Source organism: Triticum urartu, chromosome 5 (assembly GCF_003073215.2).
Source record: "Triticum urartu cultivar G1812 chromosome 5, Tu2.1, whole genome shotgun sequence".
Taxonomy (NCBI): Eukaryota; Viridiplantae; Streptophyta; class Magnoliopsida; order Poales; family Poaceae; genus Triticum; species Triticum urartu.
The window spans coordinates 503,357,804-503,428,538 of record NC_053026.1 but is presented as its reverse complement, the minus strand read 5'-3'; the positions used below and the strand labels follow the sequence as shown (position 1 = coordinate 503,428,538).

General features: G+C 45.9%; 5 protein-coding genes across 9 annotated transcripts in view; 2 read left to right on the top strand and 3 right to left on the bottom strand.

Moving 5' to 3' along the window:
• Positions 1–635, top strand: part of LOC125556465 (defensin-like protein 2) — a 665-nt gene extending 30 nt beyond the window's left edge. The window contains exons 1-2 of the mRNA XM_048719195.1: positions 1–127; positions 247–635. The exon at positions 1–127 is cut by the window's left edge and continues 30 nt beyond it. Coding sequence (XP_048575152.1) covers positions 67–127; positions 247–419 — 234 coding nt within the window. The 5' untranslated portion in view covers positions 1–66 and the 3' untranslated portion in view covers positions 420–635. The remainder of the gene's footprint in view (positions 128–246) is intronic.
• A 37,873-nt stretch (positions 636–38,508) lies between these two features.
• Positions 38,509–40,482, bottom strand: LOC125556464. Its single transcript, XM_048719194.1, has 2 exons — positions 39,085–40,482; positions 38,509–38,846 (listed from the first exon to the last, which is right to left on the bottom strand). Exons 1-2 carry the CDS (start codon positions 40,116–40,118, stop codon positions 38,819–38,821), a joined length of 1,062 nt encoding a protein of 353 aa, XP_048575151.1. The 5' UTR covers positions 40,119–40,482; the 3' UTR covers positions 38,509–38,818.
• A 2,090-nt stretch (positions 40,483–42,572) lies between these two features.
• LOC125510166 (vicilin-like seed storage protein At2g18540) lies at positions 42,573–46,584 on the top strand. Of its 3 annotated transcripts, XM_048675262.1 has the most exons (12): positions 42,573–42,724; positions 42,807–43,076; positions 43,857–44,121; positions 44,209–44,294; positions 44,377–44,502; positions 44,580–44,822; positions 44,935–45,291; positions 45,381–45,455; positions 45,541–45,614; positions 45,687–45,849; positions 45,936–46,072; positions 46,161–46,584. In XM_048675262.1, exons 4-10 carry the CDS (start codon positions 44,288–44,290, stop codon positions 45,801–45,803), a joined length of 999 nt encoding a protein of 332 aa, XP_048531219.1. In that variant the 5' UTR covers positions 42,573–42,724; positions 42,807–43,076; positions 43,857–44,121; positions 44,209–44,287; the 3' UTR covers positions 45,804–45,849; positions 45,936–46,072; positions 46,161–46,584. The 3 variants fall into 3 exon arrangements, with proteins under 3 accessions (XP_048531219.1, XP_048531220.1, XP_048531222.1); XM_048675263.1 differs by having other exon boundaries at positions 42,633–43,076; XM_048675265.1 differs by lacking the exons at positions 42,573–42,724; positions 42,807–43,076; positions 43,857–44,121; positions 44,209–44,294 and having other exon boundaries at positions 44,377–44,507.
• LOC125510168 lies at positions 46,092–47,960 on the bottom strand. Of its 3 annotated transcripts, XM_048675269.1 has the most exons (3): positions 47,674–47,953; positions 47,367–47,567; positions 46,092–46,552 (listed from the first exon to the last, which is right to left on the bottom strand). In XM_048675269.1, the coding sequence occupies exons 1-3, from the start codon at positions 47,737–47,739 to the stop codon at positions 46,535–46,537; spliced, it is 285 nt and encodes a 94-aa protein (XP_048531226.1). In that variant the 5' UTR covers positions 47,740–47,953; the 3' UTR covers positions 46,092–46,534. The 3 variants fall into 3 exon arrangements, with proteins under 3 accessions (XP_048531226.1, XP_048531224.1, XP_048531225.1); XM_048675267.1 differs by lacking the exon at positions 47,367–47,567 and having other exon boundaries at positions 47,674–47,960; XM_048675268.1 differs by lacking the exon at positions 46,092–46,552 and having other exon boundaries at positions 47,013–47,567; positions 47,674–47,951.
• Positions 47,961–48,553: 593 nt separating this feature from the next.
• LOC125510167 (peptidyl-prolyl cis-trans isomerase CYP21-1) lies at positions 48,554–54,758 on the bottom strand. Its single transcript, XM_048675266.1, has 7 exons — positions 54,504–54,758; positions 54,075–54,150; positions 53,903–53,950; positions 53,394–53,417; positions 53,123–53,305; positions 49,145–49,220; positions 48,554–49,065 (listed from the first exon to the last, which is right to left on the bottom strand). The coding sequence occupies exons 1-7, from the start codon at positions 54,579–54,581 to the stop codon at positions 48,900–48,902; spliced, it is 651 nt and encodes a 216-aa protein (XP_048531223.1). The 5' UTR covers positions 54,582–54,758; the 3' UTR covers positions 48,554–48,899.
• Between the last annotated feature and the right edge of the window lie 15,977 nt (positions 54,759–70,735).

The following is a 70,735-nucleotide window of genomic DNA, read 5'->3' as shown; positions in this document are numbered from 1 at the left end:
GTAGTAACAAAGCCAGTACGTAGCGCAAGCAGAGAGTTTAGGTCGCTCCCAGCCCGGCCGCTCACCATGTGGACCAAGAAGGTGGCGACGCAGGTGGCTTTGGTCCTGCTTCTCCTCCTCATCGCACGTAAGTGTGTATTATTTTGCTCCGTGGACATTTTCATCAGATATTCAGTTGGATAGTACGCACATATGTTATGTCATTATACATGCATGTTGACGTGTGGCGAACATGAATGGATGCAGAGGAGGCGGCGGTGCCGGGGGCGGAGGCGAAGGTCTGCCGGCAGCGCAGCGCGGGGTTCAAAGGGCCGTGCGTGTCCGATAAGAACTGCGCGCAGGTCTGCCTGCAGGAAGGCTGGGGCGGCGGCAACTGCGACGGACCCTTCCGCCGGTGCAAGTGCATCAGGCAGTGCTGATCATAATATGTGCTACGGCTAGCTGGCCCTCGCCGTACGTCAGCTAGCTAGCCCATGGAATCATACGTCTGTGTACCTACTTGAATGTGTGTGTGTGTGCCGCCTTCTACGTACGTATGTCGTATGTATATCCGTATCACCACTAGCCAGCTGCTGCATCTCGATCGATGCATGCGAGAGAATAATAATAAGAATAAAAACGTACGGTTCATGTTCCGTTCCTTGTTACCGTAACTTTGCAAAAAATGTGATCGTCCGGTCGTCTCGGTATTTTGCCTATGTTTGTTGGCCACGTTGATCGAGGGCTCCCCATGGCAGGCTACCATGTTGGATAACACCTCGTGGGATGTTCTTCTAGAAACGCAGAAGAAAACGCTCACAGGTCACAATCTACAGTCGGAGTTACAAACCCGGCCGGCACCCTATACGTCCCCGGCGCATGCAACGTTCAACTAAACTATATATATAGAAGAATGGTGTGACCCTGTGTGCACTGTGTTACTCACAGAAGGAAGATACATATACAGAGAAGGCAACCTCCGATCCCTACATGATCGTGGAGAGGACTAGGTCTACTCATACACATATACATGATAATGATACACTCAAACACCCCCCCCCCCCTAGTAAAAAAAGGAACCGGTACTAATGTGATCAATAGTGTCGGTTCGAAAAAAACCGGCTAATGTGATCAATAGTGTCGGTTCGAATGGCTATGCATTAGTGACGGTTCGTAATGAACCTTTAATACCGGTTCGTGTCACGGACCGGTACTAAAGGGGTGGTGGCAGGCTGGCGTCAGGCCAGGCCCCACGAACCCCTTTAGTAACAGTTTGTGACACAAACCGGTACTAAAGGTCTAACCTATAGTACCGGTTTTGCGTCATCAACCGGCATTATAGAGTCTTAACTTATAGTCCCGGTTGAAGACACAAACCGACACTATAGGACAATTTTCAAACTCTACCCCCCTATATCATTTCAGTTTTGAAAAATCAAAAAAAAATATAAAAACTTCAAAAAATAAAATCCTTGGAGAGGTAGTTATATTACTACATCTACTAGTTAGGAAAATTTGAAAACTTAAATTTGGACATGTTTTGTAAAAGGTGTAGGGAAAATGTAAAACGACTATAACTTTTGCATACGATGTCGGAAAAAACATATAATATATCAAAAAATTCAGCACGAAAATCTGCATCCAATGAAGACCGCCTACGGCCTGTTTGGAATTTTTTAGAATCCTCAAATTTCAAAAGGAAAAAAAATATGGTCAAATTTTAGTTTTTTAAAAAAAATTTGGTTAAATCTGGTCAAACTACTTATTCAAGAAGTATTATTGTTACTACATAATTATTCAAGAATATTAATGTTACTAAATAATTATTTTAATTTTTTGAATTTTGGTCAAATCTCGTCAAACTATGGTCAAACTGTGGTCAAACTATGGTCAAACTTATTCAAGAAATATTAGCGTTACTAAATAATTACTGTTTTTTTAAATAATAGTTTCAAACTCAAACGGTGAAATGTTTGACTTCATGCTCAAGCTAAACTCCTGAGGGTTAATAGGATTAACATCTTACTATTGTCAGGAAAACAACAAGTGCAGACTTGGAAACGAAGGAGAATAGAACCCGAAAGTTAAGCGTGCTCGGGCTGGAGTAGTGATGGGTGACTGGTCGGAAAGTTAGATGATTTGGAATGAGTGATCCACACTTGAGTAGTTAAGAGAGGTGATTAGAGACTAAATCATCAAATAATTCAGAAAAATAAAAAATAAAAAAATCAAAACTTTTTTCCAAAATTTTCAAAAAAAATTTTAGAAAAAACCTTTAGTACCGGTTGGTAACACCAACCGGTACTAAAGGTCCCCATACCAGGGCGTGAGCTCACGCCACGTGGTGGCACTTTAGCGCCGGTTCGTGCCGAACCGGTACTAAAGGGGGGGGGGGCTTTAGTGCCCACACTTTAGTGCCGGTTCCATAACCGGCACTAAAGGCCCTTACAAACCGGTTTTAAATCTCCGTTTTCTATTAGTGCCCCCCCAAGTCCGAACGTCATTAGGAAGGACATTCAGACTTATTCGCAAAAAAAGGAAGGACATTCAGACTGGTTTTAAACTCACAAAACACCGACGACGGGAGCCTCTTGGTAAAGATGTCCGCAAACTGTGAGGTTGTAGGGACGTGAAGAACTTTGGCTTCACCGAGGGCCACGCGGTCACGAACAAGGTCGCGAACAAAATGAAGATCAATCTCCACATGCTTCGTCCATTGGTGTTGCACCGGGTTGGACGACAATGATCGCTCGACGTGGGGGGCGATGAAGCTCGGCAAGGAGCTGACGTAGGCAACCGGACTTGGCAACAACGTTGGGCACAGCACAATACTCCACCTCGGCATTGGAACGAGAGACTGTCTGATGTCTCTTGGATGACCAGGAGACCAGGTTGGAGCCGAGAAAGACGCAGAAGCCGGAGGTAGACTTGCGAGTGTCGGGGCAGCCGACCCAATCAGCATCGCTATAATAAACAAGATCATGTGGAGAGCCGAGAAAGACGCAGAAGCCGGGGGTAGACTTGCGAGTGTCGGGCAGTCGGCCCAATCAGCATCGCTATAAGAAATAAGATCATATGGCAAGGAGCGATATAGCTAAAGGCCATAGTGAGTGGTGCCGCATAGGTAGTGCAAGACCCTCTTGACCAACTGAAAGTGGGAGTCAAGAGGTGCATGCATGAACAAGCAAATGCTGCACGGCGTAAGTGAGGTCCGGTCGTGTAAGAGTAAGATACTAAAGTGCTTCGACGATGCTGCGATACTTAGAGGGATCGGAGAAGGGCGTGCCACCGGAACTGGACAACTTGCAGCGAGTATCGATGGCTATGGAAATGGGGTGGCAGTTAAGCATGTTGGCTCGGTCCAACACCTCCAAAGTGTACTGCTCCTGAGACAAGAAGATCCCGGAAGCATTGCGATGAACGTTGATGCCGAAGAAATGATGAATGTCGCCGAGGTCACTCATGAAAAACTCACGGGTGAGGGATGACACAAGTGAGTTAAGAAGAGAGGCGGTGCTAGCGGTGAGAATGATGTCATCGACATAGAGCAACAGATACGCCATGAAGGCCCGCGACATAGGATGAAAAGGGAGGTGTCGCACCGAAACGAGACAAAACCAAGTGTGTGGAGGAAGCGGGTGAAACGAAGGAACCACATCTGAGGCGCCTGCTTGAGGCCATATAAGGATTTGTTGAGGCGACAAACATGTGTGGGGTGAGCGGAATCCACAAAACCGGAGGGTTGTTGACAATAGACTATCTCGGCAAGATCACCAAGGAGGAAAGCATTTTTAACGTCCATTTGCCAGATCGGCCACCCGTTGGCCGTAGCGAGGCTGAGGATGACACGAATCATAGCGGGTTTAACAACGGGGCTAAAGGTCTCCCCGTAGTCAACCCCGGCCTGCTGGGTGAAGCCACGAACCACCCATCATGCCTTGTAGCGCGCCAAGGAGCCATCGGGATGAAGCTTATGCCGGAAGAGCAACTTGCCCGTCACCACATTAACACCTGCAGGACAAGGCACCAAAGACCAAGTGTCATTCTGTATTAGTGCATTATACTCGTCAATTCTCACATTATGCCAATTGGGGTCTTTGAGGATGGCACGGTATGAGGAGGGGGTGGGGAGCGTGAATTGGTGATGGACAAGTCGAAGTCGCGCTTGGGCATGGCAAAACCCTATTTCCCATGGGTAATCATGCGACGTGGATTTTGGCGAGGGGAGATAGGGACTGCACGAGGCGGGAACGGGGGATCCTCGGTCGGGGGGAACAAGTGGCGATGTGGCAGCACGGGAGACGTGGACGGGGAAGTGGAGACCGCGGAGGATCCCGAGGGAGATGCGATCCGGAGGGATCCCGAAGCAGGCAACAAGGCCTGGTCTGGGCCCATGGGAGTGCGGGCGGGCGAAGAGGGCGGGGCAGCGAGCGGGCCAACGGGCGAGCGTGCTGATACGTCTCCAACGTATCTATAATTTGTTATTGTTCCATGCTGTTATATTATCAATCTTGTATGTTTTATAATCATTTTATATCATTTTTTGATACTAACTAATTGACATAGTGCCAAGTGCCAGTTGCTGTTTTCTGCATGTTTTTACATCACAGGAAATCAATACCAAACGGAGTCCAAATGCAACAAAACTTCACGAAGAATTTTTATGGATCAGAAGACACACAATGGGTCAAGGCTGCGTCTGGGGGTGCTCCGAGGGGAGCACAACCCACCAGGGCGTGCCAGGAGGCCCAGGCACGCCCTGGTGGGTTGTTCCCACCTCGGGTGCCCCCTGAACTGCCTCTTTGCTCTATAAATACCCCAATATTTTAGAAACCCTAGGGGGGTCAATGAAAATCAATTCCAGCCGCCGTAGAGTCCAGAACCAAATGAAAAAAATTGCCTGCATCTAAAATAGCTAGGCCCTTCTTAAAATGCTATACAAGTTATAGCGTGCTATATTCAAAATAGCGTTTTGGAAAAAAATGCCAAATATATCCCAAAAATAAGAGTTTCAACATCTAAAATTTGTAGTAATACTATATAGCAGTTTTAAAATGAACTAGATGGAGAAACATAGCAATACAACAATCCATAGAGCCACACAACATAACAGTTTGAAAATGAACTAGATGGAGAAACATAGAAATACAACAGTTCGTAGGGCCACACATAAGTACTTGTCCAAAAGTCTAGAAGGGCAACAACAATAGCCAACAGGACAACAATAATACAACATAGAAGTTTGAAGATGAACTAGCCAACAGGGCAACAATGCAACATAGCAGCAACATAGAAATTATTCAAAATCACTATCATTGGATAAACCAGACAGTGAATCCATGTCATCATCTTCTGACTCAGAAGAAGATTCAGCTAATTCCAACTCATCTTCATGAAAAACAGGGAGGAGATTTTTCTTCTTCCTAGGGCGAGAGTGGGAGGCTCTCTTTATTTTCAATGCACCAACTACTCCCTGTACAGCTTCATCAGGTTCATGTACAATTTGAACTCCTTCACCATGCACAACTGTAAGTGCATCTAGTGCCACCCCTAGTTGGTTTTGGAGTATTGACGACAAACCTAGTTGAGGGACTAACGTGTTTGTGAGAATTGCAGGAAAACACAGGTAGAAGTCCCTCATTGATTCGGTTTTATTACCAGAGATGACCCCTAAAAATGTACGAAGACATTGAAGACAATGGTGGTTTATGAAGATATTCATATTGAAGACAATGACATGAGAAGACTCCCTATGAAGCTTATGGAACTCGAAGACTTAGATCCTTCGTAGTTTTATTTCATTTATGTTGTGTCATAGGAATCACCGTACTGTTAAGTGGGGTCCAAGAGAACCAGTCAGAATGACTGAAGTGATGCCTAATTCAAATCCTATGTCTTCGAGCGAAGACTTTGAGAGAAAATCTTGTCCAGAGTCAGACAAGTCAGCTTTACTTGTAGCCCAAGTAAAGTTGCCGTGTGAGTTCAAAATTCGACCGTTGGTACACGTGTCAGTTCCTTAGTGACCCAGGGTCATTTCGGACAGATCAGGTCGGGTTGCCAAGTGGCTATAAATAGTCCACCCCCCACAACCATAAACGGTTGGCTGCTTAGATTTCAGTGCACGGCTTTTGTCGTTTGAGAGCAACCCACCTCGAAGCCTTTGAGAGAAAAATTCCTAGTGAGGAGAAAAGCCCTAGCCACCCAGAGCCAGAGTAAATTAGGCATCACTTAAGTCTTCGTGTCTGTGTGATCTGAAGACTTATTACACTTGAGGACTGTGCATCCTCCAGACGGTTAGGCGTCGCGTTCTGAGCATCCAAGAGAAATTGTGGATTGCCGGTGAACGAAGTCTGTGAAGGTTTGGGAGTCTACCTTGAAGACTTACTAGAGTGATTGGGCGAGGTCTGTGTGACCTTAGCTCAAGGAGAAAACGGTGAGGACTGGGTGTCTTGGACTAAGTGTCCTTGACTGGGTGTCCGGGACTGTGTGTCCTTCGGTTTAAATACCTAGCCGCTCCAACCAGACGTACAGTTGTCACAGCAACTAGAACTGGTCCAACAAATCATTGTCTTCGACGTGTCACTGGTTTCATCTACACTTCCTTTTTACTTACAGTTATTCATTGTGAAGCCATTGCGTGCTTGCTTTATCTTTTGTCTTCACAACATGAATGTATGATCTGTTTGGCTTCATAACTTCTTCCTACCTGATCCTTATTACACTGAAGCTGTTTGTCATTGCGCTTTCACTCTATTGAATACATGACCATGGCTGGCCTAGTGTAATCTAACTTCCGCTGCATAGTAATAGGCATAATCTTCACTGTTTGTCTTCATAACTCTCACGTTTTGAAGACTTTCATAAAAATCGCCTATTCACCCCCCCTCTAGTCGATATAACGCACTTTCAACAACACATGTGATCCACTTATTATATTCATCTTCTACAACATCTACAAATGTGTGGTCCACAATCGGGTCCCTGTTTCTCATCCTTCTTTTCTTTTTGAGTTTGGAGTTGAACTTGATAAACACAAGGTCACTCATTTTTTTATGAAGTAACCTATTCCGTCTCTTTGTGTGAATCTGTAGGTGATGGCAAACAAATAAGTAACATCAAACCAATCATACATGCATGTACTACTAACCAGTACAAAACTTAATAACAGTCAAGTAAATGGAAGGACCAAGCAAATATATAGTTGTTTGGGTGACCTGACTTGTTATATGCATATACTAAAAAGCGGAGTAATATATAGTACTTCTGGGTATAAAGGGATGCCGCAAACTAGGCAAACCCAACAGAAATCAAACTACACAGGGGCACAAGCTAAAAGGATAAGCCAACATTTGCCTTCCTATAAGAAGTTAAAAACCAATTCAGAACCAGAACATGATCAAAGAAATAATTGAGGAGAACATGTGCAGGCTATCTTGATGTCAATACAAATCATTAAAGATAAGTTGAGAGCAGCACAAATTATATGAGTTGGGAACAGGACAAATTTTATGAGAAGTTGACATTTGGTGCACTTCTTCCTTACCTGCTGGAAAACACTAAAATTTCTCTCACAAGCGGAGGCGCTGCATGTCAAACTCAAAATCCGCATCACCAATATCCTAAGATTTGGTGCACTTGACCCATGATTGGACCACCATTTAGCTTCATCCAAAAGTATAAAACCAGAGTTAAGAAACCATTGTAAATCAGATTTCGTAATTGAGAAAAATGTAAATATGCACCTGGATCGAAGCTTTTGTTTTTCCGCTGCCTTTTAGCAATGTCTCTTGCGAATGACCCCCCTATGTAATGGCATATTCAATTTGTTGTCCCATCTTTTATCGACAATATCCAACACTTGCAGAAAACAAGATTCTTGTTGTTCATTTTCAAACTTGCTTGAGATCTCTTGCTTTGCATCCAAAAAGGCGTCGTAGATGAATCCCATAGCTGGTACATCACTATCCATCCTCCTCGGAAAATTAGCCAATGGCTCAAAGAACTTGACAGCAATATCTACTCCTCTCCAAAAAGTTTCAGAGCGCACAATTTTGCTGGCTTCAGTTCCTTTAACCTTTTAAAAATAGCCCATTTCATCAAGCTCATCTGATCTAAATAGCTTTTGGAGTTGTTTCTTGTTGTCCATCATGCTCTTCAAGTTCAAGTATGCTGTAGCGAACCTTGTAATACCAGAGCTAACCAAATCTTTCCCAAGGAAGTCCCTCATTAGGTAGCATCAAATCAATAGAGTGGGCAGCACAACCATTCCAAAATATCTTGGGACTCTTTGCTTTCAACAAAGTAGATGCTACTTGATTCACACTTGCATTATCAGTCACAACTTGAATCACATTTTGCTCCCCAATCTCTTCTATGCACCTATCAACAAGCTCAAAGATGTACTTGCCATTTTTCTTCACAGCTGAACAATCCACAGAATCAAGAAAAACCACACCATATGCACTATGAACTACCAGATTCATTACCCCTCTTCCTCTTATGTCATTCCATGCATCTATCATGATTATACATCCAGTGAACTCCCAAGCTTGCCTATGTGGCTTGAAGGATTACTTCACTCTCTTCTTCCTCTTCTGCAAGAATGGGCCACCCATTTCATAAGGACTAGGACCTGGCAAGTCTTCGCCGTATTGTCCAATTGACTAAAGCATAAGGTCAAAGCTTGGAAGTGTCACTGCATTGAAGGGAATGCATGCTTCATAGAAGAACTGACATATGTACTCACAAGCACGGTTCCTTATCTGTTCTTCCATCCCAGCTGTGATCTTTGATTGGGTCTTCTCAAAGATTTTTCCTTCCTTGCAGCTATAGCCTCCTCAGGAGTTAATTTGCAGAATTTGTCCATAGGGCCACCTGATGATTTAGATGTTGTGCCTCTCGTTGAGTTAAGCAACATAACAGAATTGCTTGCACCATCTTCATCACTTACACTTTCCCCCTCTGAGTGGCTCAAGTCCACTTCACATCTAATTCTCTTCTGCTCTGTAATCCTTGATGCCTTTTTATTATCCTTGCTTGTCAAATACTCAATGATTTCATCCTTTACATCAGCTGGCACTTTTAAGCAGGGAGTAACACCAGAGGTGGGAATGTTTGCAAGGTGGAACTTTATTCGAGTAATACCATTGGTGTACACATTATGACAGTAGATGCACTTTAGAGAATTCTTCTTGTTTTCGTCCGGACAAATGCAATATTTCCATCCTGGGTCTTTTGATTTCACATTCACAACAACAGCTTGTCCTTGTACTGTTGATGCTATGCTAGACACGCCAAGGCTTACAAATTAGATGAAGTACAGAACTATAGATTAGATGACAGAAGGTAAGATGCATGAAACAGATTGTACACTAGATTCGGTTAAATCTGAACCCATGCCACCAAAGATTACATGAGATATGATATCACCATGATAGTGTGAGAAACAGAAAGACAACTACCACTAGCAAGTGTCACACTCGCTCTACTACTCTAACTTTCAGCATGAAAATCTCGACTCGTAGTCTTAGCCTACAACAGCCTCCGCCGTGTCACTTGGCGCCACTGCTCGCCACTATCCGGCCGCCGGAGAGGCCGTTCCGCATCGCCGCCATCTCTGACGGCTTCAATACAGGTGCGGTGGACAGTGGACTTCATCTACGGAGAGGTAGAAAAGAGAGGCTGCTCGTCACACACCTGGTGGCCGATGCCGGCGGCGTGGCTGGCATCGGCAATAGCTGCGGGAGTTGGGGACGACGCAACAGCTGAGGGAGTTGAAGACGCCGCCGCCGCCCTAGCCACGACCTAGGTGGGAAAAGGAAAGTGGAAAACTAGGGTTTGGCTCTGCTGTGTCCACGACCTGGCAAGCTGGGGCATTAGATGGATGGATGATGGGCCTACTGTTGCGTTGCATTAGGCCGATGCTCGGTGGGTTGCTATCTGCTGAACGTCTGCTGTGTTTCGATCCCTCCATGCTAAAAACGCTGAAACATTTTTGCATTTAGCGCCATTATAGCATGTGATACGTCTCCAACGTTGATGACCCACAAGTATAGGGGATCTATCGTACAGCAAGGTATTCTCTGTAGGTACTCAAATAAGTGGTAACAGATAGTTTTGTAATGAGATAATTTGTAACGAGCAACAAGTCACAAAAGTAAATAAAGTGCAGCAAGGTGGCACAATCCTTTTTGTAGCAAAGGACAAGCCTGGACAAACTCTTATATAAGGAAAAGCGCTCCCGAGGACACATGGGAATATTGTCAAGCTAGTTTTCATCACGTTCATATGATTCGTGTTCGGTACTTTGGTAATTTGATATATGGGTGGACCGGTGCTTCGGTGTTGTTCTTACTTGAACAAGCATCCCACTTATGATTAACCTCTATTGCAAGCATCCGCAACTACAACAAAAGTATTAAGGTAAACCTAACCATAGCATGAAACATATGGATCCAAATCAGCCCCTTACGAAGCAACGCATAAACTAGGGTTTAAGCTTCTGTCACTCTAGCAACCCATCATCTACTTATTACTTCCCAATGCCTTGCTCTAGGCCCAAATAATGGTGAAGTGTTATGTAGTCTACGTTCAGATAACACCACTAGAGGCTAGACAACATACATCTCATCAAAATATCGAACGAATACCAAATTCACATGACTACTAATAGCAAGACTTCTCCCTTGTCCTCAGGAACAAACGTAACTACTCACAAAGCATAAACATGTTCATAATCAGAGGGGTATTAATATGCATAAAGGATCTGAACATATGATCTTCCACCAATTAAACCAACTAGCATCAACTACAAGGAGTAATTAACAATACTAGCAACCTACTAGCACCAATCCCGGACTTGAAGACAAGAATCAGATACAAGAGATGAAGTAGGGTTTTGAGATGAGATGGTGCTGAGGAAGATGTTGATGGAGATTGCCCTCTCCCGATGAGAGGAGCGTTGGTGATGACGATGGCGATGATTTCCCCCTCCGGGAGGGAAGTTTCCCTGGCAGAACAGCTCTGTCGGAGCTCTAGATTGGATCCGCCAAGGTTCCGCCTCGTGACGGTGGAGTTTCGTCCCGAAAGGTTGCTTCTTTTTTTTCTCGAAGAAAGACTTCATATAGGAGAAGATGGTCATCGGAGAGCTACCAGGGGGCCCATGAGGCAGGGGCGCGCCCTAGGGGGGGCGCCCCCCACCCTCGTGAGAAGGGTGTGGGCCCCCTGGTCTTCATCTTTGGCGAGAATTTTCATTATTTATTTATAAGGTGTTCCGTGGAGTTTCAGGACTTTTGGAGTTGTGCAGAATAGGTCTCTAATATTTGCTCCTTTTCCAGCCCAGAATTCCAGTTGCCGGCATTCTCACTCCTTATGTAAACCTTGTAAAATAAGAGAGAATAGCCATAAGTATTGTGACATAATGTGAAATAATAGCCCATAATGCAATAAATATCGATATAAAAGCATGATGCAAAATGGACGTATCAACTCCCCCAAGCTTAGACCTCGCTTGTGCTCAAGCGAAAAGCCGAAATCGAAAAATATGTCCACATGTTTAGAGATGAAGGTGTCGATAAAAATAAAATACGAACATGAGGGCATCATGATCATTCTTATAACAGCAACTTATATAATTTTTTCCATATGATCTCTAATGCTAGAGTAATAATTCAATCACAATATCAAGTATGAATCGTAAACTTTATTGAAAACTAACAAACTACAATCTCGGTCATTGAAGCAATTGCAATTTATCATAACATAGGAAAGAGTCAATGTATAAGAGCTTTTCAGCAAGTCCACATACTCAACTATCATATAATCTTTCACAATTGCTGACACTCGCGCAATACTTGTGGGTATGGAGTTTTAATCGGACACGGAGAAAGATAGGGGCTTATAGTCTTGTCTCCCAACGTTTTACCTCAAGGGTAATGTCAACAGTAATAGTTCATGAAAACTCACATCCAATTAGCCATATATACCAGGATCTTTCCAACATACTGTGCTTGCCAAAGGATAAAGTGTAAAAAGGAAGGGTGAAAATCACCATGACTCTTGCATAAGGTAGAAGATAATGATAAAAGATAGGCCCTTCGCAGAGGGAAGCAGAGGTTGCCATGCACTTTTATGGTTGGATGCACAAAATCTTAATGCGAAAGAACGTCACTTTATATTGCCCCTTGTGATATGAACCTTTATTATGCAATCCGTCGCTTTTATTACTTCCACATCACAAGATCGTATAAAGCTTATTTCTCCCACACCAATCAATCATACATACTTAGAGAGCAATTTTTATTGCTTTGCACTGATGACAACTTACTTGAAGGATCTTATTCAATCCATAGGTAGATATGGTGGACTCTCATGGAAAAACTGGTTTAAGGGTATTTGGAAGCACAAGTAGTATCTCTACTTGGTGCAATGAATTTGGCTAGCATGAGGGGGAAAGGCAAGCTCGACATGTTGGAAGATCCAAGACAATATAATTTATCTCAGATATAAGAAAACATGACCCATTACGTTGTCTTTCTTGTCCAATGTCAACTCTTTAGCATGTCATATTTTAATGAGTGCTCACAATCATAAAAGATGTCCAAGATAGTATATCTATATGTGAAGACCTCTCTTTCTTTATTACTTCCTATTAATTGCAACGATGACCAAGACTATCATACTTTTTCTATGTGAGCTCATTACTCTCCATGAGATCCATATGATCTCTTTGTTTCTTTTTATTTCTTTATCTTTTCTTTTATTCACTTAGGATCATGGCAAAACAATCAAGCCCTTGACTCAACACTAATCTTTATTATATAGCTCACGGACTCGATTACATAGAAGGATAATAAAGCAAAACTCACAACTAGATCATGCCACAAACTTTATTCTACTAGATCAAAATACTACTAATAAGATCGAACTAAGGAAAACGGTAAAGATAGGAGTTGTGATACGATACCGGGGCACCTCCCCCAAGCTTGGCGGTTGCCAAGGGGAGTGCCCATACCCATGTTATTATATCTCCTTGGTTGGTGAAGAAGGTGGAGGTGTTGTTGATGATGGATAATCGCACATCGAGCATAGGAGGTCTTCTAACTTGCGGATAATGCCCTTGAGTGCGAGGATATGCTCCTTCAACAAAAAAAAATTCACGTGTGAGATACTTATTTTGTATACGGGCCAACTCAATCATCTTGAAAGCTTCGATTTCTATGGGGGTAAGAAGATTATGATCTAGTTGAAGGGTGTCTTCTGTTGTTGGAACTTGGTCCTCCACGGCCTTCTTGATCCCTTCATCCTTATAGATCTCCATAGGTTCTTCTCTCTTCAGCTCTATCTTCATTAGCCAAGCATCATTGCCCTCATGGTTGGAGGTGGAGGGAGACAACATAGTGCCTGGTCTTGAAAACCCTGACAGAAAACAGCTCGAAACAAAGACAGGAGATTTTTGTGTGATACGGGAGTCAAAACCCCCGGGAGATTATATAATGAATTTTTACCGACCAAAATATGTATCGTACAAGAAAACGGAGTCCGGAAGGCACACGAGGTGCTCACGAGGTAGGGGGCGCGCCCAGGGGGGGTAGAGCCCGCCCTCCACCCTCGTGAGGCCCTCATGTCCTTCCCGGACTGCTACTTAATTTTCTATTTTTCTACATATTCCAAAACGAAGAAATATTGCCTTAAAAATTGTTTTGGAGTCGGTTTTCTTACCGTTCCACATACATATTCCTTTTCGGAGTCTGAAACGTTCTGGAAAGTGTCCCTTATGTATTCCTCCAGGGTTACGGTTTCAATAATATTGGTTTCAACATTTATGGGATTACCTGAGATATAATGTTTGATTCTTTGACCGTTTACCACCTTCGGATTTGTGCCTTCGAAGTTGTTGATTTTTATGGCACCGGAACGATAGACCTCCTCGATAACATAGGGGCCTTTCCATTTAGAGAGAAGTTTCCCTGGAAAAAAATCTTAAACGAGAGTTGTATAGCAATACATAATCACCTACATTAAACTCACGCTTTTGTATCCTTTTGTCATGCCATCTTTTAACCTTTTTTTAAACAACTTGGCATTTTCATAAGCTTGGGTTCTCCATTCATCAAGTGAGCTAATATCAAATAACCTCTTTTCACCGGCAAGTTTGAAATCATAGTTGAGCTCTTTAATAGCCCAATATGCCTTATGTTCTAGTTCGAGAGGTAAATGACATGCTTTTCCATATACCATTTTATACGGAGACATACCCATAGGATTTTTGTATGCAGTTCTATAGGCCCATAATGCATCATCAAGTTTCTTGGACCAATTCTTTCTAGACCTATTGACAGTCTTCTGCAAAATTAATTTAAGTTCTCTATTACTCAATTCTACTTGACCACTAGACTATGGGTGATACTGAGATGCAATTCTATGTTTGACGTCATATTTAGCAAGCATTTTACGGAAAGCACCATGAATAAAATGTGAACCACCATCAGTCATTAAATATCTAGGGACTCCAAACCTCAGAAAATTAACTTCTTTAAGCATTTTAATAGAAGTGTTATGATTAGCACTACTAGTTGGAATAGCTTCTACCCACTTAGTAATGTAATCAACAGCAACTTAAATATGTGTATATCCATTAGAGGCAGGGTCCCATATAATCAAAGCCCCAAACATCAAACGGTTCAATAACAAGTGAATAATTCATAGGCATTTCTTGACGTCTACTAATATTACCAATTCTTTGACATTCATCACAAGATAGGACAAACTTACGGGCATCCTTGAAGAGAGTAGGCCAATAAAAACCGGATTGCAATACCTTATGTGCAGTTCTATCTCCCGCGTGGTGTCCTCCATAAGTTTCAGAGTGGCACTTGCGTAGGATCTGCTCCTGTTCATGCTCAGGTACACAACGTCTAATAACACCATCTACTCCTTTATAAAGATGTGGGTCATCCCAAAAGTAATGTCTCAAATCATAGAAGAACTTTTTCTTTTGTTGGTATGTGAAGCTAGGTGGTATAAATTTAGCAACTATGTAATTAGCATAATCAGCATACCAAGGGGTACTACAAGAAGTACTTATGACATTTAATTGTTCATCAGGAAAACTATCATCAATAGGTAGTGGGTCATCAAGAACATTCTCTAACCTAGATAAGTTGTCTGCAACGGGGTTTTCAGCTCCTTTTCTATCAACAATATGCAAATCAAATTCTTGTAGCAAGAGAACCCATCTAATAATTCTAGGTTTAGCATCTTTCTTTTTCATAAGATATTTAATAGCAGCATGATTAGTGTGGATAGTTACTTTAGAATCAACAATATAAGGTCTGAACTTATCACAAGCAAATACAACTGCTAAAAGTTCTTTTTCAGTAGTAGCATAATTTCTTTGAGCATTGTCTAGAGTCTTACTAGCATAATGGATAACATTTAATTTCTTATCAACTCTTTGCCCTAGAACAGCACCTACAGCATAATCACTAGCATCACACATAATTTCAAAGGGTAAATTCCAATCAGGTGGCTGAACAATAGGTGCAGAGACTAATGATTTCTTAAGTATTTCAAATGCTTCTACACAATCATCATCAAAGACAAATGGTATATCTTTTTGTAATAAATTAGTCAGAGGCCGAGAAATTTTTGAGAAGTCCTTGATGAACCTCCTATAAAATCCGGTGTGACCAAGGAAACTTCTTATACCTTTGATGTCCTTGGGACATGGCATCTTTTCAATAGCATCAACCTTGGCTTTATCAACTTCAATACATCTTTCAGAAACTTTATGCCCCAAGACAATACCTTCATTAACCATAAAGTGGCATTTTTCCCAATTCAAGACAAGATTAATTTCTTCGCATCTCTGCAAAACTCGATCAAGATTGCTCAAGCAATCATCAAAAGAAGATCCATAGACGGAAAAGTCGTCCATGAAAACCTCACAAATCTTTTCACAGAAGTCAGAGAATATAGCCATCATGCATCTTTGAAAGGTAGCAGGTGCATTACATAAACCAAAAGGCATACGTCTATAAGAAAAAGTACCAAAAGGGCATGTAAAAGTAGTCTTTGATTGATCTTTAGCCGACACAGGTATTTGAGAGAAACCAGAATAACCATCTAGAAAGCAATAATGTGTATGTTTGCATAGTCTTTCTAGCATTTGATCGATAAAAGGTAAGAGGTAATGATCTTTCTTAGCAGCCTTATTTAATTTGCGGAAATCAATTACCATCCTATAACCGGTGATAATTCTTTGTGGAATCAATTCATCTTTATCATTAGGAACAACAGTAATACCTCCCTTCTTAGGGACACAATGAAAAGGACTTACCCACTGACTATCAGCAATGGGATAAATTATACCTGCCTCCAGAAGCTTTAGTATTTCTTTTCTTACCACTTCTTTCACTTTAGAATTCAAACGTCATTGAGGATCACGAACTGGTTTGGCATCTGCTTCCAAATTTATTTTATGTTGTCATAGAGTGGGACTAATGCCCTTAAGATCATCAAGAGTATATCCAATAGCAACACGGTGCTTCTTCAGAGTTTTCAATAATCTTTCTTCTTCATGCTATGAAAGGTTAGCACTAATAATAATAGGATATATCTTCTTTTCATCAAGATAAGCGTATTTAAGATTATCAGGCAATAGTTTAAGCTCAAACATGGGATCACCCTTAGGTGGAGGAGGACCCCCTAGGATTTCAACAGGCAAATTGTGTTTTAGCATAGGATCTTGTTTAAAGAATACTTCATCTATTTCCCTTCTTTCATTCATAAACATATCATTCTCATGGTCTAGCAAATATTGTTCTAAAGGATCATTAGGAGGTACGGCAATAGAAGCAAGACCAATAATTTCATACTTACTAGGCAATTCTTCTTCACTGTGTTGTTTACTAAATTTAGAGAAATTAAACTCATGAGTCATATCATCCAAGCCAATAGTATCAACATTCTTTTCGCAGTCTATCCTAGCATTAACTGTATTCAAGAAGGGTCTACCAAATATAATGGGACAAAAGCTATCTTGTGGGGAACCAAGAACAAGAAAATCAGCAGGATATTTAGTTTACCCACACAAAACTTCAACATCTCTAACAATTCCCACTGCGGATATAGTATCTCTATTGGCAAGTTTAATTGTAACATTAATTCCTTCTAACTCAGTAGGTGCAATTTCATGCTTAATTTCTTCGTATAAAGTATGCGGTATAACACTAGCACTAGCACCCATATCACATAATCCATGATAACAATGATCTCCTATTTTAACAGAAATAACAGGCACGCCTACCACAGGTCTATGTTTATCTTTAGTACAAGGTTTAGCAATTCTAGCAGTTTCACCGCAAAACTGAATAACATGCCCATCAATATTATCAGACAAGAGATCCTTAACAATAGCAATATTGGGTTCTACTTTAACTTGCTCAGGAGGTGTATATGTTTTGATATTGCTTTTACGAACTACAGTTAAAGCTTTAGCATGATCCTTTATCCTAACAGGGAAAGGTGGTTTCTCAACATAAGAAGTAGGAACAATAGGATCATTATAAGTGATAGTCTTTTCTTCAACTTTAATAGGTGTAGCTACTTTACTTCTATGGGAGGATGATATTTAAACCACTTCTCCTTAGTGAGATCAACATAAGTAGCAAAAGATTCACAGAAAGAAGCTACTATCTCAGAATCAAGTCCATATTTAGTGCTAAACTTACGGAAAATATCGGTATCCATAAAAGATTTAACACAATCAAACTTAGGTGTCATACCTGACTCCTTACCATTGTCGAGGTCCCAATCTTCAGAGTTGCGTTTAATTCTATCCAATAAATCCCATTTGAATTCAATAGTCTTCATCATAAAAGAGCCAGCACAAGAAGTATCAAGCATGGTGCGATTGTTATCAGAAAGCCGAGCATAAAATTTTTGAATAAGTGTTTCTCTTGGAAGCTCATGATTGGGGCATGAATATAACATTGATTTAAGCCTCCCCCAAGCTTGAGCGATGCTTTCTCCTTCGCGAGGCCAAAAATTATATATATAATTGTGATCACGATGAACAAGATGCATAGGGTAATACTTTTGATGAAATTCCAATTTCAATCTTCTATAGTTCCATGATCCCATATCATCACATAGGCTATACCATGTCAATGCGTCTCCCTTCAATGATAAAGGGAAGACCTTCTTCTTAGCAACATCACCGGAAATACCTGCAAGCTTAAATAATCCACAAACTTCATCCACATATATTAGGTGTTCATCAGGATGCTTTGTGCCATCTCCTGTAAAAGGATTAGCTAGCAGTTTTTCTATTATACTCGAAGGATACTCATAAGGAATTTCAGTTTCAATAGGTTCAGTAAGTTGAGGAGCAACTCTTTGCTCTACTGGTCGGGGTGAAGATACCCCGAACAAGCCCCTCAGAGGATTACTTTCCATAGTAACAAGTGACAGTAAATTTCAGCACACTATATAAATTTTTTCTTACCAAATTCCACCTACCAAAGGCGCTTCACTCCCCGGCAACGGCGCCAGAAAAGAGTCTTGATGACCCACAAGTATAGGGGATCTATCATAGTCCTTTTGATAAGTAAGAGTGTCGAACCCAACGAGGAGCGGAAGGAAATGATAAACGGTTTTCAGCAAGATATTCTCTGCAAGTACTGAAATAAGTGGTAACAGATAGTTTTGTAATGAGATAATTTGTAACGAGCAACAAGTAACAAAAGTAAATAAAGTGCAGCAAGGTGGCCCAATCCTTTTTGCAGCAAAGGACGAGCCTGGACAAACTCTTATATAAGGAAAAGCGCTCCTGAGGACACATGGGAATATCGTCAAGCTAGTTTTCATCACGTTCATATGATTCGCGTTCGGTACTTCGATAATTTGATATGTGGGTGGACCGGTGCTTGGGTGTTGTTCTTACTTGAACAAGTATCCCACTTATGATTAACCTCTATTGCAAGCATCTGCAACTACAACAAAAGTATTAAGGTAAACCTAACCATAACATGAAACATATGGATCCAAATCAGCCCCTTACGAAGCAACGCATAAACTAGGGTTTAAGCTTCTGTCACTCTAGCAACCCATCATCTACTTATTACTTCCCAATGCCTTCCTCTAGGCCCAAATAATGGTGAAGTGTTATGTAGTCGACGTTCACATAACACCACTAGAGGCTAGACAACATACATCTCATCAAAATATTGAACGAATACCAAATTCACATGACTACTAATAGCAAGACCTCTCCCTTGTCCTCAGGAACAAACATAATTACTCACAAAGCATAAACATGTTCATAATTAGAGGGGTATTAATATGCATAAAGGATCTGAACATATGATCTTCCACCAATTAAACCAACTAACATCAACTACAAGGAGTAATTAACAATACTAGCAACCTACTAGCACCAATCCCAGACTTGAAGACAAGAATCGGATACAAGAGATGAAGTAGGGTTTTGAGATGAGATGGTGCTAATGAAGATGTTGATGGAGATTGCCCTCTCCCGATGAGAGGAGCGTTGGTGATGATGATGGCGATGATTTCCCCCTCCGGGAGGGAAGTTTCCCCGGCAGAACAGCTCTGCCGGAGCTCTAGATTGGATCCACCAAGGTTCCGCCTCGTGGCGGCAGAGTTTCGTCCCGAAAGGTTGCTTCTTATTTTTTTCTCGATGAAAGACTTCATATAGGAGAAGATGGTCATCGGAGAGCCACCAGGCGGCCCACGAGGCAGGGGGCGCGCCCTAGGGGGGCGCCCCCCACCCTCGTGAGAAGGGTGTGGGCCCCCTGGTCTTCATCTTTGGCGAGGATTTTTCATTATTTATTATAAGGTGTTCCGTTGAGTTTCAGGACTTTTGGAGTTGTGCAGAATAGGTCTCTAATATTTGCTCCTTTTCCAGCCCAGAATTCCAGGTGCCGGCATTCTCCCTCCTTATGTAAACCTTCTAAAATAAGAGAGAATAGCCATAAGTATTGTGACATAATGTGAAATAATAGCCCATAATGCAATAAATATCGATATAAAAGCATGATGCAAAATGGACGTATCAAACGTATCTATAATTTTTGATTGTTACATGCTATTATATTATCAACCTTGGATGTTTTATATGCATTTATATGCTATTTTATATGATTTTTGGGACAAACCTATTAACCTAGAGCCCAGTGCTAGTTTCTGTTTTTTTCCTTGTTTTAGAGTATCGCGGAAAAGGAAAATCAAATGGAGTCCAATTGACCTAAAACTTCATGGAACTTATTTTTGGACCAAAAGAAGCCCACGGAGTATCGGAGTTGGACACGGAGAGTCCCGGGCTGCCCACGAGGGTGGGGGGTGCGCCCACCCCCCTGGGCGCGCCCCCTGCCTCGTGGACAGCCCGGAGGTCCACCGACGTACTTCTTCCTCCCATATATACCCATATACCCTAAAAACTTCAGGGAGCAGAATAGATCGGGAGTTCCGCCGCCAAAAGCCTCCGTAGCCACCAAAAACCAATCTAGACCCGTTCCGGTACCCTGCCGGAGGGGGAATCCCTCTCCGGTGGCCATCTTCATCATCCCGGCGCTCTCCATGACGAGGAGGGAGTAGTTCTCCCTCGGGGCTGAGGGTATGTACTAGTAATGTGTTTGATCTCTCTCTCTCTCGTGTTCTTGAGGTGGTACGATCTTGATGTATCGCGAGCTTTGCTATTATAGTTGGATCTTATAATGTTTCTCCCTCTCTACTCTCTTGTAATGGATTGAGTTTTCCCTTTGAAGTTATCTTATCGGATTGAGTCTTTAAGGATTTGAGAACACTTCATGTATGTCTTGCGTGGGATACCCGTGGTGACAATGGGGTATTCTATTGATCCACTTGATGTATGTTTTGGTGATCAACTTGCGGGTTCCGCCCATGAACCTATGCATAGGGGTTGGCACACGTTTTCGTCTTGACTCTCCGGTAGAAACTTTGGGGCACTCTTTGAAGTACTTTGTGTTGGTTTGAATAGATGAATCTGAGATTGTGTGATGCATATAGTGTTGGGGAACGTAGCAGAATTTTAAAATTTTCTACGCATCACCAAGATTAATCTATGGAGTCATCTAGCAATGAGGGAGAGAGGAGTGCATCTACATACCCTTGTAGATCACGAGCGGAAGCGTTCAAGAGAACAGGTTGATGGAGTCGTACTCGTCGTGATCCAAATCACCGAAGATCCTAGCGCCGAACGAACGGCACCTCCACGTTCAACACACGTACGGAGCAAGGACGTCTCCCGTGCCTTGATCCAGCAAGGAGGAGGGAGAGATTGAGGAAGAGGGCTCCAACAGCAGCACGACGGCGTGGTGGTGGTGAAGCTGCAGTACTCCGGCAGGGCTTCGCCAAGCTCTTATGGAGGAGGAGAGGTGTTGGGGAGGGGAGGGGCTGCGCCTTGGATGTTGTATGCAGCCCTCCCCTCACCCCTCTATTTATAGGGGAAGGGGGAAGGGGGCCGGCCCCCTCTAGATGAGATCTAGAGGGGGGGCGGCGGCCAAGGGGAGGGGGACTTGCCCCCCAAGCAAGGGGGCGCCCCCTTAGGGTTTCCCCCCAACCCTAGGCGCATGGGCCCTAGGGGGGTGTGGCGCCCCAGCCCACTTGGGCTGGTTCCCTTCTCCATACAGCCCATAAGGCCCTCCGGAAGAGGTGGCCCCTCCCGGTGGACCCCCGGAACCCCTCCGGTGGCCCCGGTACAATACCGATATGCCCCCGAACCTTTCCGGCGACCGTATGACAACTTCCCATATATAAATCTTTACCTCCGGACCATTCCGGAACTCCTCGTGACGTCCGGGATCTCATCCGGGACTCCGAACAACATTCGTTAATCACATACAAGTCTTCCTAACAACCCTAGCGTCACCGAACCTTAAGTGTGTAGACCCTATGGGTTCAGGAGACATGCAGACATGACCGAGACGACTCTCCGGTCAATAACCAACAACGGGATCTGGATACCCATGTTGGCTCCCACATGCTCCACGATGATCTCATCGGATGAACCATGATGTCGAGGATTCAATCAATCCGTATACAATTCCCTTTGTCAATCGGTACGTTACTTGCCCGAGACTCGATCATCGGTATCCCAATACCTTGTTCAGTCTCATTACCGGCAAGTCACTTTACTCGTACCGTAATGCATGATCCCGTGATCAACCACTTGATCACATTGAGCTCATTATGATGATGCATTACCGAGTGGGCCCAGAGATACCTCTCCGTCATACGGAGTGACAAATCCCAGTCTCGATTCGTGCCAACCCAACAGACACTTTCGGAGATACCTGTAATGTACCTTTATAGTCACCCAGTTACGTTGTGACGTTTGGCACGCCCAAGGCACTCCTATGGTATCCAGGAGTTACACAATCTCGTGGTCTAAGGAAATGATACTTGACATTTAGAAAAGCTACAGCAAACGAACTACACGATCTTTGAGCTATGCTTAGGATTGGGTCTTGTCCATCACATCATTCTCCTAATGATGTGATCCCGTTATCAATGACATCTAATGTCCATAGTCAGGAAACCATGACTATCCTTTGATTAACGAGCTAGTCAACTAGAGGCTCACTAGGGACGTGTTGTGGTCTATGTATTCACACATGTATTACGATTTCCGGATAACACAATTATAGCATGAACAATAGACAATTATCATGAACAAATAAATATAATAATAACCATTTTATTATTGCCTCTAGGGCATATTTCCAACATATAGTATAATCATACCCGCGGATACTTGAGGTGACATTGGAGTATCTTGGTGACATTAGGGTTTTGATTGATTTGTGTCTTAAGGTGTTATTCTAGTACGAACTCTATGATAGATTGAACGGAAAGAATAGCTTCATGTTATTTACTACGGACTCTTGAATAGATCGATCAGAAAGGATAACTTTGAGGTGGTTTCGTACCCTACCATAATCTCTTAGTTTGTTCTCCGCTATTAGTGACTTTGGAGTGACTCTTTGTTGCATGTTGGGGGATAGTTATATGATCCAATTATGTTATTATTGTTGAGAGGACTTGCACTAGTGAAAGTATGAACCCTAGACCTTGTTTCAAAGCATTGCAATACCGTTTGTGCTCACTTTTATCATTAGTTACCTTGTTGTTTTTATATTTTTAGATTACAAAAACCTTTATCTACCATCCATATACCACTTGTATCACCATCTCTTCGCCGAACTAGTGCACCTATACAATTTACCATTGTATTGGGTGTGTTGGGGACACAAGAGACTCTTTGTTATTTGGTTGCAGGGTTGCTTGAGAGAGACCATCTTCATCCTACGCCTCCTACGGATTGATAAACCTTAGGTCATCCACTTGAGGGAAATTTGCTACTGTCCTACAAACCTCTGCACTTGGAGGCCCAACAACGTCTACAAGGAGAAGGTTGTGTAGTAGATATCAGCATGCTATACCGTGATTAGCACCATAGCATGTAAAATGGGTAAAATTTAATGTGGCACCCTCAAATTTGCTTAGCGACGTTTAAACGCCGAAATAGCGCGTTTTTTCGTTGCGAGAACCACCAGATCCAATCTAGACACCATCACGAAGGGGTTCATCACTTTCATTCGTGCCTCTCCGATGATGCGTGATGAAGGTATGTACCTAGGGTAGGGTCATGGATCTGTCCATCATACCCTCCCCAAGGACATCTCTACAAAGAATCAGAAGCAGTCGAAGAGAAACCATCATCCACTCGACCATGAAGATGTGTTCACTCGACCACCTAGAAGACACTCGACCACCAGAAGATGAGAAGCCCTTCACTCCGCAACGGTCGGGGTTTAAACCATAGCTTTATGGACATTTATAGCACTTTACTTCGGACGTTACCAGTAACGCTCCTCCTTTATGGACATTGAACCATGTGTAACGGAGGGGAGCTGGGGTCCTGGAGCACTCTATATAAGCCACCCCCCTCCTCTGGGACAAGGGTTCACACTTTCTGTAATTCACACACATATATCCAGTCGACCGCCTCCGGGCTCCGAGACGTAGGGCTGTTACTTCCTCTGAGAAGGGCCTGAACTCGTAAAAATCACGTGTATAACTTCTCCATAGCTAGGATCTTGCCTCTACATTCCTACCCCCCTATTCTACTGTCAGTCTTAGAACCACGACAGTTGGCGCCCACCGTGGGGCAGGTGTCTTAGCGACTTGTTGGAGAAGTTGCAATTTTTCCGATCCCCTTCATCATGGTTTCAGGCGGAGGTTTGGCTGAGGGCCGCGAGATCCGTCTCGGTGCGCTTGTGTTTGTTGCCGACGACTCCGCTTGGCTTCAGGAGGCTCCACTCGACGTCGACGCGCTCCCCGCCCACGGGGCGACACACTTTCGCGCGTGCGTCCGCGGCGTCCTCCTGCGGCAGCCGTCAGCCTAGTATCAGTCGACTCCAGTAGCTTTCCCCCTCCCTGTAGCCCGCCGGAGCAAACGCTCCGGTCGGTCGAGGCTTCAGTGGTGGGTGAGGCATGCGGTGGCCCGCCAGTCAGCCACCCCTCAAGTTGCGGTGATCGAGCCCGACGAAACTCTCTATGGCCTGTTCGATTTGTCGACTCGCTCCGTAGAGACCGCATCTGAGTGCGACAGCAGTGGCCCAGCGGCTGAAGTTCTGATGGTCAATGGACCACGCAGCCCTCCTGGCTTCACCCGTGAAGACGGAGGCGACGGGAACGGCGATCCGTCGCGCGTTCATGAAGAGTACCGCCCCGAACCCCTCTCTTCGCAGCAGAGGGAGGAACTTCACCGCTGGAACATGGATGCACTGCATACTCCTATAGTTGGAGAAACCCCTGAGGCCCGGGCCTTGGAGCAGGCGCGTTTGGCCAACTTGGCTGAGCGCACTCGACTGGAGAACCTCCAGCGCGCACTCGACGATCGCGCTCGGTGGCGCACTCCCGAATCCAGTCGACGCCAACTTTTTCCTCCTCCGACTCAGGTATACTGAACCCTGATCCAGAATCTAGCAGCTGCTGCCTGGATAGCGGAGTCGATCCAACCCTCCCAGTCAGAAGCTGGCCGAGGTCTGGTGCAGATCCAGGCCTTGCTCCGGGCGGCGGGAGAACAGAATACGGTTGTATCTCAGTCGCGGAATAGGATCCATAGCAGATCCGTGGTTGCAGACACAGTTCAGTCAGCCCATAGCCCAAGATCGCCCCTGAGGCATGAGGGACGTGGAGATCGACGAGATCAGTACAGAAACCGAGAGCAGTATGATCACCGAGTCGATCGCGATGATCGTCGTCGAGTGCCCACGCCTCCCCCAAGGAGTGGGTCGTACGTGCCTCGGCAACATGAAGACAGACGCCCTCACAGTGTTGGGCGAGGTATTCCAGTCGACCCCAGGGAGCCAGGCTTTGATGCGAGATCTATTCTCGTTCAGGGCTTGGTTGACAGAAACAGAGCTCACCGAGAGGGCCATGACAGGGATCCGCAAACCAGCAACAGAGCGCATGTCTCAGGACCAGAGTGCTTCAGCAGAGCTATCAGATCTGTAGTGATTCCCCCCAACTTCAGGTTGGCGACTGGAGTCAGTAAGTTCACTGGTGAGTCCAAGCCAGACACTTGGCTTGAAGACTACCGAGTGGCTGTCCAGATTGGTGGCGGCAATGATGAAGTGGCCATGAAACACCTTCCTCTGATGTTGGAGGGCTCGACTAGAGCATGGCTGAATTAGTTGACGCCTAGCAGTATTTATACTTGGGAAGATCTCGCCCGAGTGTTTGTCATAACATTCGAGGGCACTTGCAAACGGCCAGCAGGTTTGACAAAATTACAGTGTTGTGTTCAGAAACCGAATGAAACTTTGAGGGATTATATCCAGAGATGGATCACCCTACACCACACGGTAGAGGATGTGTCAGATCATCAGGCAATTTGTGCCTTTAAGGAAGGTGTCAGGTATCAGGAGTTGAATATGAAATTCGGCCGGACAGGAAATATGACTCTGGCTCGGATGATGGAGATTGCCACCAAGTATGCCAATGGTGAAGAAGAAGAACGACTCCAGAGTGGCAAGCACAAAGCAGTCGCCCACGAAGCCAGAGGAGGAAACTCCAGTCGGAAACAGAAATGCAAGGCCGAGCCAGCTGCTCTTGGTGAAGCCTTGGCTGTGGTTCAAGGAAAGTTCAAGGGGAAGCCCAAAGGGCCATGGAACCCCAAGAAAGTAAAAGACCAAGATGGAAATGACGTGTTGGATCTGCCGTGCCACATCCACACCAAAAAAGATGAAGAGGGTAATTTCATTTACTCGAAGCACACCACTCGGCAGTGTCGGCTCCTAATCCAACAATTCCGAGAGAAACAACCCAAGGAAAAGGAGAAGGAAGCAGACAAGGCTGAGGATGAAGAAGAGGATGATGATGGTTATCCCCACATGAATTCCACTCTGATGATTTTTGCTGACGTTGAGAGCAAAAGTCGATTGAAAGTCATCAATAGAGAAGTGAACATGGTCGCTCCGGTGACACCCAGTTATTTGAAGTGGTCACAGACTGGCATTACATTCGACCAGTCTGATCATCCAGCGCACATAGCCACCCCTGGGAGGCAAGCACTGGTGGTCGACCCGGTGGTTGAAAGCACTCGACTGACAAAAGTCCTGATGGACGGTGGCAGTGGCCTGAACATACTGTATGCAAAAACATTGAAGGGAATGGGCATTCCGATGTCCCGACTCAGCGAGAGCAATATGAGTTTCCATGGGTCATTCCAGGCAAGAAGGCTGCATCACTCGGCCAGATTGCTCTCGACGTGGTTTTCGGTGATTCCAAGAATTACCGCAAAGAGAAGTTGACATTTGAAGTTGTGGATTTCTAGAGTGCTTATCATGCCATTCTGGGCAGGCCAGCTTATGCACGTTTTATGGCTCGACCATGTTACGTGTATCTCAAATTGAAGATGCCTGGTCCCAAAGGGGTGATCACTATCTCTGGTAATCGGAAGAAGGCAGAAGAGTGCTTCCAGAAGGGCTCAAAGATCGCCGATGCTCAGATGGCTGTGGTAGAATTGCAAGAATACTAGAAAAATGCAGATCCAAGTGATTTGTTGCGAGCCAAGAAGCCAGCCACATATTCAGCATTCCAGTCGTCTGGTGAAACGAAGTCGATTCACATTCACCCGACAGACCCCAATGCTGCTCCGACTCACATTTCAACCACACTCGACTCCAAATAGGAAGAAGCGCTCATCCAGTTCCTTCGTGAGAACTGGGACATCTTTGCATGGAAGCCTTCTGACATGAGGGTGTTCCCAGGGGACTGGCTGAGCATCGTTTGCGAGTCGACCCAAAAGTGAAACCAGTCAAAGAACATCTTCGACGGTCCGCCGTACAGAAGAGAAAGGCAATCGGTGAATAGGTGGCTCGGCTTTTGGCAGCTGAGTTTATCCAAGAGATTTACCACTCCGAGTGGTTAGCCAATGTTGTCATGGTCCCAAAGAAGGACGGCTCACTTCGCATGTGCATTGATTTCAAGCATATCAATCGGGCCTGTCCGAAAGATCACTTTCCTCTCCCTCGCATCGACCAGATAGTCGACTCGACTGCAGGGTGCGAGTGTTTGTCCTTTTTGGACGCCTATTCCGGGTACCACCAGATCCGTCTGTACGGACCCGACGAGATAAAGACAACTTTTATCACCCCGTTTGGGTGCTTCTGTTATGTCACAATGCCATTCGGTTTGAAGAACGCTGGAGCCACATTCATGCGGATGATTCAGAAGTGCCTGCTCACTCAGATCATTCGGAATGTGGAAGCATACATGGATGACATTGTGGTCAAGTCATGTAAAGGTTCCGACCTACTGACTGACCTTGCTGAAACCTTTGCCAGCCTCAGAAGGTATGATATCAAGCTCAATCCGTCAAAGTGCACGTTTGGAGTTCCGGGCGGAAAATTACTCGGTTTCCTCATTTCCGAACGAGGGATCGATGCTAACCCAGAGAAAGTGGGTGCTATACTCCGAATGAAACGCCCTGTGCGTGTGCATGATGTCCAGAAGCTTACTGGTTGCTTGGCCACCCTAAGTCGATTCATTTCTCGCCTCGATGAAAAGGTGTTGCCTCTTTACCGACTGATGAAGAAATCAGATAAGTTCGAGTGGACCCCAGAAGCTGATGCAGCATTTGCAGAGCTAAAAGCCCTGCTTTCCACCCAGTCGGTGCTTGCTGCTCCAATCAGCAAAGAACCTTTACTGCTTTATATAGCAGCCACTAGACAAGTCATCAGTACAGTACTTACGGTCGAGCAGGAAGAAGAAGGAAAAGCTTATAAAGTTCAGCGCCCAGTTTATTATATTTTTGAAGTCCTGACTCCGTCAAAGCAGAGATACCCGAACTATCAGAAGCTCGTCTATGGGATTTACATGACCACGAAGAAGGTTGCACACTATTTCTCTAATCACTCTGTTACAGTCGTCAACGACGCTCCATTGTCAGAGATTCTGCACAACAGAGATGCAACTGGTCGAGTGGCAAAATGGGCGATTGAACTCCTTCCCTTGGATATTAAGTTTGAGGCAAAGAAAGCTATCAAGTCCCAAGCAATAGCAGATTTCCTCGCTGAGTGGATCGAACAGCAACTGCCGACTCAAGTTCACTCGGAGCACTGGACCATGTTCTTTGACGGATCCAAAATGTTGAATGGTTATGGTGCTGGGGTAATACTGGTATCCCCCCGAGGAGACAGGCTCAGATATATCCTCCAGATTCACTTTGATTCCTCCAACAATGAAGCAGAATATGAAGCACTCCTGTATGGGTTGCGCATGGCCATCTCACTCGGCGTCCGTCGCCTCATGGTCTACGGCGACTCAGATTTGGTAGTCAACCAAGTGATGAAGGAGTGGGACGTCAGAAGCCCAGCCATGACTGGTTACTGCAACGCGGTGAGGAAGCTGGAAAAGAAGTTTGAGGGGTTAGAGCTCCATTACATACCCCGACTGAAAAATCAAGCAGCTGATGACTTCGCAAAGATAGGTTGCAAGAGAGAAGCCATTCCCAGCAATGTGTTTTTGGAGCATATTCACACACCGACAGTTCAAGAAGATCCTTTTACTGAAGAACCCCCGCAGCCTAAGAGCGCCACAGACCCGACTGAAGTTGAGGTCCCAGCCATGGTCGATCTGATCATGGAGGTTCTGGCCATTACCCCCGACTGGGCAGTGCCCTACATTGCATACATCCTCAGGAAATAACTCCCAGAGGGTGAGGAAGAGGCTCGACAGATCGTCTGTCGATCCAAGGCCTTTACTGTAATAAGAGGGCAACTGTTTAGGGAAAGCGTGACTGGAGTCGGTCAAAAATGCATAACACCAGAAGAAGGTCGAATGATCCTCGATGACATTCACTCGGGGACCTGTGGTCACCATGCATCCTCTCGGGCAATCGTGGTTAAAGCATACCGAGCTGGATTCTATTGGCCACGAGCAAATGATATGGCGAAAGATATAGTCGACAGATGTGAAGGCTGCCAGTTTTACTCTGACATGTCTCACAAGCCAGCGTCAGCCCTGAAGACCATCCCCCTCGTCTGGCCCTTTGCTGTTTGGGGACTGGATATGGTTGGACCACTGAGAACTGGCAGGAGCGGCTTCACTCATGTGCTCATTGCAGTCGACAAGTTTACCAATGGATCGAATCTAAACCTATCAAGAACCTTAAGGCCAGCACCACTGTCAGTTTTATCAGAGAATTGACATTCAGATATGGAGTTCCACACAGCATCATCACGGACAACGGGTCAGACTTCGATTCTGATGAGTTTACAGCTTTCTGCGCTTCTCAAGGCACACGAGTCAACTATGCTTCAGTCGCTCACCCGCAGTCGAACGGACAAGCAGAAAGAGCCAATGGCCTAATTCTCAAAGGACTGAAACCCCGACTAATGCGTGATCTCAAACACGCAGCAGGCGCTTGGGTTGATGAACTTCCGTCAGTTCTGTGGGGTTTAAGGACAACTCCTAATCGGTCGACCGGGCAAACTCCTTTCTTCTTAGTCTATGGAGCCGAAGCTATTCTGCCAAGTGACCTGCTCCACAACGCACCCCGAGTCGAGCTCTTCTCCGAAGAGGAAGCAGAGCAGGCCCGGCAAGATTCAGTCGATCTCTTAGAGGAGGAAAGAGAGATGGCCTTGATCCGGTCGACCATTTATCAGCAAGACTTGCGTCGATTCCACGCCAGAAATGTGAGGGGTCGAGCCTTTCAAGGAGACCTGGTTCTTCGAGTGGATCAACAGAAACCACACAAGCTCGCCCCGGCTTGGGAAGGCCCCTTCATGATCACCAACTTTCTCCACAACGGAGCATACCATCTTTACAGAGTTGAGCATCAGAAAGATGATTAGCTGCAGTCCAGTACTCGCCTAAGTTCTCTCACTCGGAGACTTAGCTGCAGTCGGTACTCGCCTAAGTTTGAAAAAATCCTACCGAGTGGAGAGCAATCCTCCCACTCGGGGGCTTAGCTGCAGTCCAGTACTCGCCTAAGTTCTCTCACTCGGAGACTTAGCTGCAGTCCAGTACTCGCCTAAGTTTGAAAAAATCCTACCGAGTGTAGAGAAATCCTCCCACTCGGGGGCTTAGCTGCAGTCCAGTACTCGCCTAAGTTCTCTCACTCAGGAGACTTAGCGGCAGTCTAGTACTCGCCTAAGTTTGAAAAAATCCCTACCGAGTTGGAGAGCAATCTCCCACTCGGGGGGCTTAGCTGCAGTCCAGTACTCGCCTAAGTTCTCTCACTAGGATGCTTAGCTGCAGTCCAGTACTCGCCTAAGTTTGAAAAAATCCTACCGAGTGGAGAGCAATCCTCCCACTCAGGGGCTTTAGCTGCAGTCCAGTACTTCGCCTAAGTTTCTCTCACTCGGAAGACTTAGCTGCAGTCCAGTACTTCGCCTAAGTTTGAAAAATCCTACGAGTGGAGAGCAATCCTCCACTAGGGGCTTAGCTGCAGTCCAGCACTCGCCTAAGTTCTCTCACTAGGAGGCTTAGCGGCAGTCCAGTACTCGAAGTTTGAAAAAATCCCTACGCGGAGAGTCCTCCCACTCGGTACTCGCCTAAGTTTGAAAAATCCTACCGAGTGGAGAGCAATCCTCCCACTCGGGCTTAGCTGCAGTCCAGCACTCGCCTAAGTTCTCTCACTCGGAGGCTTAGCTGCAGTCCAATACTTGCCTAAGTTTGAAAAAATCCTACCGAGTGGAGAGCAATCCTCCCACTCGGGGGCTTAGCTGCAGTCCAGCACTCGCCTAAGTTCTCTCACTAGGAGACTTAGCTGTGAGGTGCAGGTCGACTGCAACCTTCTCTTCGGAGCTACGACACAAGTACAACGTACGCTCCATCCCTATCCGCAAGGATGATGAGGTGCGGGTCGACTGCAACCTTCTCCTTCGGAGCTACGGCACAAGTACAACATGCGCTCCATCCCTATCCGCAAGGATGACGAAGCGCAGGTCGACTGGAGCCACCACTTCAAAGCTGCATCTCCAGCGCAAAGACTATTCCGAGTAGTGAACAAAGTTCATTCGAAGGCAAAACGCAAGCACATTCGGAGATAAACCAAATTTGGATAAATCCTAAAGTTCCAAGCAGAAAATCAAAAGTATTCGGGCATCAAGCCCAAAGGAGTTTAACGGTTACAGCAATCACTCGGCATTCCGAGGCAAATTTAAAGCAGATTCAAGTCTCATAAGTTTGTTCACTCGGCAAGAGGAGGGCTGGTAGGCTCCACGAATGAGTCCAGGTCGATCCCATCAGTGATCCGAGTAGCGGCAGCAATGAAAGTCTCCATGAAGGACTGAAATTCATGCTTTTTGGTGTTAGCGACTTTGATCGCAGCCAGCTTGTCTTCACGAGCCTCCTTGCAATGGACTCGCACCAAGGACAGTGCCATGTCAGCACCACACCAGGCGGAGGACTTCTTTCATTCTTGCACTCGGTCGGGGATCTCGTTCAGTCGAGCCATCAGGGATTCCAGGTCATTTTGAAGCATCGCCCTCGGCTAAAGCGATGAGTCGATTCGGGAGACTACCTCCTTCAGGCGCACGAGGTAGCTTGTGGCGCTGGCGATACGGGACTCTAGTCGGAGCACGTTCATTGCAGTTTCATCGCAAACTGGAGAAGCAATAGGGTCCAGACCTCTCTCGACCTTTCCAGTTTCCTCGTCGAAGTCTTGGCAGAATTCTGCAGCCAAAAATTAGTGAGTCGACCGAGCAGGATCCGATCGCAAGCATCAACACAGTCGGTTTAAAAGAAATACCTTCCAGCGTGAGATAGAGCTTCTTGGCAAGAGTCCTCAGATAAGCTTCCGTGTCATTCCTCTTGCGGATCGCGGACTCTAGCTTTTCATTCAGGGCAACCTTGTCCTTCTTCAGACTAGTCACTTCACAGTTAGCTTCATCGAGGCAAGATTTCAGTTTGTTCACCTCCCCTTCCAGCGTCCCGACTGAAGCAAGCTTCTGGTGTGCGAGAGCAGTTTTATCTTGGGTTGCTTTTTGCGCGGCGGCGAGGTCCGAGTCCTTCTTCTCCAGAGCCAACTTCATTTTCTCTACAAAAGAAGCAATCGAATCAAACAAGGGATCAAAGAAATATATTGAAAGTCAGTCGACAGCCAGTTACCTTCCATACCAGCAGCTTCGTCTTGAGCTTTCTTCAGATTCTGCTAGGCCAATTCCAAGTCGTGAGTTGCCTCTGCTTCTCCTCAAGTTCAGCAAACTTGGAAATAAGAGCACAAGACTTCTGTAGAGGGCAAAAGACGGGTCAGTCGATAAGACCAAAGGTTGTTTACTTCTGAGTGAATAAAACCTAAAGAAGTTCGCTTAGACCCCAGCCGACTGCACACAGTCGACTGAGGTCTCGGGGGCTACACCAAGCGGGTGCACTTGGCGTGCCCCCGCTGATTAAGATCCAACTCGACCGGTCCGCCCGGACCAAGTAAAAAAAAGTTGTTCGGACCACAGTCGACTGCGGTCTCGGGGACTACACCCAGTAGGTGCACTTAGCATGCCCCCACCGGTTCAGATCCTACTCGACTGGTCCGCCTGAGTCGAGTGGAAGAAAAGAAAAGGAAAGGAAGGTAGAACACAGACCCCAGTCGACTGCCAGCAGTCGACCGCGGTCTCGGGGACTACACCCAGTGGGTGCACTTAGCGTGCCCCCACCGGTTCCGATCCCACTCGCCCAGACCGAGTGGAAGAACGCAACTACCAAAGACAACAAAACACCCAGTGGGTGCTCTGATTCGACGCAAACAACAGGAGATTGTGTAGAAGAAAATTTTTTGGGTAGCATATCCTCATAGAACAAGAGCAGTCGGAAAGTCTACTTACCTGGACATTGGCCCGAAGAGCAGCGCTGGTGTCGTAGGCAGCCTGGCTATTCTCATGCACCGTCTTCACCCGCTCCATCATCACGTCAACCTGTCAGATGGCTTCCGCAGCCGCTTCCGACTGGTTGTCCAGGACGGGGTAGCTGGTGAAAAAGAGAGCAGACGACCCAGGTGTGGCAGCTTGGAGCTCCGTGGCGTGGAGTTGGACGACTAAGGGAATCACCGGTGCAGTCGACGGTGCGGGGTGCTCACTCGACAAGGGTGCAGCAAAGGTTACAGAGGCACTGCCCGCGTCTTCAGGTTGACGGACGGGTGGTGTTGTTGTTGGCCCTTGCCGAGACATCTTGCCAGCTGCTACCTTCTTGCTCTTCCTGGGCTTAAGAGCCACATGTTCATCGTCATCTGGAAGATCGATGACGTTGGGTGGAGCTGCAAGACAGATCATTCCACCCCAAGTGAACCACTAGAATGCAATCGACCAAGGAATCAAGAACAAGATCATAAGAGTTTCTACCTGGGTTAGAGGTAACCGCGTCTTCCATCTCCTCGTCTCGGTACTGGAGGGAAGAGGTTCCTGACGTAGCAGCACTGCAAAGACCCGCATCCAGTCGGTTACGCTCTGTTATTCGAGTCGACGAAAAGAACAAGTCAGATGATTACCCGGAGATAGTAGGGACGGTCACTTTGATCCTGGGCAAAGCCTTTGGCAGTTTGAAGGAGGTGGCTTTCGGTGCTTTTGGCGCTGGAGGCGGCACAACTTTGGGCTGCTTCGGAGCCTTCTCAATCGGCGTTGGGGAAGACGTCCTGGGACGCTTCGAAGACTGCCCAATCGGCGCGGACACCAGGCCCGGAGCGCTCGCCGGGTCGTGAGCGTGTTTCGATCTCCTCTCCCTGCGAGGAGGCGAGTCGACCTCTTCGTCATCAGTCGATTCGTCGCTCTCCTCGTCCTCCTCGGCATCCAAGTACCCTTCGCCGCTCTCATCCCCGCTCGCTCCTTCCTCGACGTCTTGCTCCTGTACTCCGTTGGGCATTGAGTACATGTCGATGAGGGCCTGAAAAGAAAACGATCAAAAGAAATTTAGTCGACCATCAACAAGATGTCACACAGTGAATCGGAAAGATACTTGATAGAACAGAATCATACCTGCTCCGGCTGACGCGAGTGGTCGAATGGAATCACCCTCCTAGACCCCCGAGGGTTGTCTTTGTTGCTGGTGATCCCCATCAGCCACTTCTCCAAGGTGTCCTCGCTGACGTCCTCCGGGTGGATCCGAGTGGAATCCTCGAGCCCAGAGTACATCCACATTGGATGATCACGTGCCTGAAGCGATTGGATGCGTCGACGGAGAAAGACCTCTAGTAGGTCCATCCCGGTCACCCCGTCGCGGACGAGTTGGACGACCCGCTCAACCAGCACCTTGACCTGCACCTTCTCTTCTGGAACCACCTTCAGGGGGCAGGCTTCTCCACTCGAGCCAAAGAAAAGGGAGGAAGTCTAGTCGACTGACCCAGGGTCGGCTGGTCCTTGCAATAAAACCAAGTCGACTGCCAGCCCCGGACCGAGTCGGGAAGGATCATTGCTGGGAAGGTGCTCTTGCTCCTCATCTGGATCCCCAGGCCCCCGCACATCTGGATCACTTGCGTCCTCTCATCACTCGGATTGGCCTTTTTGACCGACTGGGAGCGGCAGGTGAAGATGTGTTTGAAAAGACCCCAGTGCGGTTGACAGCCCAAGAAATTTTCACACATTGAAACGAAAGCAGCCAGATAGACTATGGTGTTTGGAGTGAAATGGTGGAGCTGAGCCCCAAAGAAGTTCAAAAAGCCCCGGAAGAAAGGATGGGGAGGCAGTGAGAATCCGCGATCTACGTGGGTGGCGAGGAGAACGCACTCACCCTTCCTTGGCTACGGCTCGGTCTCGTTCCCCGGGAGCCGTGCCGAATTATGGGGGATCAGTCCCTCCTCCACCAGGTCGTCGAGGTCGTCCTGGCTGATCGTCGAGCGGATCCAGTCGCCCTGGATCTAGCCCGGCGGCAGGCCAGATCTCGACGAGGATCCGCCCCAGCTGGTCCGCTTTCCCTTCGCCTTCGCGGTCACCTTCTTCGCGCGCTCCAGCGCCACCGTCTTCTCTTTCCCCATGGCGACGGATCGAGCTCGAGCGAGGGTCCGGCGATGAGAGCAGAAGCGAGCGTGGCGGAGAGGTCGGAGGAAGAAGAAAAGAGAATGGGAGCGCACGGGGCAGAGGCCTGGTCCGGTGCCTTTTATAAGGTCGTTCCCCAAGTGACTGACTAGTGGACCCAGACAATCTAAACAAATCCCGCAACAGTCACGCGTGCAGTACATGGCGAAAAAGGTGGTGCAGAGATCGAGGAGACTTGCCTAATCCGTCCCGATTACCACGGTCTCACCCGTCTGGCGCGCTTCCCGAAATTCGAATCCCGCGAAATCCGTGGAGAGCAGAGCAACTTGTCAGACTGAAGACAAATGCCCTCTACATTATCATTCAGAATTCTATCGTGAAAATTCACTCGACAAAAACCAAAAATGGGCCAAGGCGACTGAAAAAGGAGTCGACCTCGTCTCCTCAATTCATTGTTTCAGAACAAGATATACTCATAGCACAAAGAATGAGTTGAAAGTGTTCCCAACTCCTTCCTTACTCAAACCCTGATCCATTTGGGGGCTAATGATGAAGGTATGTACCTAGGGTAGGGTCATGGATTTGTCCATCATACCCTCCCCAAGGACATCTCTACAAAGAATCAGAAGCAGTCGAAGAGAAACCATCATCCACTCGACCATGAAGATGTGTTCACTCGACCACCTAGAAGACACTCGACCACCAGAAGATGAGAAGCCCTTCACTCCGCAACGGTCGGGGTTTAAACCATAGCGTTATGGACATTTATAGCACTTTACTTCGGACGTTACCAGTAACGCTCCTCCTTTATGAACATTGAACCCTGTGTAACGGAGGGGAGCTGGGGTCCTGGCGCACTCTATATAAGCCACCCCTCCTCTGGGACAGGGTTCACACTTTCTGTAATTCACACGCATATATCCAGTCGACCGCCTCCGGGCTCCGAGACGTAGGGTTGTTACTTCCTCTGAGAAGGGCCTGAACTCGTAAAACTCGCGTGTACAACTTCTCCATAGCTAGGATCTTGCCTCTACATTCCTACCCCCTATTCTACTGGCAGTCTTAGAACCACGACAATGCGTGATTAGTTCTTTGTAGACCTTCGGGTCCGTAGTTAGTAGCTAGATGGCTTCCTCTCTCTCGCTGAATTCTCAATACAATGGTCTCTTAGAGACCCATATGATGTAACTCCTTTTGCGGTGTGTTTGTTGGGATCGGATGAACTTTGAGTTTATGATCAGATCTATCTTTTTATATCCATGAAAGTTATTTGAGTTTATTTGATCTCTTATATGCATGATTGCTTATAGCCTCGTATTTCTTCTCCAATATTTGGGTTTTGTTTGGCCAACTTGATCTATTTGTCTTGCAATGGGAAGAGGTGCTTTGTAGTGGGTTCAATCTTACGGTGCTTGATCCCAGTGACAAAAGGGGAACTGACACATATGTATCATTACTACTAAGGATAAAACAATGGGATCTATCTCTACATAGATAGATCTTGTCTACATCATGTTGTCGTTCTTATTGCATTACTTCGTTTCTCCATGAACTTAATACACTAGATGCATGCTGGATAGCGGTCGATGTGTGGAGTAATAGTAGTAGATGCAGGCAGGAGTCGGTCTACTAATCTTGGACGTGATGCCTATATAATGATCATTGCCTGGATATTATCATGATTATTTGAAATTCTATCAATTGCCCAATAGTAATTTGTTTACCAACTGTTTGATATTTTTCTCAAGAGAAGCCACTAGTGAAACCTACGGCCCCCGGGTCTCTTTATCATATATTTGGCTTTGCGATCTATTTTTCTTTTGCTTTTATTTTCATATCTATTAAACCAAAAATACAAAAATATCTTGCTGCATTTTATTTATTTATTTTATTTGGTGTTCGATCTATCAATCTAGTATAATTTATCTCATGTCTGTTTGCCAACTTGAGGCGCCGTTACCCGAAAGGGATTGACAACCCCTTTAACACATCGGGTTGCAAGTAGTTGTTATTTGTGTGCAAGTGTTGTTTACGTTGTGTTGCTTGGTTCTCCTACTGGTTCGATAACCTTGGTTTCATTACTGAGGGAAATACCTACCGCTATTGTGATGCATCATCCCTTCCTCTTTGGGAAAATACTGACGTAGTCCTAGCAGACATCACGTGCATGGCTGGCGGGACCTGTAAGGCGGGGGCGGGCGGGCATGCATGCATGGGGGAGGCAACGGGCGCGGAGGACTGCGAGTCCAGGTGGTTGCGTGGCGCGAGCGGAGTGGGCGGGGTGGGGTAGGTGGGATACAGCGCGGAAAATCCGAGGAGGGGGCATGGGACAGGGTGGTTGGGATCTTCTGTGGCGACCGCGGGTGGTGCGTAGGGAAAACAGAATTCATCAAAAACTACATGACGAGAGGTGTGATAACTTTACGGGTGGAGAGATCGAAGCACCTGTAGCCTTTCTGCTCGCGTGGGTAGCCAATGAAGATTCATCTAGTGGAGCGTGGCGAGAGTTTGTGCGGGGCGGTGGCAGAGAGGTTAGGGAAACAAAGGCACCCAAACGCGCGAAGGTGATCGTATGTAGGGTTTTCACCGTAAAGAAGAAAGTGTGGGATAAAGTGGTGGATGGCACGGGAAGGGCGAATGTTGAGATGGCTGTTGGCAGTGTGGAGAGCTTCAACCTAGAATGGCTGAGGGTGATGTGCTTGGAAGAGCAGGGTGCGGACCACGTCATTGGTTGTACGGATATGGCACTCCGCTTTGCCGTTTTGTGGGAAGGTATGTGGGCACGTAAGGCGAAAGGAAATACCATTAGTGGAGAAGAACTCTCGGAGTTGGGTGGTGAGGAACTCACTGCCATTGTCACACTGCAAGCATTGCAATAAAACATGAAATTGAGTGAGGACAAAAGAAAAGAAACGTTGTAACGTGGCGCATGTGTCGGATTTGGCACAGAGTGGAAAGACCCAAGAATAATGTGTGTAATCATCCAAAATAATAAGATAGTACTTGTAGCCCGAAAAACTAATGATCGGTGAGGTCCACAAATCGCAATGCAAGAGTTGAAATGGCACGGTGGTATAAGAGGTAGAGGTAGGAAACGGAAGTCATGTGTGCTTGCCCAATTGGCAAGCGGTACAAAGTGGCGACAAGGAAGCTTTATTACATCTTGGTGGAACATCAAAGGGAAAATAAAACTAATGTAGAGGAGTCCGGATTGCCGAGCCGCTTATGCCAAAGATCCGATGAGGTGGTAGTGAAGGCCACGAGAGGGGTGTCGCCGTGGTTGCCGAAGAAGCGGTAGAGGTCGCCGGAGCTATTGCACCTCAGAAGGACCGCCTTGGTTTGAAGGTCCTTCACAGAAAAGCCGAGGGGGTCAAACTCCACGGAACATAAATTATCGCGAGTGAATTTGTGTGGACGAAAATGAGATTTTGAATAATATTAGGTGAAAGTAATATATGAGTAAGATAGAAGGGTCGAGGAGGGAGGCGAGTGTTACCAACGGCATCCACCAGAAGACGAGCCCCATTGCCAACAATAATATGATGAGTATTATGCGCTAATAAAGGATGAGACTCGTCGAGGATACCTGGGTTCCCAGTGACATCGGATGATGCGCCCGTGTCCATAATCCACTCGGCTTGAGCAGGGAAGGCCGCCCCGTAGCTTGGCGCAGAGTGGAACATCGCCGAGGCGTCCCATGAGTACGGCGTGGAGTAGGGCACGGGCGGAGCAGAAGGCTGCATCACGGGGTAGGCGTGCGTGGGCGCACCAGGGCGGGGGCCGAGGACGCCGGCCGAGTTCGGCGGGATCCAAGGAGCACGCGGTGGGGGGAAGGGCATGCCCATGGGCGCGAAATACCCCAGCCAGGGTTGCTGGGTGGCCCAGCCACCGTGGGAGCGTCACCGCGACCACGGCCACGGCCACGCCCCCGCGGCCACCACCACGGTTTCTGCCACGAGCAGCACGGTCAGCACCGCGGCCAACTCCACCACCGCCAGGAGGGCCGCGGTCACCCCCGCCTTGAGCAGAACGATAGCCGCGATCGCCACCGCGGCCGCCGTTGCGGTCACCACCACGATTGTTGCCGGAGTGGACAGCAAGGATCTGCGCGCCCTCGGCGCGCGCCCGCTTGTCGAGGGCGAGCTCGGCTAGCACCAGACGGGACCGAGCTTGGGCGAAGGTGGGCAGCGGGACGGTGGACTGGATGATCGCCGCTTGGAGCTCGAATTTCTTGCCGAGACCGTCCGACATCTGCAAGGTAAGGGTACGGTCGGTGACCTGTTCCCGAACATCAGCGAGGGCCGCAGCGAGGCCTTGGAGGCGGTGGAAATAGTCATTGATCGACTGGTCCCCGCGCACGGCCGCCCGGAACTCCTGGCCAAGGTGCATCACAAGCTCTGCCTCGTTCTCTAGGAAGTACTCGTGGAGGCGCCGCCAGATGGTGTAGGCGGTGGAGCCCGCCGGTGCGACGACGTCGAGAAGATCGCCGGCGATGGTGGCAAAAAACCACAGGACGATTGTGTTGTCGTCATCACGCCAGCGCGGGTTTGAGAGGGGTGCAGCGGCACCGTCGCGGATGTGGTCGTCGGCGTGGAAGCGGACGAAGATGAGATTGATCATTGAAGTAGTTTCTCCAGCGGATGAAGTTAGCGCCGTCGAGAGAGAGTTTGAAATCGACTATGTGGGAGATACTGGATGGGAGGGGTTCAGCCGGAGCAAAGGTCACTGCGACGGCGAGAGGATGGTGGTAAGGGGACTGGTGGTGAGGGGCAGGTTGCCGGACGAAGGAAGGTCAGGGGTGGGCGCTGCGCGCGGAGCCGGGGGAGAAGCAGCGGCCGCCGCTTCCGCAGCAGCGAGGTCGGCAGCCAAGAAGGTTGTGACGCCGCCGGTGTTGTCGGCATCGGTCGGCGGAGGGGAGGTAGGGCTAGTCTACATGGGTAGGGAAGGAAGAACCAGCTCTGATTACCAAGAAGAATGGCGTAACCCTGTGCGCACTGTATTACTCACAGAAAGAAGATACATATACAGAGAAGGCAACCTCCGATCCCTACATGCAAGATCGTGGAGAGGAGGTGTCGTGAAGCTAGCCAGCTACACCGTCAGGACTAGGTCCTGCCATTACACCCGTGGATAACTCATACACATATACATGATAATGATACAACTCAACATGTTCATCAAACGTACATACTATATAGATCATCAAACGGAGCATATTCATCAAACGGACATACTATATAGATCATCAAACGGACATACAAATGCTACATAGATCATGATCATCAAACAGACATGAAATGGATATAATTCACATAAACGATCATCAAACGGGCATAATTCACATAAACGATCATCAAAAATGTCCACAAAGACAAATTCTAACTAGATCAGTAATAATGAAAATATACACCGAATCAACGGGCATAATTCACATAAATGATCACCAAAAGATGTCCACAAGCACAAATTCTAACTAGATTAGTAAAACTAAAATATAAAGACATCAACGGGCATAATTCACATAAACGATCACCAAAACATAATTTACATAAACGATCACCAAAAGATCACCACAGTTTAGCTGACGGACAAATTCTAACTAGATTAGTAATAATGAAAGTTAAAGACGAAGAGAGCGCTGACGGACAAATTCTAACTAGATTAGTAATAATGAAAGTCAAGATGAAGAGAGCGCCGAGCTTCATCACTTTCACGCTAGCCCTTTCATCTGGGTAGGCGTCCAGAAAAGGACGATGAAGCCTTTCATCCTCCGAACGATGCGGTCATGTGGGGTCCTGCTTTGGCTTGACGACTCTCATTGTGTGCTTTTGGTTGAGCTTGGCGACTCGCCACGCGGGCACAAATCCAGGCCCTGCTGGAGCACCTTTGTGTTCTTCCTCCAGAGCCGGTGGGCACAGCTCCAAGCCTAGCTGGAGCACTTTTGCGTTCTTCCTCCAAAGCCGGCTTGCGTTCTTTCTCCACAGCCGGCGGACGTCCATCTTTGTCGTCATAAGTGAATGGCGGCAAACCCACGCTAGGAGCCGCTCCTCCTTGTTCGGCATCCCACCGTGCGACAGCCTCCGATGTGGTGGCGGCTGACTCCATTGCCAGACGCCTCTCGCGGTGGGCAGCGCGCCTTCGATTCAGGCGTGCGTGTCCTCGGCATTGGTAGAGCGGCCACTAAAACCCTTCGCTGCCCTGCCGGACACTAGTAGGAAAAAGCCTTAGTAGTGGCGTTCCACAAACGTGGTTACTGGCGCGGAAGCCAAACGCTAGTAGTATAGCGCCAAGGACATACACCGGTAACATGAGGTGTCGCAGTAGAGCCAGAACTGCCGCCCTTGTCCCCTCGCGACCATTGAAACGTGATGCGGAGGGCCAGCTTGTCCTTGTCGCCAGCCGCGTACGAATGCATCCCAGTCATCATCGTTGGAGTGGCTGCCGATGCCGGACATAAAAGTCATTACCAGACACCTCATAGTCCACGGACATCTCATACAGCTGAGCGAATAATGTCAAAGCCTAAATAAATCAGGTAATATGATAATACGTGGGCATTGATATCAAATCTAAGACTTTGGGCTAGTTTCGCTGCGATGAAAATCTAAAAACCATAGTACGTATGTAATCTTTGTTTAATCTAAGACATGCTTAGTTTGCACACCTGATTGGGATGCCGTAATCTTTCGTCTATTTTACCACAGATATTTTACTCGAGATGTGCGCCATATTCCTTTTCTTGCACTTAGACCTGTCAATATGTGATACTGTTTAAGTTCAAAAAAAAAATGTCATACTGTTTCGTCTATTTTCAAACAAGAAGCCTTCACTCTGGAACGTGGAGTAATTGAGCTTGGGCTCAAATGAGCTCTTTATCTAGGCCCTTCAAAAGTACATCAGGATCTGTGCCATTTGTTTATACTCCTGGCGGTGGGTTGTTAAAAAATGCGGACTGTAGCGTAATACGTATAGGACAGGCGCGTGTGGTGGGCCTCGTTTTGACGGGAGCTGGGACGTCGTTTGTCGCTGACGACTTGGGCCGAGGATCAGATAGCGCGTAGACGTCAGATCCGTGGCCCAGGAAGTTTGCTTTCCGTTCCGTGTGTGGGCTCGGGCGGTAATTGAATGGGTCGTCCGGTACCTTCGACAGCACACAGTTGACCTAACTTTGGGAGCTCTCGCGGATTCCGGCGGCGACGGCGGCAGCAGCGACCAGCATGGCAGCCGTAATCCTTCCCCGCACTGCCTCTTCGTTCTGTACGCAGCGTAAGTAGTCGTTCTAAATGGATTTCGTTTTGCCTGCCTCAGATCCACTTTGCTTGAGGAGGTCGGTGAGTGTTTGGTGTCCGCCCCGGTGGTGGCGGAGCCCATAGCGGTCGGTACGGTAGTGGAGCTTGAGGTGGCGTCGCAAAAGATGCTGGATCAGGCGCAACCGGAGCCGGAGGGTCCGGCTTTCACAGCGAAGGCACAAATCTTGCCGTGCAGTGAAGCGGCGGCGGAGAGGAAAGACAGTTCTCCACCCAGTTCGGAGCTGTCAACTGGGAAGATGAACCCCCGAGCGCCTGGATGGAATAAGAGGTCAGTAGTGGTTTTCATCGTGTAGTTACCCAGGCATATGCAGTTCAATTATTCATTCTAGCTGGGTCTGTGGGCACTTAAATTCACGTCTGGCAGACAACATTTCGGTGTTTCCACTCGATGGAACCTAGCTGCATTAATGAGTTCTTTGATGTACCTCTGAGTGTTTAGATGCATAGTTGTATGTCAAAAGTTTACTAGGGATTCAAAGCTTGACACTGGAACAAGAACAGAAAATTGCAGGTGGTGTGTTCCAGTGCTTGCTAGTTGTCAAGTTCAAATGCTTCCAGATGAAGAAAGCAGAGAGTTGATTTATTGAACTTGCAGTATTCAGTGTTGCTGACCCTCTTGCATTTTTGCTTTGATCTGGGGGTTGCATGCCTAGAAGAATAGTTGCCAGTGCTAGCAATGTAATTGCACTTGTTCAGGGTTCGCTGACTCCCTGGTAGTTAGAGAAATGACAGTTAGGCGGTTTTTCATCATTGAGATAAATAGTACTCCCTCCATAAACTAATATAAGAGTGTTTAGATTGTGATCTAAACGCTCTTATATTAGTTTATGGAGGGAGTATAAGTGTAACGGCATGTAGTTAACTGGGTGCGAAAAATTTCAGTGGATAAAATAGCTAACATTAGACTAAGGAGGCAGTTTAAAGTCTGGTTGCTGTTGCAACCATACAGAATGTACAGTGGTGGCATTAATATTTTTAATTTCTCGTTCGAACGCTGTGTTTCCTTAATGTTGCAAAAATAAAGCTATACATGGATGATGGTCTGTAGGTTGAGGACCGTTGCTGCAGCTCCAAGCCGCCCACCTTGCCCAAACCGCACCAGTGCATTTGAGAAGGCCGTTCGTAGCTATGCCGAAAACCCAACTGAGAATGTAATAACCCCAACTGTCGGCACATCGTTCGACTCAGTTGGGGAGGCATACGACTTTTACAATCTGTATTCATGGGAAAAGGGCTTTGGTATTCGATACGGTAAGAGCCGACTGAATGTTGAGAGGACGAAGTGCATGCAGGAAATAGTATGTGGTTGCTCGGTGAGTATGAAATTTTTGCTTTTTTTGCTGGGGCTACTGACAGAGCAGAGTTGCTTACATTGACTGAATTTCCGGAAATTTATGCAGGGGAAAGCTGGTGTGGAGAACACAAGCTCATGTCGTTGCCAATGCCTTGCTCTGATAAGGCTGCTATGAGCAGAGGATAATGGCTGGTATATCGCAGATACATTGGCGGGCGGATGCCATTTGTTTCTGAGTATGTTTTGATCATGCTGTTTGTGCTGAAAAATGTAGGACCAATGCATCAGAGGCAAGTGGCGAATGCAACAACTGCTGTGTCAAGGCATAATGCCATTGATGCAGGTCCCCCGGGCTTCGGGCGTAGCACGGCCACATCTGTTGGTGTGCAACAGACAGAAGGTATGGTGAGTGTTCACTGAATGAAAACAGGGATCTCCTGAACAAACTAATTAAAATGGAACTGTTGGGCTTGGCAGGAGATGAAAATGAAATGGGGAATATCTTGCAAGAGATCACAGAAATGCAAGCTACTGCTGTAGATGGGGGGAGAAGACATGTAATTTCATCGTGCAAAAATATAACGATTGGCATGGAGTGTGCTAGAGCCAGGAATGTCACTGTGAAACATGAGAACGATGAGGATAGCTGTAGACAGCCTCGTGTGCTAGACATTGACGGGGAGTGTGCGAGGCAGCTCCAGAAAGAGCTGGACGAGGAATGTAAGTAACTTATTTTTTTTCCAAGACTGGAGATATATTTATGTTGTACATAGCGTAGTCAAAAAACAAATAGAGGTTAAATTAACGACTAAGCCATATGTATTTACTGCAGATGTGATTGAGGAAGCAAGCCGTCAAGCAAACCGACTAAAATCAATGATTACCCCGGGAGTGGTTGTGTGCGTGGTGGACACTGATAGCAGCAAAGATGCTGAATTCGAAGAAAGGTCTGATCATGAGAATGACTGGCTGGTGGAGATTGATAGGAGACTAAAGGAGCAAGAAGATAAAGACGCTGAACTGGCAAAGAAACGTCAGGAAGAGGCAGAAAGGGAATCAAAGGAGCAGCAGGCGAAAGATGAAGAGCTTGCAAGTAAGTGTCAGCAAGAGATTGAACAGAAGGCAATGGAGCAGTTGGCAAATGATGATCAGGTTGCATGTATGTATCAGAAGATGTATGACCAGAATGGTGAGTGGGATACAAATACAAGTAGATGTTTTTTTGTAGAAATGATGGCCATGTTGCGGGTAGCTAATGCCTTTGTGTCTTTTGTGTAGCCACTGACGAGCAAATCAAGGTGGCGACCACACATCATGGTCAGGGAACAGGGGCAGGTGGTCATAGAGCATCAGGTACATTTGTGGAAAAAATTCAATTCGTATTGAGAGAATGATTTCACATTCACAAGTGTGTGTGATGAATTTTCTTGCTTTGTAGACGTGGGAGTTCAGACGAGGTTGGACAATTTTTTCCACTGTCGGACTGGTCTGGCAGACAACGAACCACTGAAGGTATTGTTGTGGGATGAGTAGAAGTAGCATATGACTGGCTAAACAAGGATGCTAAACATGTTTGATTTGCAGGACGGAGATGTGTCATTCGGAAGAAATGTAAGTGCAGCAAGAAATCAAGAAAGGGGAGGGCTAAACAACGAGGTTCTCAAATATTGTTCAGACGATCTGTCCAACAGAAAGCTCTGAATCAGATGACAGCAGCACAGATGACAGGAACATTGCTTACCACATAGTACGTAGACCGATCCGTTTGTCAATTTTGTGTACATGTTTCATATATATGTGTGTGTGACAATAAAGCATTGCAAAAATCTTCAGGAGTTGCCAACATCGAGACGAAATACTATGCCAGTGAGGTGTGGGTGGGTGGCAGCAGATGTGGGGCGAGTTGCTGCGCCTGCTGCAGAGGTCGCAAATGTTTCCGTAGTCAATAATCCTGGTCAATAATAATCCTGGTCAGTGCACATGCTTACCTTGCTGACTTTTTTACCATGATTTCTATTCATATATGCACTGAAATATGAAAAAATGGTTTGGGTGCAGAACATTCAACTGGTCCAGTGACTCCTGGAGTTGCCATGCAAGCAGAAGCATCGGAGGTTCCACAGACTATTGGCACACTTCATCGGCATGACGACAGGCGCGGTTACACTTTCCAGAGGACAACAAGTGAGCTATGTTTGAGGTTTAGTTTCTGCAGCAACTGGAGGTCGAGCATGCCACCAAAGCCGATGCTTGCCACAAGGAATCGCTTGAACTCATTGAATGTCCGAATAACCTCAACAGCATGCTTGACAGATATACGAGATGTTGGTGCTGGACAGCAGCCTGTGGCATCATTCTCCGCTGAATCATCACTATTTATGTTGCTAGGAATCTGTAGGTTGGCATCGCCCGTATCCCCTTCACAGCTATCTTCATCGGACATGTTGGGTCTGCAACATGATCAGAGAAATTAAACCTGATATACAGTCCCTAACCAATGGAGTCACATGATGCAATGCACGTATATCTAAAATGGATTGAAACTGATAGTAGATGATGGTTTTCAATAACTGTATAGGTGAACCCAACAAAATATGGAATCTCTAGTATCGTAGTGACTGTAGATGATGGTTCTGGAATCTGAATCTAATTAAACTCTGAAACCTATATTTTCTTATACACTCAAGCTAGAAACTGAATGTAGAGATGTATTGACTGCATCTGAAGCGTGAATGAAAAAGTAATTATAAGTTATGGCCATCCGTCTTGGTTTGAAATGATTTCTATGGAGCGAACTAGGCATATGTGGCTGCCAAATCTACCAACTCCTAATGAGGATCTGGCTGATCCAACCGGTGACTAAAAGGGTGAACACTAGAAGAGCGGCATGGGCAGCACGGGACACGGTGATTACCAGAGAACCTCAAACACTCTGAGCAGTACGTTAATTTACATATCCATGCTGGCATACAAATGACCTGACAAAAATGCGTCGGGATGGTCGAGTTGAACACAAAAGCGAGCAGTAGAAACTAGACCGGAGGCACTTAGTGGAATAATCAAACTAAAAAACAGTGGACTTAACTAGACGACTCCTCCATACTACATGGATCATTGACCACTAAACTAGCTGCTTCAGCATGGCGACGACGAGGATGAAGTTGGTTCCGGCCAGGAGCAGCGCCGTACGCTGGCTGTCAGTGAAGCAGCATTGAGGCGCCGCGGGGCAACAGGGGACTGCTGCAGCGGTGGCTGGTTGCTTACATGGGCAGGCTGAATCTCCGCCTGTCCGCCGTCGTCGAAGTTGTGCTCTCGCCTTAGTCTCTGCTGGAGAGGACCGGACGGCGGGACGGGTGGACGGCAAGGGAGTGATGCAGCCTGCAGCACATACGGCTGCAACAGGCCATGACGAGTCAGCTCCGGCAGGTACGTCTCGGTGGATCTCATGAACCGGCATAGCCCAGCCTGCGTGGATCCTAAGTTCAGCACCGGATTGGGAGTGGCAGATCTAAAAGTGATTTTTTTTTGAGGACTTAAAAGTGATTGTTCATCATGGAAGACGGGCACTTACATCTTTCCTGACGCACTTGTAGTACCGAGTTCCGCCGCGAGAGACGAAGGTGACCACCTTAAGCATTTGGGGCAAGCAAACAGTGGCAGCACTTCGTCTGGCTGTGATGAAGAAGAAGAAGCAGCCATGGTCGCCAAGGAGAGGATAAGGGTGAGGAGCGGGGCGTAGATGAATCTTCGAGAGCAAGGGGTGGTGCTGGCGACGCAGTGCAGAAACATTAAAATATCCCTAGAGGGCACCGTTTGGGAAGATAACGGATGAGCCGTGGACCACGACGCAAAGATTCATCTGAGCCGCCTCGCACGGGATGACGGACGTCCAAATGAATGCGGTAGGTAAGTGGGCCATACTCTGTGAAAAAGCAGACATACTATAGAGAATACGGACTAAAAAACAATCCCTGATGCGAATCTTAGCGCGAAAGAACGGTTGTGATAACAGGTGCATCTGAGCTCGAGCTCATAATAGCACTTTCGTTCACTCTGCTTCAATCGATAGTTCTGGACTCAACTTCAGTTAAAAACAACAGTTTTGCTAAAGCACATCTAAATATGCTCTAAGTATTGCACATCTATTTCAAAAAAAAATCCTATGTCATTAATTTTACGCTAAGATTCATGCAAGCATTTTCTTTTGTTTTTTTTTCTTTTTCTTTCTAGCTTGATTGAATCACTTAGATGTGCCCTAGATAAACCTGTCTGAAGACAAGACAATCATTTCAGAGCCAAAGAAGGGTCATGTGGTCGAATCTGGTTCCTCAATGGACTCTGGTCATCCGTTTGGCATTTTACTGCATAGGCTAGGGGTAGGTAGATCCAGCAACAAAATTCCCTAGCAACCGCAAAAAAAAAGAAAAAAAATCCCTAGCGTAATATGGATATCACTACTAATCAGATACAAGTAGGTTTTACCCCGCAAAAAAAGATACAAGTAGGTTTTGGCATGCGATACGCTGGCTACAATGTACAACATTCAGAACTCTGCCCGAAGCACAGCTGGTGTGCGAAGAAAACCGGTCACGAAAGCGCGCGGTGTCAAAATCCGTAGGCAACAGAGTAGGCCAAGCAGCCTACTGAATTTCAGTCGCCCCGTTTTCATTTTGACAGAAAGACTATAAGGGAGGCCCCTACGGTATAATTGGTGCAACGAACCCAAATTGCAATCACTATGCCTTGAATCTGGGTGGGTGGGAAGGCATCAACCCCTTTCTAGCACTAGGCTATGACTCAGTCTGCTTCCTCGCCCCATTTCTCCTTGGGTATCTCACCAGAGTCAGTGATCAGCACCTTCTTCCTCGGCTTGCCGTTGTAAGTGCCTGCGCCCCCTTCAATGGCGTAGACATAATCCATTCCCTGAATCACCCTGCCAAAGACCACATGCTCCCCATCCAACCTGCAGCGCTTGCCATTTCAGAAGTCGTAGATTGGTCAATGTTAAGTTGAGTGCAGACATATGGTGTAATCGAGCTTACCAGCCTGTCTTGATTGTGGTTATGTAGAATTGGGATCCGTTGGAATCAGTTCCGGAATTTGCCATAGCAACAACACCTGCAAGATCACAAGGTAACTCCAATTTCAGAAACAGGGTATTCACATTACGAGGTATTTAAAACAAGGCAGAACATGCCGAAAGAATATTGAAGAACAAACACCACGTAACTTAGTGTAGTGATGCACACAATCATACACACACCCACTTCCAGCTCTATTTTCAGTACTCATCTATGCCAGAATGTACCTTTTAAGTTTAACACTGAGAAACCCCACTAGGTGTATTTTGCGTACTTTCAATTGTGTAATGTAGTGGTCAATCTTGCCATATGAGGGCTGAAAAATTAGGAGCAAACGGGATTTTGCAGGCGTACTAGTGCATTAGTACACCCAAAGGTGCTCGTGGACATTACATGTGGCCCTCAAGGATCAAGGTTTTACACTACTGTCTCATTGGAACTTGCTTCGTCGCCAGATGTAGTGTTTACCAGCTTCAGTGATGCACCAAGGCCCCAGTTCAATCTGCTTGGTCGGCTTGAGGCTGAGAAGACAGTTGCCTCAGCTAAGGAGACAGCATTTCCTTTTTCTCTGGTACGTTTGCTTTAATGCTAAAAGTGTGAGGGAGCTCTGTAGATAATATTTATCTGAGTCTCTGAGACAATCTCAAACAAATAGTTCAGAGCCTCATGCAATACGCTAGCACTTACGGAGGACAGACGAAATAATAAAGATAGCCTATGTAGGAACTTCGCCAGTGGCGGTCACAAAATAGATGGTAGTTGTCTTCATCTCTACTCCTAAAAAGGAATCAGTTGGTCGTGATGTTGTGTCTGACATCTATCGATTTCGACCGTCAGATCTACATCCAACATATGCCAAGCCAGCTGTGGCACTTTTACAGAGAGACACCCGCCACTCCGCTCCATGCTTTTGCACAAAACCCCTCCTTCACTCTCGTGCAGCCCCATCACTCCACCTCCAGCCAGCCATGGAGCTCCGCTCTGGCGGTGGCCACCGCCGGCGTCGTCCACTCCCGACGCCTCACATGCCTCCTCTCCCCTGCAGCCTCCCAACCCTCACATCCCTCCACCACCACCACGGCCCGCCATCCCTTCTCCAAACCATCTCCTCCACCTCCTTCTACATCTCCTCCCACGCCATCCACGGCGCATCTCCTGCCCCCTCATCTATCCTAGCAGTCCCATCGCCCACCATCACCACCACGCCCCCTCCTCCTTGCTGTACCCTCCCCCCTACCCGTGTATGAGCCCGCCTTCGCTAGCTACGGCCATGGTCACCGTTTCCATAGTTGCTTAGACGATGGCAGCACATCATGGAAGTTAATCGATTTGGCGGCCTTCCACCCCTAACGGCAGCCGGCTCTCAAGATCCTCGCCCATCCACGTACAGATTGCCTTGCTTCAACGATGCTGGTCACTGTATGAATACTAGCTGCTCGATAAATGCCAGAGTATGTATACTGCCTTGTATGTGTGGTATAAGCCTCATTCAGTTGGTAGATGCAATTTTCATGTGATTTTGTTATAAAATTACTGCATATGTTATGGATTAGTTATTTCAAAAGATATAATCTTCTTGCTCACATTGTGCGAGGCAACATCCTGATGATGGGAGATTGAATTCATGCTCTTAAAAATTATCAACTTATTATAACTTCTTTCAAAGAAATTATTAACATTCCCATGTATATGCGCATATGCACGTCAAAAATTGGTCCCTTGAATTGAAGTTGCTTGTGAGATTTTGCAAAAGCTACTAATATCAGCTATTCTGCTCGTATTACAATTTCTCCAAAGATATTGATTTTTCATTGTACTGGACTCTCCTGTTAATTAAACTTCACAGAAAAGTCGGTCTCAATGGTGCAGAGGAAAGGAGAAGGGAATTCAGTATGGAGAATAGGAGGGAGGACAGATCCGGAAGCACCAAGATAAATAAGTGAGCTTCGCATTAGCTCATAGTCCCAGAGGAGGACAACGCCCAGGCTACCCATCCGGGGAAAGTATCGGGTGCTCCCAACCTTGGGGTACTCCCGGTGCTCCAATGTAAAAAAAAAACATTTTTAAATGTTTCAAAAAATTCCGGAAAAAATGTGAATGTTCACAATGAATGTGACTAAAACCCCTAAAAATTTCAGGTCCAAAATTGAAACGCAAATTGAGAAACAAAAATGTGAAATCTAGCATGAATAGTGTAAAAAAAAAGCAACACTGACACTATTCACATCTGGATTCAAGGCTGGGAGGACCCGATACTTTCCCTACCCATCCGTTCATTCCTGCCAACCTTGTTCTACCCAACTCCCTGGGTAGGTTAGCTTTGTGTAAGCCTGGCCAATCTTTCTCCGCCTCGTACCTCTCTGATCCGTTCATGCTTGCTTAGGTCCTAGGTTGCATCTTTATCTGTGTTTTCATTAGAGCGCAGAAAAAACATCATTTGTACTTTAGATCTTGTTTTGCTGCACTTTAGCTTGGAGAGCACTTGTCCTTATCGTTGTTATTTTTTCTTAGAGTTGCTACAGCAGTTGGTACACGAATTAGTTGATTATATAAGGCAACATTGTTGTATTTTTCATAAAGAACCGATTACATATCATTCTATTCTCCATTTTCCAAGTTCTTCCTCCATTTACCCGATTCATTAAGATATAATTCGTGTGTGTGAAAATACTAAATTAATTTGGATTTAGGTGAAGTGAACAATGGGAGGATGGTGGAGACCTTGGAGCTGGAGAAAAGACATCGCATATTGTGGCCATCATTTATTGTTGATTTGTTGAGTTAGACATGACATGGTTTATTTTGTACATTATCCTGCCTTTGTTTCAAAACTATGTTGGGGTCACAATTCCCAGGCATACGGGCCTACATTTGAGAAACTCTCTCAACCTTGCATAGCTAATATCAAAAGAATGATATACAAGCTGGAGCAATTACATTATTAAGGTTAGAAACAATCTATTCAGAACTGATTATTGGATATGTGCATGTTTGAATTTCGCATGTACATTATGGTGAGGCACCTATTTTCAGTACAAACAGATCTTTTAGTTCCTTTTTTTAGTGAATTGTACCTGCATGGTGACTTTTGTGATAATACTTTCATGTTTATATGTGTATTTCTTAATAGCTTCATCTTTATTGTGTTGTTTCCATTGTATTCGATTGTTACTGATTTCCCTGTATTGGATTGTTGCACCTATTTCTCTGTATTACCGTCTCGGCAGTATGACTAAGACATGAGTGCCACACATGCTATTGTAACACCTTCATTGACAAAACAATAGTTAGCACTTATGTGCTTATATGCATCAATGGCCTGGGGAGAATTGTTAAGGTTTGTAACAGTCTGACGAATTCAAGTACGAACAGAACAATAGTTAGAACACATGCTACTGTGATGAATTCAAGTACGGGACCTTGGCGAGAATGAACAACATAAAAGTGTGTGGCGCTAACAGTGCAGCATGCAAAAAGAAGTCAAACTCCTTTAACCCTCACACGTAGTTATTATGCAAATCATTTGTTTTCTTTCTTGTAAATATTGTACTAACTGATTCATGATCTGACTTATTTTAACACAACTGCATGGTTATAAGTTTGAAATTCGAAGCGTGGGTGTGGGAGAATTGGGGGATTGTGAGACGGATGTGCCATCGACTATTAATCACGAGCTTGCAATGGGGAGGTCGGCATAGTCGATGCAGGAAAAAGAATGGGGATTTAACGGTAAAAGCTGACAATGTTGTTTGATGTGCACGAGAATCCTTAAAGCATATGTCTAACATGATTAGTGTTGAACCAGTGAAAATATATGGCCCCGCGGCAACACATGGGCAATTAATTAGTAGAACATAAGTGTGTTACTAAGTTGGTATATAACTAAAGGCAAAGTTAAAACTGAACCGAAAAAAAGGAATCCCTGGTTGCACATCTGACCTGGATGTGTATGTTTCACACTGAAATTCTCATCTGGGAAGGTGCCTCCATATATAGATTCGCTTGCTTTCCCATCACCTCTAACTATGTCACCACCCTGAATCATGAAACCTGGGATGATTCGATGAAATGGTGTTCCTTTATAGTGAAGAGGTTTACCCTTGGGCCCATCACCCTTTTCACCTGCAATAATGAACAAAGTACAATATGAAAAATCACCTCAAGGAAATCAAGTAAGACAGCATGCAAACAATTCAAGGAAGAACAATACCTGTACAAAGGGCTCTAAAATTTTCTGCAAAATGCAGGAATAAAAAATATCAGTACCGAAAATAAACTTCATAAGTGAAAGATAGTATTCCTATATATTACTAAACTGTTCCTTTGGCAAGATATTTGAAAGGTGGAAGATATTTAGGATAGTTCATCTGTTGACGCCTCTTTTTCATTATTAACAACCACAGACATCTTAACAAAATGAATGGAAAGTTGCAAACAAGCAGACAAGGTTGGGGTGTAGGCATGCATCTACACATCAGTCTTCCTCCACTAAACTACTGAGAACAATGACCATCCAATCAATTTCCAGTTTTCGCCATTTTATAGTATCTAACAAGGAGCACAAGACCTCAGCATAAATAACTTTTTTGTACGAAAGATTTTATTTCACAACAGGATAACCATGCAATCTTTGACTAGGTCGTTACCCCCAAAGAGTTATATGCTTCAATAGGAAAATATAAGCATGAGTAGAAAGAGAGACAGAGGGTGTGAAAATACCAACTGTCTTTGGCACAACTTCCCCATAAAGACCAATGACAATTCTACCTGTAACAACAGGCCAGACAAGAATTAGGGCAGCCAGAAAATGGTTGTTAAGAATATGTGCTGTTACAATGCAAAGTACAGCGCGACATCAGAAGAAAAATGATGTTATGAAAGAAGGATATACCTATATTTTGGCCATCAATTTCCACGTCCAGGTATACCCTGTGAGTAACTGCTGGTAACTGAACATATGCAGCCCTCTGTCCAACATGAAAAGGAAAAAAATGGTAAATGTTCTGTAATCCTGAATCATCAGTTCATCACCTGGCTAGTCACTGCTAGCAACAAGGCAGTCGCGGTAGTCATGAAAAGGAAAAATGTCCGCATCACGAAGCCGCTACCAACAAGGCAATGAATGGACTAGGTACAGACATGCACATTGAGAATGGAGCAGGAAGATCCAGTCCGATTCCGCCTTATCGACACTCCCTACGAGACTGAACTACCAAGCACGGAACGGCCGCACCAGATTCAGGCCTGTTTCTAAGGCACAACCGGACCAGACCAACCAACCATTGGAAGCTCCCGGAATGGGGAAGTGCGCGAGCCGTACCTGGCTACGGAGGTAGGAGGAGAAGGCGAGGTAGAGCACGAGGCAGGCGAGGAACCCGACGGCCGCCTTCCGCAGCATCGCGAACCCCGAGGTGGCCGGGGGCTTATCTCATCAAAAATCGTCGCGAGTCCGGCGCGAATCTGCTCGCGGTTTCGGGGGATTCGCGGCGGAGGCGAGATCGGCGACGGAGCAGAGAGACGCCCTCCTCCGTTTCGGTACAACAGGCCTGATTTCTGGGGCGCGACTATGTCTCGCGTTAAGCGAGACAAACTTCCGCCTCGCAGTCGACCGAGCGTATGGGCCGGCGCATTAAACGGAACTCCAGTGCCTCGTTTTTGTTTCTGTTGTTCTACTTTTTGATTTTTTTACCTTTTTTTACGATTCCAAATATTCTAAAGATATATATTACAAAAATATACTTTACATAATGTTTTGAAAAACATTAATCAGGCATTTGAAAAATGTTAAACGTCTACAGAAAAGTTGACCATGTATTAAAAAATGATAATTTTTTTATAAAGTATATAAAAATGTTAATCAAGCATTTGGAAAAAATGTTGAAAAAGTATCACAAAACTGTTAATAAAGCATTTGGAAAATATTAAATGTGTATAAAAAACGTTGACCACATATTAAAAAAATGATGAACAAGTATTTGAAACAAATGTCGAAAAGTATTGGAAGAAATGTTAATCAAGCATGTGAAAAATGTTAAACATGTATAGAAAAAATGTTGAACATGTATTTAAAAAATTATGAATTTTTTGATCATATATATATAATGTGAATCAAGCATTTAAAAAAACAGAAAAATGTTAATCAAGCATTTGAAAAATGTTAAATGAGTATAGAAAAAATGTTGGTCATGTGTTAAAAACATGTTGATCTTGTATTTGAAAATGTTAATCAAGAATTTGAAAATGTTTAAAAGTGTGTATAGATAAATTTTGATCATGTATTCAAAAAAAATTATTAATATTGTATTTGAAAATAGTTAATCAAGCATTTGAAGAATGTTGAAAAATATGTATATAAAAATGTTGACAATATGTTAAAGATATAAAAATGGTATTGGAAAAATGTTAAACATGCATGAGAAAAATGTTTTGGACATATATGAAAATGTCGAGTGAAAACAAAACAAAAAATGGAGAAAAAAAGGAAAACAAAAAAACAGAGAAGAAAAAAATATAACCAAACAAAAAAAGAAGAAAAGCCTGTCAAAAAAAAGAAAAAATAGGGGAAAACCCAATGAAAACCAATGGAAAACCCGGTTTCATTCGCCTCAAGTACACAACGCGCCTAGGGCATATCTAGTGCAAGACATCGGCGCAGTGGCTAGCAGAGCAAGTCATCTAAAAACAAAAAGGTGGTGTACCAATTTACATATGGCTGGACACGAGGACATCTAAAAACACACACGTGCAGCCTCTGTTTGAAGCAAACATGCCATTCCTTGTTTTGGTGTGCTAGCTGATCGGCACATATCTACATCGGCGCAATGCCCGGTCTGCAAGTTGCATCGTGAGGATGTGGCACACGCACTTTTCGGTTGCGTTCGGGCTAGAGGAATCTGGTCTAAACTTGCACTACAAGAAAGAGTAACAAAGGCCGGACCACCAGGAGTTTCGGGAGTGGAGATTCTGGCGACCTTGTTATGTGATGAATCGACCACGGCAAACTACACAGATGTGGTTGAAGTTCCAGAATTGATCGCAATTACTAGCTGGCATATATGGTGGCAACGAAGGCAAATAGAAAAAGGAGAGGAGGTGCAGAACCTGGAGAGGTCAAGTCAATCCATACTGGCTATGGCACTCAATTTTGCCCGAGCAGCAGCTCCGAAGGTGTCCTTGCCAAAAATTAACACATGGCTGAGACCACTAAACGGCCAACTGGTTTTGAATACGGATGCTTGTTTTCTGGATGATCATACTGGCTCATGTGGTGCTGTCATCAGAGATCATCTGGGCTATTTCATTGCGGCATCCACAACAAAACTTGACCATGTGGCGGATGTTGTAACAGTTGAAGCAGCTGCGCTATTGGAGGGGCTTAAGCTTGCTCAATCCGTTGGTGCACATATCCTTGTAGCTCGGATGGACAATGCCACTTTGGTGGAGGCGATGGCAAACAATTCTGGACAAGATATGGTGGCAGGACCCATTCTTGCGGATTGTCGTTCTTTGTGTTTACAGTTCGGAAAGGTCATTTTCAATACTGTATTAGAGAATGCAATATGGTTGCTCATAGGCTAGCTCAAAGTGGTAGAGAGGATCAACCAGCTCTGTGGTTGGACTCCCCCCTAGTTTTATTTCGGTTTTACTTGCGGACGATGTAAGCATTTGTTTAAGTTAATAAAGCTAGCCTGATGGCCTTTCCCTCAAAAAAACACATGCCATTGCATTCTCCACTAGAATCTAGGTTCGTCATTTTTCGTGAAGTCTAGGTCTCACACCAACACAAGAAGCATATCGAAATTGACCTTTACTTTGTGCAGGACCGTGTCTCACTGGGCCACATTCGCGTATTCCATGTACCATATTCTCACCAGTTTGCCGACATGTTCATCAAAGGGCTGCCATCAGCTCATCACCATTGTGACTTCCTCTATAGTTTCACTGTCTGAGAATCCCCGTTGTGACTGTGAGGGAGTGTTAGGCAACCGAATATCTATATGAAACTCAGTGATTTTTCTTTACCATATTTTGCGTCTGATAATATTTTTAAACACGGTACAATTGCATGTGCTCACATGAACTCATCCCTATGAACACACATGCACACCCTACACTATGAGCCTTCCGACATACTGAGCTGACACAATAGCTTGAGATTAACGAAGTCAACACAGGTGCCTCGTAGTCGACAGAAACATCTCCTCTCATTGAACGAACATCGTCGAAAAGCCTGAAATAAATCCAGAAAAATGTGAGCACTAGCGTCAAGTCTGGACTTCAACCCTGGTGGGCTGGTTCCACTACAAAGAACCTAATCATCTAAGCTACGGTTCGTTCCCTTGTGTATGATAATATAGCATGTAATCAGGACATTATGGTTAGAACTTGATTGGGTTTATTCATTGTAACGCCCTCGATGCGGCTATATCTTCCACGTGTCGAAGCACGACTTAGAGGCATAACCGCATTGAAAGCAATGTCGCAAGTGAGGTAATCTTCGCAAACAACCCATGTAATACAATAGGGGGAAAAATACATAGTTGGCTTACAATCGCCACTTCACACAATACATGAATACAACATTACAACAATCAAATACAATCAAGGTCCGACTACGGAACCAAAATAAAAGAAGAACCCCAAAAGTGACAAGGTCCCCGATTGACCCCAACTGAGCTCCACTACTGATCAACTAGAACGAAACAACACAAAGGACAAGATCTTCATCGAGCTCCTCCTGAGCTTGGTTGCGTCATCTGCACGGACTCAACGGCACCTGCAAACTGGTTTTGAAAGTATCTGTGAGTCACAGGGACTCAGCAATCTCACACCCTCGCGATCAAGACTATTTAAGCTTATGGGTAAGGTAAAGGTATGAGATGGAGCTGCAGCAAGCGACTAGCATATATGGTGGCTAACATACGCAAATGAGAGCGAGAAGAGAAGGCAAAGCACGATCGAGAAACTATGATCAAGAAGTGATCCTAGAACAACCCTACGTCAAGCATTACTCCAACACCGTGTTCACTTCCCGGACTCCGCCGGAAAGAGACCATCACGGTTACACACGCGGTTGATGTGTTTTAATTAAGGTCAACTTCAGGTTTTCTACAACCGGACATTAACAAATTCCCATCTGCCCATAACTGCGGGCACGGCTTTCGAAAGTTAAAATCCCTGCAGGGGTGTCCCAACTTAGCCCATGACAAGCTCTCACGGTCAACGAAGGATATTCCTTCTAGCGGGAAGACCCGATCAGACTCGGAATCCCGGTTACAAGACATTTCGACAAGGTAAAACTAAACCAGCAACACCGCCCGAATGTGCCGACAAATCCCGATAGGAGCTGCACATATCTCTTTCTCAGGGCACACTCAGATTGTCTTAGGTACGGGTAGGCCAGCCCAGAATTGCCCCTGGTGGCCACCGGCAGCTGACAGGTTGGACCAACACTCAAAGGAGCACTGGCCCGGGGGGGTTAAAATAAAGATGACCCTTGAGTCTGCAGAACCCAAGGGAAAGAAAAGGCTAGGTGGAAAATGGTAAAACCAATGTTGGGCATTGCTGGAGGAGTTTTACTCAAGGCGAACTGTCAAGGGGTTCCCATTATTACCCAACCGCGTAAGGAACGCAAAATCCGGGAACATAACACCGATATGACGGAAACTAGGGCGGCAAGAGTGGAACAAAACACCAGGCATAAGGCCGAGCCTTCCACCCTTTACCAAGTATGTAGATGCATTAATTAAATAAGATATATTGTGATATCCCAACAAGTAAACATGTTCCAACAAGGAACAACATCTCCATGTTCCAACAAGGAACAAACTTCAATCTTCACCTGCAACTAACAACGCTATAAGAGGGGCTGAGCAAAGCGGTAACATAGCCAAACAACGGTTTGCTAGGAAAAGGTGGGTTAGAGGCTTGGTTCAAAAATATGGGTGGCATGATAAGCAAGTGGTAGGTATCGCAGCATAGGCATAGCAAAAGAGCGAGCAACTAAGCAAGTAAAGATAGAAGTGATTTCGAGGGTATGGTCATCTTGCCTGAAATCCCGCAAGGAAGAAGAACGAGTCCATGAGGAAGACAAACGGGCGTAGGCGAACGAGTCCTCACAAACACGACATTACCGGAACCAACCCGAAGAAGCAAACACCGGAAAGAAGCAAACAACATAGTAAAACATCCACCACATAAACATGGCATGATGCACAATCAAGTATGATGCATGTCCGGTTTAAAGAAGCATGGCATGGCAAAGCGCAACAAACAACCCTACAAATTAAGTGGAGCTCAATATGCAATGAGTTGCATAGTGACGGAACACCACAACAAGTTTTTTAGTTCGATCTCATTTATGTACCCAACAATATTAAATGTTCTTAACATGGCAAGGGTGAAGCAAAGTAAACTACCTATCTAGTCAAGTTTAAATGAGGCCGGGAACAACAAACAACAAATCCGGAAACTCCTCATGTGCATATATTAGGTTAGGTCCTGTTCTGCCCTAAACCATATTTTAGAGTTGTTAGGCATGCAAAACAATGTCACCATGATAAACTAGGCAAAATTCTACCCCATTTACATATAAAGTTTGTTAAAAACGGAGCTACGGTTATTTAGTTATGAATTAAACCATTTTAGCATGGCATATGGACAAAGTTACACAAACAGCACTTTAAACATTTTAAACATGGGTGAAAATTGGATATTGTGAAACTAGACAAAATTCTAAGCAACTTTCATATATAAAGTTTTTACATGCGATGCTTAGATTGTGAGTTGTTATATGCATGTTGTCTAGGGACTTTTCTGCAAAACGGGTAGTACTCAGGAAATCAGCTAAAACGTTCTGCGGAAAAAAAATACATCTCGGGCCGGATCTGGTTGGCCCATCAGTGGGAGGGGGCGCAGCAGTGAGGCTCACCCATGGGCTTGGCCCGTTTGGTGGAGAGGAGAGAGGCCGGCAGGCTGGGCCTTGGAGAGGCAAGGAGGCCCGCACGAGGCGAAGGAACTGGGCAGGCCGGCTGCTGGGCTCGGCTCGCTGGATCTGGACCAAGTCAACGAGGGGCGGCCTCGTTCGTGAAGCAGGGCGACGACTGCGGTCAACGCGAAGCGCAGGCGAGCGGGCGCCTCGTCCTCTGCTCATGCAGGAGCGAAGCAGGGAGGTGGCGCGGTGAGGGACTTGGCGAGGAGGGTTCCGCGCGGGAACGACGGAGTCGACGAGCTCCGGCGAGCGGGACTTGGCGCTGGGGTCATGCTCCTCGTGTGCGATGACGAAGCAGAAGGGCTCGACCGGGAAGCGGTCTTGGCGCGGCAGAAGGAGGCCGAGCACGGTTCATGAGTGCAGAGGAGCGCGGGTGGAGGCCATGGTCTCCCAGCGACCTAGGAAGAAGCGGGGCGCTGATGTCTCGTCTCTTCTTGGACGAAGCAGAGGTGCGGCACGACGGGGCTTGAGCGCCTGATGCGGCGGTGGCAGATCCGGGCGCGCGGAGCATCGATCCATCCATGCCCGGCACGAAACGACGACGACGGAGCTTGATGAAGCGGCCATGGTGGTCTCCTGTGAGCGAAAACAGAGAAAGGGAGGGGGAGATCGTGAGAAAGAGAGGAGCACGAGGTGGAAGGAAAAGGAAGAAGGCGGGGCAAAGCGCTCATCTGCTGGTTCGGCCAGCCGGCAGCGGGGCTCCTGTAGTTGTTTGGGTGGCCGGCGACGACGAGCTTCAACAAGAGCCGGACGCGAGGGGAGGCACTGGTCGGGAGAGAGGTCGAGATCGAGCTCCTCTCGATCTGGAGTGGGGTGGTGGCGTGGGGGATTGGGTCGAAGGGGATAACGAGGAGGAGACCAGGGGAGGCGCTGCGGGATCCAAGGAGGATGGCGGCGCATGATGGGATGGATGGGACATGAGGCCTAAAATTTAGGGTTAGGGGGCTATATATAGCATGTAGGTAATAGAAGGGGGATTTTGATCATCGAATTGGGATCGGACGGTCGAGAAAAAAAATAGTTAGGGAGTCCAGAAAGGAAAAAGGAGATGTTTTATAAATGTTTGGGGATGATCCGGACGCAACGGTAGCGACAGCCCGAGTCGGGTCCGGGACAGCTTTCGGGCGCGCGCGAGGAGGGTCGCGGGCTGACGAGAGAGGTTAGGTAGGGCCTGAAGGTGAGTAGTGGGCTGTGTAGACGGTCTCAAGCTGAGAGAAGAGAAGAGAGAGACCCGGCGACTGTTTCCGGAGACCGAAAACGTCCGACGAAAATACCGGCTATAATGCGGCTATAGTTTAACGGTTAGGCTATCAAACGAACTCCGAACGCGATGAAACTTGGCAGGCGGTCTACCTACACTATAATAAGACCGCACGCCAACTCTCATCCCATTTCGAGAACATTTTCCGGCCACTTATAAAATACTATTTCGGACATGTCGCGGGCGTGTGCAAGTGTGTCTGGGCTCAGAACGGACAACGGACGAAACGAGGAGACCGAGACGAATGCAAGTTTTGAAAACATGATGATGCAATGCACATGATGACATGATAAGATGCAACACGCAAGCAAATGACATGGCAACGACGGCGAATAACTGGACGACAACTGGCACATCGGTCTCGGGGCGTCACAACACTCCACCACTACGAGAGGATCTCGTCCCGAGATCTAGAATGGCACCGGAGGGAAAAACGGAAGAGAAAGAGATGAGGTAAGCTAAGTTGCTTCTTTGACAAACGAGTGAAACCAACGAACCTTGCGAGGTTGAGCAAAAGACAGAAAGAAAGCAACGGAGATGAACGAAGTTGAAAACACTCTGTTAGGAAAAAAGGAACAAGGAAGAACAACTTCGAGCAGCACTCCGGTTGAAAAAAAATTATGCAAGACTTGATAAGATGAAAAGAACTTGAGCAGAGGGCACAACACTCCGGTTAAATGGATAAACCGAGAAAAGAACACGATCCTGACGAAACAAGAAGATGGGTGAAAAGAACAACACAACAATGCCTCCGGAACGAAAGAATAGAATATAGATAATTGAAATAAAAGAATGGAGAAGAAAATGCCATCTTATGCCACAAGAGAGCTTAAAGAGGCATCTTTAGGAGAAGGGTCGAACAGAGTTGTTGGAACACCAACAACGAAAAGAATAGGCTTGATATGGTCTTATAGAATACAACTCAAAATATGAGGTGAGAACCTGCCACTCACGGGAAAAGAATTGAATTGATATGAACGAGGAGACGAGAAACTTATTCACCGGGAGGATAGATGAAGCACTATGATCATATATTATCACCATTAATAGCAACAATCCTTAGGGAAAGCTTTAGGTGAAATATAACCCCAGATGACTCCAATGACGAGATTGATGGATTTAAAAATATCTCATTCTTAACAACATGTGTATCATGGAACATGAACTCAAATTATCAAGAATGACATAATACCACCTCTATTGATACGGAAGGAAGGATTGCACTCCGGATTGCAAGATGAAGAATCTTAAGCTCTTAGAAAAAAATCTCAATGAACACTTGGAGAAGGAATATAAATCCTTGATGAACCATCATGTAGAACCTTCATGAAGAACTCTGGTAAACAAAAAGAATGATCAAACGAAAGAAAGAGAAGTTGAAAATACAAGGTGAAGACTTGCAATGATTAGATGGATCTTCACGATGAAACAAATTGAGATAGCTTGGAACTCCGGAAAAGAAAAGATTAAACAATTGAAACTGAGAATTTGATGACACTCCGGAATAAGGAATTAACCATATAGGTGAATCAAGAATAAGAATTACATTATGCTTATCCTTCACCAATTAAATTGATGACAATCAACGGATTTGACATATCACTTATTCTCGTAAAAGATCAAGAGAGATATAACATAAACTTGGAAAGGTCTTCAACGAACCACCGATAGAATTGAAACAATGAATGAATTGATATGATAAACAAGGAAGAGAAATCTTGAACGAACCACCGTAAGAATTGAACAACGAATGAAGTACAAGGATGAATCACCGTTAAGAATGAGAAAATGAACGAACATACTTGAGACAATCTAGATACATGAGAACGAAGAGATCACGAACTGATTAGAGATCACTTGAACGATGCACCGGTAAGATTGGAGAATGATAACTGAAAGCTGAGAATGAATAATATTTGAAAAGATGGCCTTCGGAGGAAAGAAATGGAAAACAACTCATGAAATGCTCCGGATGGGTGGAAAGAATTCTCACAGTCAAAACAATTATGAGAGGATGGCAACAAGCTAGCACCATGAATCTTGAAGAGAATGGAGCAAGATTAAAGAGAAACTCTTCTTCGGTCTTCAACATCTGAGAATGACGACGAGAAACACCACCATGAATCGTTGAGACACTCCGGAATGATTAAAAGAGGAGAGGTTGAGCCAAAGATGAAAAGAATTTGAAAGATCTTGGAGAAAAACATATGACTGATGATAATTCATTCTTACGTCAAACTTTGAAATGAATTTGAGACTAACTCCGGGAGAATAAGAAGAGTCAGGTAAGATCCTGGAAAAAGACCTGTGGGTTAGGGCCCACTCAAAAGAAAAACCGTTGAAAAGATTACTTGAAAAGGAGAATGCACTGGTTGAATTAAATGACTTGAATGAGATAACATCCTCGAAATAGCTTGAACGAATGTAGAGTGGAAGCACGAATCTTCGAGATATCTCCAGCACTTCGGAACAATTGAATAGCGAGAAATGACTGAATATGAGGTGCACCGGCAAGAGAAGGTATTTGAAACGAGGAAAAGGATATGATCCACAAAGCTTGAATTGGTACCACCGGAGAAGAAAGAGAATGAATAATGATGAACTTGAGGTTCCGTTAGGATCTTCATGAGAATCACCCGATAAGAATATTGACGGAAAAGAATGGAGAGACTTCACATGAATAAAATGGATACTTGATTCAGAAATCTGAGTTCTTGAAGAAACAATGGTGGGAGGGTGGGAAAACAAAGACAACTTGGGATGGATGAAACAAACAACGTTGAGAGCTTAGGTTGAATCTTGCGGATGTTGAAAATGGACAGATCCGCTTGAAGAGAAGCACACCGGTTGAAAAGAAATTGAAAAGACAAACTCAATGATCGAGAAGGATAAGTATTCACATAGGAATTTGAGAACACCGTTTAGGAAAGGTATGGAATCAACATTTGACTTCGAAGCAACTCGAATACCACAATCAAAACAAAAAAAACAAAGGATTGGCTTGCAAAATAAGCCGGAACAAACATATGATAGAGATTTCGTCTGAAGTTTTCGTGGTGGGGCCTACACGGGCTCGATCGTACAACACCATCATGTACAAGGCAGTGCACATGACATACGAAGCGTCCCCGAGTCGGCATAGCCAAGGACTCTTTAAGACACAACGAGACCACTGTAAAACCAACCGTGGATAGGCGGACCACTAGACGTCGAACCCCAATTTCATATCATACATCTGTCGGAAAGATATCCTAAGAGCTACTTGAATTCCCACTTATGAAACTCCCGAAATTTTCCGGTTATGCAATCAGGTGTTGGGGATACAGGGGAAGCATAATATCTCACCCAAATCTAGCAAATCCTACATCCAGTTGTATCCATCCTTCAACACATAACCAAGAAACCTTCGGAAATCGTCTACCTCAACCTTCGAAAAGCATCCGTTATACGAGTTATGGCAATACTCCCGAACTCCCGCCCCAGTACTGGGTGGCGTCGAGGTTATCTCACCAACCACTGCATAAAAGAGATTTTCGATGTCGGTGAAACTAAACTTAGGTATTCCAGAACTGCAACGATAAAATTGTGATGACAACACCTTGGAGCTCAACTCCCCGGGACACTGCCACAACCCCTAAATGACAGGAGGCACCAAGAACAATGTTCTCGTCACAAAACCATCGGAACAATTCCAAAATACCCGCGTGATCCTAAAAAAAATTTTGTGAAAATTTCAGAAGAGAAGAGTCAAAACTCTACGTCAGGATGCCTTACCAGAGCGATGAAGGGACTGGGGAGTAAAAAGAATTCCTAAACTCTCCGATATATAATTCCTAAATGACTCAAAACATTTTTCTAGACTGAACAACGGCTGCTAATCCAATCAAGCAGTGGGGGCTCCTAAGGTCGGGGAAGGCTCTGAGTACCAACTTCTAATGCCCTCGATGCGGCTATATCTCCCACATGTCGAAGCACGACTTAGAGGCATAACCGCATTGAAAGCAATGTCGCAAGTGAGGTAATCTTCGCAAACAACCCATGTAATACAATAGGGGAAAAATACATAGTTGGCTTACAATTGCCACTTCACACAATACATGAATACAACATTACAACAATCAAATACAATCAAGGTCCGACTACGGAACCAAAATAAAAGAAGAACCCCAAAAGCGACAAGGTCCCCGATCGACCCCAACTGGGCTCCACTACTGATCAACTAGAACGAAACAACACAAAGGACAAGATCTTCATCGAGCTCCTCCTGAGCTTGGTTGCGTCATCTGCACGGACTCAACGGCACCTACAAACTGGTTTTGAAAGTATCTGTGAGTCACAGGGACTCAGCAATCTCACACCCTCGCGATCAAGACTATTTAAGCTTATGGGTAAGGTAAAGGTATGAGATGGAGCTGCAGCAAGCGACTAGCATATATGGTGGCTAACATACGCAAATGAGAGCGAGAAGAGAAGGCAAAGCACGATCGAGAAACTATGATCAAGAAGTGATCCTATAACAACCTACGTCAAGCATTACTCCAACACCGTGTTCACTTCCCGGACTCCGCCGGAAAGAGACCATCACGGTTACACACGCGGTTGATGTGTTTTAATTAAGGTCAACTTCAGGTTTTCTACGACTGGACATTAACAAATTCCCATCTGCCCATAACCGCGGGCACGGCTTTTGAAAGTTCAAATCCCTGCAGGGGTGTCCCAACTTAGCCCATGACAAGCTCTCACGGTCAACGAAGGATATTCCTTCTAGCGGGAAGACCCGATTAGACTCGGAATCCCGGTTACAAGACATTTCGACAAGGTAAAACTAAACCAGCAACACCGCCCGAATGTGCCGACAAATCCCGATAGGAGCTGCACATATCTCTTTCTCAGGGCACACTCAGATTGTCTTAGGTACGGGTAGGCCAGCCCAGAATTGCCCCTGGTGGCCACCGGCAGCTGACAGGTTGGACCAACACTCAAAGGAGCACTGGCCCGGGGGGGTTAAAATAAAGATGACCCTTGAGTCTGCAGAACCCAAGGGAAAGAAAAGGCTAGGTGGCGAATGGTAAAACCAATGTTGGGCATTGCTGGAGGAGTTTTACTCAAGGCGAACTGTCAAGGGGTTCCCATTATACCCAACCGCGTAAGGAACGCAAAATCCGGGAACATAACACCGATATGACGGAAACTAGGGCGGCAAGAGTGGAACAAAACACCAGGCATAAGGCCGAGCCTTCCACCCTTTACCAAGTATATAGATGCATTAATTAAATAAGATATATTGTGATATCCCAACAAGTAAACATGTTCCAACAAGGAACAACATCTCCATGTTCCAACAAGGAACAAACTTCAATCTTCACCTGCAACTAACAACGCTATAAGAGGGGCTGAGCAAAGCGGTAACATAGCCAAACAACGGTTTGCTAGGACAAGGTGGGTTAGAGGCTTGGTTCAAAATATGGGAGGCATGATAAGCAAGTGGTAGGTATCGCAGCATAGGCATAGCAAAAGAGCGAGCAACTAGCAAGCAAAGATAGAAGTGATTTCGAGGGTATGGTCATCTTGCCTGAAATCCCGCAAGGAAGAAGAACGAGTCCATGAGGAAGACAAACGGGCGTAGCGCGACGAGTCCTCACAAACACGACATACCGGAACCAACCCGAAGAAGCAAACACCGGAAAGAAGCAAACAACATAGTAAAAACCACCACATAAACATGGCATGATGCACAATCAAGTATGATGCATGTCCGGTTTAAAGAAGCATGGCATGGCAAAGCGCAACAAACAACCCTACAAATTAAGTGGAGCTCAATATGCAACGAGTTGCATAGTGACGGAACACCACAACAAGTTTTTTAGTTCGATCTCATTTATGTACCCAACAATATTAAATGTTCTTAACATGGCAAGGGTGAAGCAAAGTAAACTACCTATCTAGTCAAGTTTAAATGAGGCCGGGAACAACAAACAACAAATCGGTAAACTCCTCATGTGCATATATTAGTTAGGTCCTGTTCTGCCCTAAACCATATTTTAGTAGTTGTTAAACATGCAAACAATTGCCACCATGATAAACCTAGCAAATTCTACCCATTACATATAAAGTTTTGTTTAAAAACGGAGCTACGGTTATTAGTTGAATTACATTTTAGCATGGCATATGGACAAGTTACACAAACAGCACTTTAAACATTTTAAACATGGGTGAAAATTGGATATTGGTGATACTAGACAAAATTCTAAAGCAACTTCATATATAAAGTTTTTACAATGCGATGCTTAGATTTGTGAGTTTTTATATGCATGTTGTCTAGGGACTTTTCTGCAAACGGTAGTACTCAGGAATTCAGCTAAAACGTTCTGCGGAAAAAAAAATACATCTCGGGCCGGATCTGGTTGGCCCATTCAGTGGGAGGGGCGCAGCAGTGAGGCTTCACCCATGGGCTGGCCGTTCGGTGGAGAGAGAGAGGCCGCAGGCTGGGCCTTGGAGAGCAAGGAGGCCGCGCGAGCGAAGGAACTGGCAGGCGGCTGCTGGGCTCGGCTCGCTGGATCTGGACCAAGTCAACGAGGGGCGGCCTCGTTCGTGAAGCAGGGCGACGGCTGCGGTCAACGCGAAGCGCAGGCGAGCGGGCGCCTCGTCCTCTGCTCGTGCAGGAGCGAAGCAGGGAGGTGGCGCGGTGAGGGACTAGGCGAGGAGGGTTCCGCGCGGGAACGACGGAGTCGACGAGCTCCGGCGAGCGGGACTTGGCGCTGGGGTCATGCTCCTCGTGTGCGATGACGAAGCAGAAGGGCTCGACGGGGAAGCGGTCTTGGCGCGGCAGAAGGAGGCCGAGCGCGGTTCATGAGTGTAGAGGAGCGCGGGTGGAGGCCATGGTCTCCCAGCGACCTAGGAAGAAGCGGGGCGCTGATGTGTCATCTCTTCTTGGACGAAGCAGAGGTGCGGCACGACGGGGATTGAGCGCCTGATGCGGCGGTGGCAGATCCGGGCGCGCGGAGCATCGATCCATCCATGCCCGGCACGAAACAACGACGACGGAGCTTGATGAAGCGGCCATGGTGGTCTCCTGTGAGCGAAAACAGAGAGAGGGAGGGGGGGATCGTGAGAAAGAGAGGAGCACGAGGCGAAAGGAAAAGGAAGAAGGTGGGGCAAAGCGCTCATCTGCTGGTTCGGCCAGCCGGCGGCGGGGCTCCTGTAGTTGTTCGGGTGGCCGGCGACGACGAGCTTCAACAAGAGCCGGACGCGAGGGGAGGCACTGGTCGGGAGAGAGGTCGAGATCGAGCTCCTCTCGATCTAGATTGGGGTGGTGGCGTGGGGGATTGGGTCGAAGGGGGATAACGAGGAGGAGACCAGGGGAGGCGCTGCGGGATCCAAGGAGGATGGCGGCGCATGATGGGATGGATGGGACATGAGGCCTAAAATTTAGGGTTAGGGGGCTATATATAGCATGTAGGTAATAGAAGGGGGATTTTGATCATCGGATTGGGATCGGATGGTCGAGAAAAAAAATAGTTAGGGAGTCCAGAAAGGAAAAAGGAGATGTTTTATAAATGTTTGGGGATGATCCGGACGCAACGGTAGCGACAGCCCGAGTCGGGTCCGGGACAGCTTTCGGGCGCGCGCGAGGAGGGTCGCGGGCTGACGAGAGAGGTTAGGTAGGGCCTGACGGTGAGTAGTGGGCTGTGTAGACGGTCTCGAGCTGAGAGAAGAGAAGAGACAGACCCGGCGACTGTTTCCGGAGACCGAAAACGTCCGACGAAAATACCGGCTATAGTGCCGCTATAGTTTAACGGTTAGGCTATCAAACGAACTCCGAACGCGATGAAACTTGGCAGGCAGTCTACCTACACTATAATATGCCGCGGGCGCGTGCAAGTGTGTCTGAGCTCAGAACGAACAACGTACGAAACGAGGAGACCGAGACGAATGCAAGTTTTGAAAACATGATGATGCAATGCACATGATGACATGATAAGATGCAACACGCAAGCAAATGGCATGGCAACGACGGCGAATAACTGGACGACAACTGGCACATCGGTCTCGGGGCGTCACATTCATTGTATATTTTTTATTCCTCCTATGTACGAGATAACACAGAAACCATGACCATGTGGCAAATTCTCCCTATTCTCTTAAACTTGCAGTAAAATCATATTTTACATTGATGAATACACGGTAAATCTAAGTGAGAATTGGATAATTTTGCATATTGGAACAAGTAAAATCATGAACAAGCGGTGGGAATTCCTGAATTTTCAAATCCTGGATGAAATCATTTCAAAAAGTCATCCTGAATTTACTAGTTTTGATGCTTTGTTTCTTGAAAGGAGCACACCACCAATTTTTTGCTGAAATTAATTCTGGTACATCATTACCCAATCCAATCATGTTCCAACAACACAAACGGTAGGATCTAAGGAGATCTGTGACCGGGAAATCGAATATCAACAGAAGAACATAAGAACTTTGGACTATGAACAATTGACATGAATAGAACTATGAACCAAGAATATAGAATAACACAACCGAACTGAACAACTCTGAACCCAATGCCACAGAGGGAAACTAACAAACCCATTATACCGGTAGCATGAACCAGATTGAGCACCCCAAAAAGACATGCCTTTTCGGAAAAAAAGACATGCTGATTTCCCGGGGCTCCAAATAAATAAGTGGTAAAATGCTTGCCAATCTGTTTCATGCTTCCATCTTTTATGTGGAATTTTTCTTCGGGGCCAAACATGGGAGTGCACCATCAGTGTGGCTGCTCTACCTGACGTCCCAATGTAAATGATCAGATTATTATGGGGGTATGGTAAAACCTATTAATCTTCTCGCCACTTGACAAAATTGGGGGGCTGGTGCAATGATTAATGGCCCCATTTTGTATGTTGTTTGTCGACAGGTGTGAATGTCTAGGAGTGTCATCTTCAAATGATCAATTATCATAATAGAAAAGGATCGTAGACCAGATGACTGTCTTGCATGAATAGCATAGGATTGGCATCTTGGGTAATCAAGTACTATCTACATCCTTATATCCACATGGGTGGTTGGATGGTGGCAAGTATGCGATAAGGAGAATGGTGGTGCTCACTGTCATGGCGGCATCATTTTTCTATGATCTAACTTTGAACGTCAATAAACCCGGTACTCTCCAACACCGTTCCAGTCATGTGCCCCCTTCGTTCCAAAATATTTGAAATTATAGGTTTGTCCTAAGTCAAGCTTCTTTTAAGTTTAACCAAGTTTGAAGAAAAATATACGAACATTTATAACACTGAATCAGTTA

Bases quoted from the DNA above. Each gene is read 5' to 3' on its own strand.
- LOC125510166 (XM_048675262.1), top strand. The intron at 44,503-44,579 runs GTATGGTGAGTG...TGGGCTTGGCAG, and splicing joins TGGTGTGCAACAGACAGAAG to GAGATGAAAATGAAATGGGG. The intron at 45,456-45,540 runs GTACATTTGTGG...CTTGCTTTGTAG, and splicing joins AGGTGGTCATAGAGCATCAG to ACGTGGGAGTTCAGACGAGG.
- LOC125510167 (XM_048675266.1), bottom strand. From the start codon at position 54,581: ATGCTGCGGAAGGCGGCCGTCGGGTTCCTCGCCTGCCTCGTGCTCTAC. The intron at 54,151-54,503 runs GTACGGCTCGCG...CATGTTGGACAG, and splicing joins CCTCCTACCTCCGTAGCCAG to AGGGCTGCATATGTTCAGTT. The intron at 49,066-49,144 runs GTAAGCTCGATT...CAAGCGCTGCAG, and splicing joins ACCACAATCAAGACAGGCTG to GTTGGATGGGGAGCATGTGG.
- LOC125556464 (XM_048719194.1), bottom strand. From the start codon at position 40,118: ATGATCAATCTCATCTTCGTCCGCTTCCACGCCGACGACCACATCCGC. The intron at 38,847-39,084 runs GTATCCTCGACG...TTTTCTGTGAAG, and splicing joins CGATGTCACTGGGAACCCAG to GACCTTCAAACCAAGGCGGT.
- LOC125510168 (XM_048675267.1), bottom strand. From the start codon at position 47,891: ATGTTTCTGCACTGCGTCGCCAGCACCACCCCTTGCTCTCGAAGATTC. The intron at 46,553-47,673 runs GTAAGTGCCCGT...ATCATGTTGCAG, and splicing joins ACAAGTGCGTCAGGAAAGAT to ACCCAACATGTCCGATGAAG.